A 72089-nucleotide genomic window follows, 5' to 3' on the forward strand; every position below is an offset into this window, starting at 1 on the left:
ATTATTAGTGGCATTATATTTGATCATATCACATATTTTGTGGTACCATTGATTTGGTTAGAGAATTTAATTAAGGGCTTCCCTCCCCTTGTTTTGACCAGTAGGTTGATGTCACCCAACTCTATCACTCCTTTCAATCTAAATCTAAGGAAGCTCTTCTAATTGTAAATCAGTGCCTGATGTCAATATTTTTTCAATCTTTTCAATTATTTTTAATTATTCAAATTGTATTGTTTGTAGCCAATGGCCATTACAATATGAACATAAGAAAACATATTTATAAAACACTGAACAACAAATCCAAAAACACAAATAGGGCCTTGGAAATACAAATAAAAGGTTTTTAGCATATGTATGTTTGAAAAACGAAACACCCCTTAGCTTTTGTCACTGATGTGATTCAGAAAGGCCACTCTTTAACTTTGTTTCAGCTAGCGCTAACAGAGCTACTTTGTAACTGACAAATTTGTCTATGTCTGCCAGCAGCCATCTGATCTTATGATCATCAGATAGGTCTTCTAGAGAGGTCTGAAAAGGGAGAATGAACTTAACCCTAGGTGAATTATATAGAAGACAGTATAAAATATAATGCAGTTCATCTTCAATTTGGCCTAATCCACCTACACAGAAGCAATATTTTCCTGGCTTCTAAGAAAATCTGCCGGCCAGGTATTCAGTGGGCATCAGCTGAAATCTAAGGTGAGTAAAAGCTTGCCTTACAGGGAAGAAGGTTAATTCCCACAGATAGGTGGCCCTTTTACAGTGTAGCTTGATTCTGGCATACCAAATAGCAGATTTACAATTCTTTATATATTCAGAATCTCTCCTAGCATCTTCAGCAAATATTATATCCCAGATCTTACAAACAGATGCATCTCGCATCATCATTACTGGGGAGATGAAACAGCTCAAACATCAGCATGATTCTACCCAACCTTCCCTATTCTGTAGATCAAAAAAGCACAGTTTTGCTAAATAATAATCCGGCATCAGCTTTTTCCAATACAATATGACAGATTTGTGTATGCACACTTTTACAGAGGGAAGACCTACTTCACTCCTTAATATTGCATCAGGTGTGCTATGAGCTACTGCCAAAAGCAGACACAAGAACTTATTTTGGATTACATTGGGTTCATCTCTGCAATGACTGCCCCAAATTGCTCTCCACATAGAAGGTGGGTTACCATCTTGGTGATGCAAACTTTTGGTGTTGGTTCTACTAAGCGCTGGCCCTCAGTATGATCAAGTTTCTTTATGGGCCCCAATGAGCAGGCGGCTGAAGATGTAATGGCCTCAAGGTGGGTATGCCATAGGCTATTTTCAGAAAAATGAAGCCCAAATATTTAAATGAGTGACACTGTTCTATCCTGTGTCCATCTAGAGCCCATTTATGCTGCTCATACCTCTTGGCAAAACACAACCACTTTAGTCTTAATATAATTAAATAATAGGCCTTCTTGCTTAGAGTAAGTTCCAAATTTCATAAGCAATCTTCTCATGCCTGTTTGAGTCAAAGAAATGAGGGCCATATCATCTGTGTAAAGCAGAACTGGGATGTTTTGTTTCCTCCTCCAAGTCATTAATAAAAATGTTGCAGAGCGCTGGGCCCAGGATTGAGACCTGTGGCACCCTGTTCATTACCTCTCCCCAGTTTGAGAAGATCCCATTGATAAGCACTCTTTGCATCCGATTCTGTAGCCAACTGTGGATCCTCCTGACAATTATTTCATCTAGCCCACTTTAAGCTAGTTTTCTCATCAGGATATATGGGGCACTTTGTTGAAAGCTTTGCTGAAATTGAGGCATATTATGTCTGCAGCATTCCCACAGACTACAAGGGAGGTTACCTGATCAAAAAATGAGTTCAAATTCATCTGGCAGCATTTATTCTTGACAAATCCATGTTGGCTTCGAGTAATCACTGCATTGTTTTCAAGGTGCTTACAGATGGATTGCTTTATAATCTGCTCCAGAATTTTCTCAGAGATTGATGTCAGACTGACTGGACTGAAGTTCCCAGCTTCCTCCTTTTTAGCCTTTTTGAAGATAGGAACAACATTAGCCCCCCTCCAGTCATCTGGAACTTCGCCCATCCTCCATGATTTCTCAAAGATAATAGAGAGTAGTTCTGAGAGCTCTTCTGCCAGTTCCTTTATTACTCTAGGATGCAGTTCATCTAGTCCTGGAGATTTGAACTCATTCAAAGTAATTAGGTGTTCCTTGGCCATATGCCTATCAGTCTCAAGCTGCAAGGCTGCCCCTTCACCATACCTTTCCTCTGACTTTTACTACGCATGTATCTGAAGAAAGCCTTATTGTTGCTTTAGCATCCCTCACTAACCTCAGCTCATTCTCAGCTTTAGCCTTCCTGACTTCATCCCTGCAATTCTGCCTGTGCTACCTGCCTGTACTCTTCCTTTGCTTGGCCTTCCTCCACTTCCTATATGTGTGCTTTTTTTGTTTTCAGGTCATCTCTAAGCTTTTTGTGAAACCACATTGGCTTTTTCTGTTGTCTTCCATCTTTTCTTCTTGTTGGAATTGTTCGTAATTGTGCCTTTAGAATTTCTTTTAAAAAAACTAACTCTCATCCATCTTGGACTCTTTTTCTCATGAGAGTCGCTTGCCATGGGACTTTTGATAAGTTGCCATGGGACAAAGTATCATTGTTCTGAGTTTATTAAAATCAGCTTTCCTAAAATCCAGGTACACGGTTGGCTATACTCAGCTATTCTTTCCTTTAGAACCAAGAACTCAAGTGTAACATGGTCACTTTCCCCCAGAGTTCCTGTAACAGCTACTCTATCCACTATGTCATCTCTGTTGGTTAGGATCAAGTCAAGGATAGCAGATCTTCTAGTTCCTTCCTCTACTTTTTGTAGGAGGAAGTAAACTGCAACGCAAGTCAAGAATTTCTTGGAGGGGCCATGTTTTGCAGCATTTGTCTCCCAATAAATATCGGGGAAATTGAAGTCCCACATTACTACTACATCATGCTTCCTTGAAACATTGGCTATTTGCTTTTCAAACATTTCATCCTTGTCTTCTCTTTGATTGCATGGCTGGTAGTAGACTCTGACCACCATGTTCCTTTTATTCTTTGCTCCATTTATTTTAACCCAGATGGTCTTGATGGGACTACCAAGCCCATCCTTCTGTATTTCTGTGCAGAGAGATGCCCTCACCTGGCGCCAGCTTGTCTGGCTAAAAGGGGGGGGTTTGCGGGCGGGTGGGGTGACATGACACAGGGGCCTTTGATTGGTGCACCCCAGTGGCACCACCATGCAAGGAGGGGCAGGCTGAGTTGCCTTAAACTCAGCCCCCTCTCAAACTCAGCTCTCTGGCTCAACGCAGCTAGAGAGAACTGCAGCTCCGCCAGAAACGACGAAGGACACCGGCCTGCTGGAGACCGGTGTCGTCGCGCACGCTGAGGGCCCCGGCTCTTGAGGCTGCAGTGCGCCCGCCCCCTCCTTTCTCCTCGGTCACGACGAGGGACTTTGGCCTGCTGGAGAACGGCTTTGTCCTCGTTCCAGCCGCCTGGACCCAGCGTGGTTCTGCGCGCCAAAATCTTCGCTTGGTGATATTGTCCGCCTCCCTCCCTCCTTCGCCAGCGCCTTTCCTCTCGCCCGCCCGTCCGCTCGGTCTCCTTGTGTACTCACTCTCCTGCCCGCTCGCCCGCTCGCCCACGCGCTCGCTCAATCCGCCCGCCCGCTCGATCGCCTGCCCGCCCGCTCGCTCGCCCTGCCCACACGCACGCCCGTGCGTGCGCTCACTCAACCCACCAGCCCGCCCGCTAGCTCACTTGCTCACCCTGCCGCACGCCCGCCCACTTGCCTGATGGGCCTGCCGGCCGCCGGGCCGGCTCACGGCCTGCCTGCTGGCCTGTCTACCCGGCTGCCGGCCTTGCCGGCCTCTTCCTCATCGCCTTCCCGGCCTCCCTGAGGTGTTGCTCCCGGCGGGGGGTGTCGGTGGGCGGGTGAGCACGGCGCCGGTGTTTGCCAGGGGCAGCGCTCCAAGAGATGGTCTGACTGCCCCCCCCCACTGGTCAGCCGAGCCTGCCTGTTGGAGGGGCGCCTGGCTGCTGAGCCGAGTCAGGGCGTGTATATCACAGCCCGATTGGTCGCCTCCCATGGGCTTGGGACGTCTCCCCCTCCCACCCAATAAATAAATAAATAAATAAAATAAAAAATAATAATAAAATTAAAAAAAATAGGAAGAGCTGCGACTCAGTGGTAGAGCACATGCTTGGCATGCGGAAGGCCCCAGGTTTAATCCCCAGCATCTCCAGGTAGGGCTACGAAAGAATCCTGCCTGAAACTTTGGAGATCTGCTGCTGCCAGTCAGTGTCAACAATTCTGTGCTAGATGGACCCAGGGTCTGACTCAGTATAAGGCAGCTTCCTATGTTTGTATGAAAAGAAAGCTTTAATTAAATAAATAATAATATTAATATTAATAATAAAAATAAAAATTCATTAAATTACGATTATTAAATATTTAATTAATAAAATTGCGTAACCGTGGCGACTGCCTGTTTGGCGCCTCCCGTGACAGGGTGCCCTTGGCTGTGGGCGCCCACGCTCAAACGCAGCTCCATCACCTTTGGCCCTTGGCTGCGCCTCTTGAAAATCTGATTTTCTATCTAAACGGTAGTGCAGCGCTCCCATCTTCATCCCCAGGCCTCTCTGTCTCGGTCTGGAAGTCATACCCACAGATCTTAAGACTGTGGGGTGGCTGCCTATTGTCTGGGGTGCCCAACGGCTTTATTAACTCTTTGATGGTGTCAAGAGCTCCTTAGAGGGCTCTCTCAGTCTAATCCAGTAGCCAAGTCTTAGGGTGGACGACAGTCACTTACCTGTGGTCGAAGGACGTTCGCGATGGGAGGGAGGCGCTTCGCTGGTCCCCCCGCGAAGTTCAGGCCGGGGGGGGAGGCTTCCTGCCTCACCCCGGCCGAAATTCAGGCCGGGGGGGAGGCTTCCCACCTCGCCCCGGCTGAAATTCAGGCCAGGGAGGAGGCTTCCCGCCTCGCACGGCCGCGAACGCGAAAGTTAAAAAAAAAAAAAAACTCCCCCTGATAGGCTACGTGACGATTCACGTAGCCTATCACGGCAAGATCTGCAAAGTCAGCCGTGATAGGCTATGTGAATCGTCACGTAGCCTATCACGGGTGACTTAAAAAAAAAAAAAAAAGCGCGTACACTAATGGCGGCCCCCATAGGGAGCCGCCATTCGCGTTCCTTATTTAGTCGCTGTAGTCTACGTACATGTTTATGTAGACTACAGCGACCAAATAAGGAAGGGGAATGGCGGCTCCCTATGGGGGCCGCCATTATCCGTACACACTTTTTTTTTTTTTTTTAAGTCACCCGTGATAGGCTACGTGACGATTCACGTAGCCTATCACGGCTGACTTTGCAAATCTAGCTATGATAGGCTACGTGAATTGTCACGTAGCCTATCAGGGGGCATTTTTTTTTTCTTTCATTGCAATGGCGGTGGCGGCAGCTGGTCGAAAGACCGGCTGCCGCTCCCGCCTCGCTCGAACACCCGCCGAACTGCCGGCCGGACCAGCCACCGGGAGGGACATTCGGTGAAGGTAAGTCCTGTCCCGGGGGGGATGCGGGGTGTGTGGGGGGGTTCAGAGGATTTCTCCCCGGAACTTGTTCGGGGGGCCGAACACGTTGGCGCTCGGCCCCCCAAAGTTTCAGGGAGAAATTCTCCGCCAACCCTAGCCAAGTCCAGACATAGACAAAGGTATTCTTTTCAAAGATTTATTCTTCCTTTGCAATTTAACAACTCTACAGGTATCAACTAGATCTGAGCAGCAGCATCCCTATGCCCTAAGTTGAACAGTTGGTCCCCGTTTGAAAAGCAATTACTGGCAGGCCCCTGAATATAAGGACTAGGGAGAATCCCTCCCCTTTTCCCTTGGATCCTCGGGGCACAGCCGTTGCGTGCGCGCCTTCACTAAGTCTGCTATCTGTGCTCGGTCACTCCCTTGACTGCTAACTAAAACTAGGAATGTGGAGGGGAGGAAACTCCATCAGCTGTTGGTCCTGGGAAAGAGGAGCGTGCTCCTCTCCCAGGAGCGACTGCTCTTCCTCAGCATTAGAACTACTCTGGGATTCTATGGGTTCAGTGTCCACCCTGACAGATAGCTTGCTTAATTCACCTCCTGCATCATGCCTCCTAAGAAGGGCCAGGGTGGTAAGAAAGGGAATGGGAGGGCCCCTCCCCCCCCTCCCCAAACTCCGCTGCCAAGGCCCGATTCTGACTCTGATGTGGACGCAGACCTGGTACTGGCATCAATTTTTTCTCGTTTGGAAGCTGCTGAGCATTCCTCGGGGATCCCTCCTCCTCCCCTGGCCAGGCACAAAAAATCCTCAGTGGTCCAGCACAAGCGAACATGACAGCAGACCCAATACTCGTTGCTCCTTTCTATTTCAGATCACCTGGATGCTATTGAGGCATCCACCTCCTCTTCATCGGCTCTTCCAGAAGGCTCACCGCCTTCAGCGGAACACCTCCCTTCTGCTGCCTCATCTTCCCTGGGCGCACAAGCAACAACCTCGGTTTTTTCTAGCTGGGGATCAGAGTGTGCCCACGATTGGTACAGCTCGTCTCTGGGTTCAGGGCACCCGGACGCCATTGAGGCCTCCATCTCGCCTTCGCAGGTTCACCATGGCAGCACCCCACCACTGTAGGCAGTCCACCTTCCTGCAGCATCTCCGTCAGCAGTGATCCAAGCAACATCATCCTCCTTCGGGTTTTGCCCAGGTGACACAGCACACCTGAAGGCGGTCCGCCCTCATGAGGCATCTCCATCAGGAGCAATGCAAGTGGTATCGCCTCCCTTGCTCCCGGGGACCCAGACACGGCTGCCCTGGATATGGGTGAGATGACTGCACCTCACCCCAGTTATTCAGACGGGTGACCCTTAGGGCTGTGGGGTTGCTGCCTTAGCTTACCTACCTGGGGGTGGCTGTCCCTCCCAATGTCATCTCCCTATATGACGCTCGGGCCGCCTGCAGCTCCATCAGTCACACCCCAGTAACCCCAGCCGCTTAATGCATCATCTTATGGGGTTTTTTCCTGGATTAAGTAGGATCCCTCACCTGCCCCCGCCCGTTTTGGACATCCATGTAAGGGGCATATCAGATCCTTACGCTAATCTGGCAAGTTGTATTGTCACCAGGGCTACTCCTTCTTGTAATGTCTTTCGCCCGAGGAGATGTGTGAATGGCTTGTTGAGGCCTCTCGCAGGAGGGCCGCCATTGCCCTTCTCTGCATAAGGACCTGTTTGACCAGGACCTTTCACTCCAATTTTGACTCCTTCCCAGCTGGGGTCGGCAACAGATCTGGCAGTGGCCACATTCACCAGGTGGTCTCCCGCACTGGCCCTCAGCCTATGGCAGGTCCGCTGCTTCAGCACTGCTATCTGTGCTGGGAGTAAAGCCCCAATGGGCACATGCTCCCAGGACACCTGCAGTTTTCATCGTGAATGCTCCCTTGTCGCAGTCAGCACTCTTGCACCTCTTGTCCAATGCTCGGGGAGGGGAGGGCCCCTTGGAAAAGCCGAGGCAGTAGGAAGCTCTGGATGGCCAATGCCTAGTAAGGTTGGCGCTGATACTCCAGCTTTAAGACACTACCCAACTGGGGGAACACGTCTTAACTTGGAACACGGTTTATGCTAGGTTCTGGGGCCCCCTAGCATTTTTTCTTTAGGTCAACATAGACCATCCCTACCTCGTAAGCAACATTTCTCCTCGCTAGGCTTCGACAGGTTCAGGAGAGGTTAACAATGCAGTACTGGCAGAGGGGTTTTAGCCCCCCCTCTTTTTTCCACACCCTGTTAGCTATTCTAGGGATCTCCCTTCTCGAAATGGTGCCCAGGAAATCCTCTAGGGAGTTTATCCTGATTCGTAACCTCTCTTTCCTGAGGGCCAGTCAATTATCACGAGATCCCTGATCATCTCTGCTCAGTGTGTTACACCTCTTCGATGAGGCAGCTGTCTTTGTCTGGGATCCCGGCCACGGGTCCCTGATGGGCATGTGCTACATGGAGTCCAAAGATGGTGGTCATTGTTCTGACCTAATGCAAGTATTGCTTCCCCTTTTCTGTTACTTCGGTGCCCCTTAGCTCACAAAGGCTGAGGGCATGTCTCCCACAGCAACATTCGGTGAAGCCAATCCGGTACCCTTAGGTGTTATTCTCACCTCCCTCAGGACAATTTTCAGGTCCATTAGGCACAGCTCCAATTAGTTATACATCAGACATGGCTTCAACTTAGTAGGGCTTTAATGGCACCTCCTTTCAGAAGTGTGAGCCTCTCCTCAAAGCCGGACTGCAGACTCACATGGTTCTGCCCCTACACCAAGGGGTTTCAGATTCTTAGGACAGGTCCAATCGTGCAGTGGGTAAAGGCCTGTAGAATGGAGGCTGCCGCCCCCGCCAAGCACATTGGGGGATAACCTTATAGCCAAGTCAGTAACCCCCCCCCCTTCGCTATGACAACATGACCACGTTATTCATTCTCCGTCCTCCCGAAATTGGAGGGTCATGTCATGTGTCAGTGTGTTCGCGCTCCAGAGTCAGTATTACAACATCTGGTTCTGGGTCCACCATGTGCTGGGTTAGGCAAACCCAATTGTCGATGCCTTGTCATGAAATTAGGTCAACATCTTCCGGGACTTAGCTCTGTGGGTGCTCCATTCCCAGATCCCATCCTTGCAGTACTATGGGAGATCGGGATACTGAAGCCAGGCATGCCAGCCTGCATTCCATGGCTCTCCGTACAGGAGCCGTCTGCGACAGAGCAGGGTGTGTCTGCCGCGCATTAGGCAAAACCTCAGCGATAGGATTCATGGCCCTTATCTATAGATCATTGGCCACAATCTCATGCCTCCATAAGGAACAACAGACTATTTGGGACCATAAGTCGCAAGCTGGCCATTTAGCCTTCCAGCCCACAAAGGTGGGTTTCACTGACTCCATGTCAGAATTTAGGTTTCAGCATGCAAGATAGTGTTGGGCACAGATGTTTGCCTGCATTAGTAAATTAACCACCCTCTCTCTCCGGATACCCCTTTTGGGCTCCGGGGGTAATGGCCCTCCATTTGAGCTTTCCAATAAGACGTTTCCCTGTTCCAAGTAGCAGCCCTAACAGAATGCAGGGTTGATCTGGGCTCACAAGGCCGACTTGTCCCAGAGGGCCTTGATTTGCTGCAAGGTACAGGTCTGGCCCAAAGTAATCCATTTACATATTTGGTGATCAAATTGATCGGCATGGCAAGGGCACGGCATTGGCCCACAGCCAAACGCAAGTCAATGGATTATGCTCTGGTGGCACCTTATGGGTTTTATGGCATGCCACGGGTCTGAGGAGGGGCCTCCGTTTTTATCACTTCAATGGTTTGCTGTTGACTTAAGGGCAATTGCATAGTTTCCCTTAATGTGCTTCTTCCTTAGACCAGCAGACTCATTGTACGCTGGTACGGGTGCTCTTACATGGGCACGTTTCGATGTCTGGAGCTGCATGAAGAGCTTGTATGTCTTCTTCAGAATTCAGCTTCTGTCACCCTGTCACATTAAGATCCAGTGGCTCCATAGACGTGGCATACGGTGGGAGTCCTCTCCTCACTCTGCCCCACCAAGTTTGTCAGTCGTCCTCCGCAGGTCCAGGTGCTGCACATTGGAGGGAATGACTTTGGCTGTAAGCCAGGCGAGGACCTGATGGAACAGGCCTTGGTTGAGATACAGGTGGTCCGGCATACCTGACCGGAAGTAGCCTATTGCAGCCCTCACTGCTCCCATGGATCAATGGGAAGGAATGGAATGATGTTGCCAGTGGCAGGGCACGTTGGAAAGTGCACAGAGAAATGGCTTATTGCCAGGTGAATGAGGTGATGGATGCACCACCCGCCAGGGAATTCTGTGGACATGGAGGGAGTGTTACAGGTAGGATGGTGTCCACCTGTCTCATTTAGTGAATAACATATGTCTGTCTGATCTGCAAAGGGGCCTGCGGGAAGTTCTTCTGTGCAGGTGGGGGGAGTTTCACAAGCTCTAGGCTTGTGACTCCTGTGGCGGCTAGGACGGGCAAAACAGGAAAGTAGGGATGGTGTGCATGCAGAGGCACCTTATGGTGACAGGTGATGCCTGAGGGCCCTCCGAATGGGTTGTGCTGCTCAGCGGGGGGATAAGGGTTGCCTGGGAGACCAACCCTACTCACTCACCCAGGTGTTTCGCGGCACCGGGTTGGGGGTGAGACCGGAAGCTCTACCTCCCCCAGAAGGGGCAGTCTGGAGGGATGGCGAGATCACCGCCACCCCTCAGACTGGGTATGTTTTCGCCCAAGAAGTGCCAGCTAGCCGCTGACACAGTTAGATGCCCGTCCTAGTTACCCCTTTGCAGCTATTTCAATAAATGTGGCCCAGTTTTCAACCCAAGCTTGTTGTCTGCGTCTTCTTTAACCCATCTCCGCTCACAAATGTATTTTTCACTTATAGTGCAACTCCACCTCCCTTTCTGTTCCTCCTGTTCTTTTTGAACAAATTATATCCTTCAATTGCTGTATTCCAGTCATGAGAGTCATCCCACCAAGTCTCAGTTACACCTATCAAGTCATAATGTCCCTCCTGTATTAAGAGTTAACGTTTGTTCTGTTTGTTTCCCATACTCCGGGTATTAGTATATAAACATCAAAGACCATGCGCTTCATAGTCTGGCTTTCTTCCTACATGTTTGTGAAGACTATGATTGGGCACTATTAGATACATTATTATATAGCTCTCCATTGCAGTGTGTGAGCCTTCGTCCATTGTTACCCCCAACTTTATGTCTCTCTTCCCCATAGGATTCAGTTTAGAACCCTACTGATAAAGTTCGTCATGCTTTCTTCATGATCACCTTTCTTATAAATGAGAACTACGATACTATACATCCAGCAAGCTGGCAATATTCCAGTTGTATTAACAGATGTAATAGTTTTGCCAGAATTGGCACTCACCACTCTGGATCCATACAAAAGATTTCAGGTGGCAGCATATCCCATCCTGGGGCTTTACCTAAAGTAAGTTTTCCAATGAGACTTTTTACTTCTGCTTCACTAACAGGGGGGCACACAGTTAGCACCTCTAGAGCTGACTTATCTATTGTTTCATACCTTCTTACTTGACCTTCTTGGGGGTTACCTTTATATATATTTCCAAAATACAAAATCCTTTTTGCCATTGGGATTTGGCTCTCCACCACTGGTTTAATTTGTTTAAGACCACGTGCTACAAGATACCAGAAATGTTTTTCTTTCTCACTAATCATGGCTTGCCCAAGATCTTTCCAAAATTCATTAGCATGACTTTCTTTTTTCCCTTTGAAGAGATCTTTATATGCATGCCACTGTATTAAAAACCTCCTAATTTGATCATAAGACTTATTTGTCCTTAAAGATCTAGCTGCTTTTACCAGGGACTGTTTGCTACTTCTACACTCTGCATCAAACCAGGATTGTGCGAGGGGTTCCATCTTCTGATGTCCAGATTTTACCACAGAGGGCCTTAGTTTTTTGTGTTTTTTTTTGTGGAAAATACTTTTTATTTCTTTTGTCTTTATAAATGAAATAAACAATACCAACAACCTGATCGATAACTACAGTTTCCCAACAATGCAATATTCTTATGAGGACACAACAACAACAAAAAGAAAAAGAAAGTAAAAAGAAAGAAAAGGAAAAGAAAGAAAAAGAAAAAAAGCAATCTTCCTCTTCCCTCTCCCCTCTTCCCTCTCCTCTTTCAAAGGGTTAAATTTAAACTCCAATACCCACGGGCTTCAGATGCCATTCTATTTTAAAAACTATACCTATATATCACTAGCAATATTACAATTTAATAATCAACCTTACATTTCAATATCATATCATCAGTCTTATATCAAGAAAGCAGGCCTACAATTCATTCCCAGTAACCATATATTGCTTTTAAGTGAAAATATAATAGTAATAATAAAGCTTAACAATTCAACCAACCAAAAATCTTACTGAGTTATCTTATAGTAATGATAATAATAATAATAATAATAGTAATAGTGATTAAAAGAACAGAAAAGATGAAATTATAATATTATATAATAATCTGAAAGCAACCTTACAACAATCAGTGATATATTTTATACTGGATACTATATATAAATGAGTGTGTTCAATACACCCTCAAACAATATATTTAAATACAACATATCGTATCTATTTTGGAAAAAGAGAATTTAAAGAAAAATAAAAAAGAGAAAAAAAATAAAGAAAGTAAATGAATATACGTATAATCAGATATCTTCTGGCCTAGCCTGAATCATGTAGACTGAACATAAACATCTAAACACAAACAGTTAACAAAGCTTATTTAAAAATTGCAGTTCATGGGGCTGGAACAGAAATCTCACGCATTTTTATGTTCAGCCATGCCTCCACCATTTCATGGTTTAAGAACTTCTTCAGGTGACCTTCAGAAACAATGCAAAATGTAGCAGTATATTTTAAATAATATTGTATGTTCATTTGTTTTGCCATATCCTTCGCCTTGATGAATTGCTTTCTTTTATTTGCCACCTCTTTGATGTAATCTGGAAATAATGTAACTTTATCTTGTTTCCAAAAAAGACTTCCACCCTCTCTTGCCAAACATAGGATATAATTCTTTGTGGAGACTCTTGCAAATTGAACTATAATCATATGGTCAGTCCCTTTAGCACTGGGCACACAAAATGCCTGCTCAATATCAAGTAAATAATCAGATGGCACAGGGAGTATCTCATGCAAAAGCTCATCCACAAAGGTAGGCAAATTTACATCAATAGGCAGGTTTTTAATCCCAATAATATGTACATTGGATCTACGCATGAAAGCTTCCAGTTGAGAAATTCTGGCAGAGATATTTTTGAAAAGAGCTTGTATCATAATTTCATTCGTTGTGAGCCTATCTTGTAGCTCATTAACTTTCATGTCCATTTTTTGCCAGGAACCGTTAATTAGATCCACAGCTCCTTGCAGGGCGGTGATGGAATTTTGGATTAAATCCAGCCCCTTGGCTTGCTCCACAAATTGCAAAGATAAAGTTTTGATCAAAGTAAATAATTGTCCTATATTTTCTGTTCTCTTCTCGGAACTTTTGACAAAGGTGGTATGGAAGGAGTGGGAGGCGATGCAACCCCTTTTCTTCTCCTGGGTGTAGCCATGTTTCTCTTCAAACAAATCTGGCAGGTCCTCAAATATTCTCAAATATTGTTGATATTCTTAAACCATCCTTCAGGTGTTGTTTATATTTTTTAAACCATATATTACAATGGAACATGTCAGCTCTGTTTTCTCCTATTAAATAGGAGTTTCAGCACAGCTTTTTGTGGTGGTTAAGCTCTGGGAAGATAATCCATTTTTTTTTTAAAAAAGGGAATGCAAATAGTGAAGTGGGTGCTATTTGTGTTCCTTTTTTTCGCTGTAATAGCTTAGGTAAATATTTGCATAGGCTAAAACGGCGGGGAAAAAGGGAACGCAAATGGTGCCCACTACGCTATTTGCGTTCCTTTTTTTTTTCACCATAATAGCCTATGTAAATATTTACGTAGGATAAAACATCAAAAAATAGGGAATGCAAATGGCAGCTGCCATAGCCGCCGCCATTTGCGTACGCTTTTTTGTGTGTTTTTTTGCTTGCCGTGATAGGCTACATAAATACTTACGTAACCTATCACGGCAAACTGTAGATGCAAATGGTGGCCACAGCAGCCAGTCAAAAGACAAGCCGCCACTGCTGGAGCAGCCGCCAGAGCCTCCGCCGCCGGACCATCCGCCCCAGGTAAGCTTCGTCCTGGGTCGGAATCCGTGGGGTGGCAGGGGGTGGGAGGCTGTTCCATCATGGGTTTCGGGGGGCTGAATGCCAGTGTATTCGGCATCACTGAAATCCGTGTCGGAATTCTCTGCCGTCCCTACTAGGGATGGACGAAAGTCCCTTACCTGGTCCCACAGCTTGCTTCGTGGTGGGGGGGAGGCGCTCCATTCCTCCCCCCGAAATTCTTGGTGGGGGGGAGGCGCCCCATCTGTTCCCACCAAAATTCTGGCCGGGGGGGAGGTGCCCCGTCCCTCCGGCCGCGAAACCTCGTCGTCTGCTGGGACGCAAATGGTGGCGGCTGTAGCCACCGCCGTTTGCGTCCCTGCAGTCAGCCGTGATAGGCTACGTAAATCCTTACGTAGCCTATCACGGCTGACTTTGGGGGGGGGAAAGCGTGTACGCAAATGGCGGCGCCCATGGGCGCCGCCATTTGCATTCCTTATTTGGGCATGTGTAGTCTACGTAGACATTTACGTAGACTACGGCAAAAAATAAGCGCAACGCTATTTGCGTTGCCCTTATTTTCACTGTAGTCTATGTAATTGTCTATGTAGACTACACGTGCCCAAATAAGGAACGCAAATGTACACACTTTTTTTTTTTTCCCCAAAGTCAGCCGTGAGAGGCTACATAAGGATTTACGTAGCCTATCATGGTGTTTTTTGAAAATCTAGCCATGATAGGCTACGTAAATCTTTACGTAGCCTATCACGTTTGTTGTTGTTTTTTTACAAAGCTTGGAAATGGCGGCAGCCGGTTGGAAGACCGGCCGCCGCCGCCGCCGAACCGCCGCTGGGAGCTGCCATCACCATGGACATTCGACAAAGGTAAGTCCCATTCGGGGGGGCAGGGGGGGCGGACTGTTTCTCCACCAATTTCGGGGGGCCAAATGCGTTGGCATTCGGTCTCCCGGAGATTCACGGAGAAATTCTCCGACATCCCTAATGCTGCCCCCATTCTGGGTTAATTAAGTGTAGTGGCCATTTGCCCTATCCAAGGCTCTCCATATAAACATTTTAGCTGGTGTTTTCATGGAATAGAATAGAATATTTGCCCATTTTTATTGATGGACTTGTCCTGTGAGTGTCTATCTGGGATATTAACATTATCTAAGGCAGTAACTTTACTCATTTGTTTCTGGGAAATTCTTCCTCAATGCATTGTAGCACTTGTTCCAGATCTCACCAGACATATTTGGCATGCTGATTTATAGGTTTAGGAGGCATATACAGATTCAAATGGATGACAGGGCTGACTCTTGAAGCATTCACTAGTAGTACTGCCTGAATATATCCATTATTTGTTAGTTTTAAGTCTTTTATATCCAATTGTGTATATATAGAAAGGAGCCAAACCTCCATTTCAATGCCCATGCTTACTTGTTTTTAGAGGTGGAAGGGCAGCTATTTTAAAACCTTGCAGGTGAATATCATTAACATCTATGAGCCCAGTTTCTAGTAAACATAGAAGGTCAAATGACTGCATATAGGGGGTAAATTCAGGGTCAATAAACTTATTTGTCCAGCCTGCCATATTCCAAGACAGAATATGCAATAAAAATGCAGGCTGTTTTGCTATTAGTCTATCTTATTTAAGAGACCTGCAGTGTCTAAAAACCTCCACTACCAATAGGCACCTGGGCTGGTCCCATATGCCTATCCCTGTCTACATCAGATATTTGTTGCAAGTTCGGACCACCAGTTCATGTGTTTCTAAATATGTATAAAACATCCACCCCTCGCTGGTAGGTATTGACCTGAGATAAATTATAATTTCTCTCAGAGGGGTCTACATTCTCTTTCTCCCCAATTGTCTCAAATACACCCTTCCTTTCTGTTGTTTGCATAGGGATGCTTGCTTTGGGCAGCTCTACTTCCATGGGTTTATCTATTTCAGTTCTTCCTTTTCTTTTAACTCTAAATTTTAGGTGAAATCACTTTAGAATGAGAAAGTTGATTTACAACTGATGCCCCTGTATTTTGTTGATTAAACATCTGTATTTGACTTAGCTTTATCTGTAATTCTTCTAACTTGTTCATGATTTTACATTGTTCCTTATCAGGAAGTTTATGGAAGGTGGTTATCAGATCTTCCTCTGCTGGCTCGGTCCAATCCAGATGATCTGAAGCTGAGCTCTTGGGATCTGGTTTACTCCAATCTGATATTGTTTGAATAGGGCACTTAAAATTTTCCTCCAATACTATTATGTCTCCAGTGGGCACTGTGATTGATTCATCCCACTGAATTAGATCATCACAGCCACCTGAGTTGAAAGTGGGTCTGGTTGAAGGAGAGAAAGATTTGCTCCACATGTCCTCCTTTTTAGATACCAGCAGGGATCTTACTGTTGTGTCTTCAAAGTGCCAATGAGGGAACACCCCTTTCTGGGCTAGCTGATCTTTTGTTGCCATTATCAGTGCTGGAATTCTTTGGGAGATAAAAATTAAAAGAATTTTTGTAGCATGTCCGTTATTGAGAAGTCTCTTAACCGATGTCCATGATGTCAGTAATAGACTGAATGATGATGATTAAATTGAAGCTTAATCCAAACAAGGCAAAGGTTCTCCTGGTCAGCTGAAATGTGGATCAGGGAATAGGGACTCAACCTGTACAGTATGGTCTCTCCCCCAACCCAAACAAAGACTCTCAAACACAGTTTGGGTATACTCATGGATTCAAAATGAACTTAGATGTCCAGATTTTGGTGGGTCAAGGAGCATATTTGCACAGCTGAGGTTAATGCACCAATAGTGCCCATTCCTAGAGATGTTTGACCTGGCCATTATCACATCTTCTAGTTACATCCTGTTAGAACTACTGTAACATGCACTATGTGGGGCCATTTTTGAAAACTATTTGCAAATTTCAGCCAGTCCAGAGTGCTGTGACTAGAGTTTGGACTGGGGGCAGTCACAGGGAAGACATGAATCCAGTGTTACAACTTCACCAGTGACCGATCTGTTTCCAGGCACAGTTCAAAGTGCTGCTAATGACCTAAGAGATTTTACATGGCTTGTGATCAGGCTACCTGAAAGACCACATTCTCCCATACAAATCTGCCCAGGTCTTAACATCTTCAAGTGATTGCCCTTTCTTGGTCCTGCTTCCAACAAAGATTGGTTTGGTGGGGATATAACAGTGGGCCTTCTCAGTGTCCATTCCCAGGCTCTAGAACTGTCTGCTGAGGGAGGCTAGGTTGGACTCCTTTCTGTTGTCAGGCAAAGATGTTTTTACTTAGGCCAGCCTTTGACATGTAAGCTAGTGCATTGCTGAAAGGTGTCTTAATTTCTCCAATGCCATTTCATAGAATCATAGAATAGTAGGGTTGGAAGGGGCCTAAAAGGCCATCAAGTCCAACCCCCTGCTCAATGTAAGAATCCAAGTCAGAGCATCCCTGACAGATGGCTGTCCAGCCTCATCTTCAATGCCTCCAGTGTGGGAGAGCCCACTACCCCCCTAGGTAATTGGTTCCATTGTCATATTGCTCTAACAGTCAGGACGTTTTTCCTGATGTTCAGCTGGAATTTGGCTTCCTCTAACTTGAGCCCATTATTCCGTGTCTGGGATGAATGTCTCTTATTAGGTTTTTTAATTTATTTTTGTTTGTAGGTATGCTTTCATTAATGTATGCTTTCATTAAGATTCTGTTTCTAATCTGTATTGCTGTTAGCTGTTTTGAGCACCATTTTAGGCAAAAAAGGCAGGATATCAGTTAAATTAATAAATTCATGAATTAATGAATAAATAAACACTTCGCTATGTATCTAAACCAATCATGTCTGCATAAATAACATTTTCCTGCTCTCCTTTCCCTTCACTTACTTGAACTTTCCTTTCCTCATCATTGGATACATTTCCTCATTTGGCTCATTACACTGTGGGTCATTTCTTTTGCCATTCTATTAATAGGTTGGAAAAGGCTAGTAGGGATGAGAAATATATTTTTCACAATGTCACAGAGAAATCAGACTTTGAACACTGAGATTTTCTTTCCCCCTGTAATTATCAAAATCACTGTGATCATTTCTGCTTGTTAAAGCCCATCTAAAGACCCAGTTCCCACTAGCAAAGCTAAGGACTGGTTAATAGTACAAATATGCCTTGTACGGTTCAAAACTGAAGCCACAGATTGGGGCCAGTTAAGTCTCTATCAGAGTAGTTTCTGATACTTTAGGGTTTTTATGCCAGGCTTTAGTGCAGGATGTGATGAAAATGAGGATTTAATAGCCATTCAACTCAGGCTATTCTTTCTTGGGAGACTTCTAAGAATCATACAGAAACCAGGCAAATGATTATTACTGAGAATTCAGATCAATAATGATTGTATCAGTGCTTTTATTGCTGATGCTGCCTCTCATGGCATGCAAGACTCAGATTAAAAAATGCACTGTTGGTGATCCCCTCCCTATTCTTCACAGATACTTTCAACCAGGAAATGTCATCATTGGAGGCATAACTTCTCTTGCCTTGATGCCTAGAGAACCAGATGGCTTCCATGAAGACCCCTGCCATTCACCACTTGAACCCCTGTAAGAATGTATTGTTATTATTATTATTATTGTTATTATTATTATTTCCATAATGTATGTTGATCCAGAACATATTTTTAGGTAGGCCAGTTCTACATATCAGAATTAGCTACAGCGATTCCCAGTTGGAGGGTAAATCAGATCATGCTTACCTCATCCATCTACATTTCCTTGTGCTTCTAAAGGGAACCAGATGGATCTGCTCATCTATATTTCATTATATTGAGGAAGGAATTCAAACTGCCATGCAATTTGTGTAAATACAGGGGTGTTTTCAAGCACAGAAATAATATACATGGATTGAGATCAGGGCATTAATTCCTAAGATCTCCTACCTCCTAAGAAAATAAATAACTAAATTTAGACATAGGTATTGCAATATTCAGTTAAAGAACAAACAACTTTTCTCACAATGAAACAGAACAAAGAATCCCATACATTCACTTATGTTGCTGGAATACTTCTATGGATTTATTGAAAACTATCTGCATAGCATTTAGTGTAATCTTCTTATGAAAATCCTCAATTTGCCTTTGTTCTACCCTTTTCAGTTTTCTGCTCAAATAATTTTCCTGCCATAATATGTTGCTGCTAAGAATTGCAACTGATTGAAGAGCATATTATTAAAAGCAGCACGCAGCTGCTATTTGTAAGATAGGAAGGGAATGTGAACATCGTACACTTAAGTCAGCAAAAGCTTTGAATTATTGTTTGAAGGAATAGGCATCTTAAACATATTGGCTTAAAAAAAAAAATCCGTTGGCATAACATAGCTAAAACATTATAGCTTAGATAAAAGCTACTTCTATTCTTCTACATGTGTCAGTCCTTATGGAGGAACAGACTCTGTGTACTCTTTTTCTGCAACAGACTAGCATGGCCACCGCTCTGGGAATAGCCAAGATGAAATAACTTAAACAATGAAAGATGTATGACCTTTATTTTATTTTATGGCCCCTCCATATGAACAGAGACCTTGATCAACTAAGCCAATCAAAGTCTGCAGATCTGGTTTTTAGCGATTAAATTGCATTCAGTACCTGGCTAGCTATTACTTTTTATACATCTTTACAAAAAGAAAGAAATGAATGCAATTCTTCCACTGAAAACAAATCCTGGCACTTCCCTCAACATTTTAACCAAACATCAATCAATTGAGTAAAACCCTGTCCATGTATTGCCTCAAGGCACAACCTTTAAATATTTTCAAATATCTTCGTAGAATAATGTCTCTATGGCTAATTGAAAAGACTACGCTATCCTACATGTGTCAGTCCTTACGATGCAATGGACTCTTTGCAACACAACTAAGAGAAGCCAGCAGTTATTGCACAGAAAATGTATCCTGGTTATATCCGTAATATTTAAGCCAATCTTAATCAACTAATAATATGAGGAAATCCCTGTCAATGTATAGACCCAAGTTACAACCCTAATGCATATTGAAATGACATGATGCACTGAGTGATGGAGGACAAGTTAGTGGCAATGATTTTGCCTTCTCATTGCAGTATCCTGCCTAAGAACTACCAGCATATCTTAGCCTTGATATTTGCTGTGGAGGAGATCAGTGAAAACCATCAGATCTTACCCAACGTTACTGTGGGTTTCAATATCTATGACAGCTATGGTGGAAGATGGAACTACCACGCCACAATGGAACTTTTCGCTACTCAGAACACATTTATCCCCAACTACACCTGTGGCTTTCAGAATAACCTGATGTCAGTCATTGGAGGGCTTTATTATGAAACCTCCCTTGACATGGTGGATATCCTGGGCATCTACAAAATTCCACAGGTAGGATGTGTTTGTGTGGTCTGGGCTTTAACAAGGGGCAATATTTACCATTAAATACAAGCCAGAAAGCACCCCCCTACCTCTAGTTAGCCCATACTGAGATTGGTTATCCTGTCCCCTTTGTCAAAATTAAGTAATGGAGCATGGACAGGTTTGGCTGCCTATAGATAGGGGCTGGGAGAACTGTCTATTGAGATGGCCTCAAATTCAGACAGGTAGGGTCCTAATTGAAAATAGAACAAGGCTTCTCAAATGGGAGAATTTCCCATTTAGGTCTCCTCAAACAGCAAATTTATCATCACCATTAATGCAACATTACAAAAGACAAATACTAAGTTCTTAAATATAGGCTTTAATGTTGAACTCTTCAATGTATTTTCATAAAATGTACACACACACACACACACCCATTGCAATTTACAAGAAGCATCAGCACTCATAAGTTTCATTAAAAAAACCTCTTTCTTTCTTTCTTTCTTTCATTCCCATCCCCAACATCCCACCCAATTTCATTTCTAAAAGTTAACATATGGCTCTCCTCCAGAAATGAATGATCAAAATGAAACCCTTCCCTACTACCAGATGGTCCCAAATGAAGCCTACAAATACAGGGGAATTATTCAGCTTCTTTTGCACTTCAGATGGACATGGGTTGGTATCCTTCTGAAGGAAAATGATGGAGGAAGATTTGTGAGGATGATCTTTTCAACATTTCCTTTCCATGGCATCTGTGTTGCCTTCTTAGAAAGAATCAAGCCATTCTATCTCAATAGCATTTTTGATGACCTGAATTGGCTGATGGAAACATATCATGTCTCCATGAAGAGCAATGCCAACACAGTGGTAGTCTATGAAAACAATATGCTGTTTTTGAGGTTGCTGCTATATCTGCCCAAAATGGAAATGGTGTCTATGGAGCCTAGAGGTAAAGTGTGGATCATTATAGCCCAGATGGAACCAGCATCATTCTTTTATCAAAGGAGTTGGGATATACAAGTCATCCATGGTGCTCTGTCCTTTGCAGTTCACTCAAACAAAGTACCAGGATTCAGAAGATTTCTTCAAACTAGAAACCATTTTTTAACAAAAGAAGATGGTTTCATCAAGGACTTCTGGGAACAGGCATTTAGCTGTGTATTTCCAAATCCATTTGTTAGCAAGGAAGCTGATGGCAGCTGCACTGGGGAGGAGAAGCTGGAGAGTCTTCCTGGGGCTTTTTTTGAAATGAGCATGACTGGCCACAGCTACAATATATATAATGCTGTCCATGCAGTAGCACATGCTTTACATGCCATTCGATTACACCAACTGAAACACAGAGCAATGGTGAACAGAATGACAGTGAAACTTCAGGATCAACAGCCATGGCAGGTAATGTCTTAAGCAGGCAAATATAGGACAGGAGTCATAACTATTAAAGATGGGGAACCTCTCAGAAAAAGTGGTGGTGGGAGGACACTATCTCATCACCAGTATTGGAAGAGAATTCAGCCAGAAGTGCCGTCTGCTTCTCTATGTGATATGAGGGAATGGGCACCATCTTGTCCTTCGACTCAGGCAGCAAAATGGTTTGTGCCGTCCCTGAAAGGTTGCATTACAGCAGCCATTACAGGTCACATCACCCAGTATGAATAACCCCTTAAAGGCTGTGGCCCACCCGTACTTCTTTTGAGAGTGCACTCCATACTTTTAGGGCAATACAGCAGAAAGGCCTTTCATAGATACCTGACAAACAGACCTCTGCAAGTAATGGTGCATTCAAAAGGGCCTCTCTTGAAGATTGCTGTACCTGGACAGTTTCAAAACATGACACCAGCATGTGACCCTTAGACAGCCAGCTCCTAAGTCCTAAGCCATTTAGGACTTTAAAGGCTAAAATCAATACCTTGAATTGCACCCAAAAGCTGCCCTAAAGAAGGGCCTCTCCTTCAGATATTAATATAGGTCCAGGTAAATCAGGGGTGGGCAGAATCCAGCCTTGTGGGATCTACTTTGTATTTTTACTAAAACCCCAACAACCTCTAAAACAGAGCCAGGTGCAAAATAGCAGGGGGGCAGTGGAATCAATTACCTTCTGAACCCCATGAGACATACACTGTATACACAAATCTACATTTGAGTTATTATAGATCAGGGTCTCTGTCACAATACTCTCAAAGTGTCCAGTAGACCTGCACAAAGTCCTGGTCAAATGCAACTAATTAATACTTCAATTTTATAGCTGAGAAATACTGAGATTAAAAAAAAAAAAATTAACATAAGGCCAACCATGGCAGAGGGCTTTTAAAAACACACATTCTGTTTCACTTGTTAGTTTTAAATTATTGGGAATCAGAACCTTTGCTTATCTACCACAAATCACCAGAGATATATCAGTAGATCCCAATTTACTTTCTTCCCATTTTTGGTTTGAGTGAATGAATGAATCAATTTTTCTATGAATGATGGAATATAAATAACAACTGCAATTAAAGGTAGCAGGGCCAGGAAAGACCACTACCTGTGGTCTCCTGCCATGTGTGAAAGAGGTACGGATCTAAAAGGTCTCGCTCAATGTAAGCTAGTTTCCTATATTATCCTTGATATCATCTTGCAAACCCATGTGTTTTCCTTTGATATCCAGCTCCACTACTTTCTGAAAAGAGTCTTATTTAATAACAGTGCTGGGGAGTTGGTTTCTTTTGACCAAAATGGGGAATTGGTAGCTGGAATTGATATTATAAACTGGGTCACATTCCCAAACCAAACCTTCCATCGAGTGAAAGTTGGAACTCTGGATCCCCGGGCTCTTGCAGAAAAGGTGTTCACCATTCATGATGATGCCATCATCTGGCACACACATTTTAACCAGGTAGGTTCTGACTGTAGGTAATATGTTCCAATTTGGAATGTATTCCTTGTATGATGTCCAAAGTGAATTTCCATCGATGGAGCTAAGCCCTTTAACATACTCAATTTTGTATTTTTGGGATTTATGTATAAAACTGTAAGGCACTTCAAGCAAGCAACTGGGAACACAAGATAACAATTCAAAATTTCACAAAAGCAGAGCTATCTGAGCCATTTTGCAACATGACCTTCAGTATTCATTAGCACTTTTAGGTGAATCAGAAAATCCCATGGAAATAAGGGGACAGATGTTATTGTTAGTAACAGTGTGATCATATGCCTGTCTACTCAAAAGTAAGCCCCACAGTGTTCACTGGAACTTTTCATCAGTTAAGTATATGTAGGATTGCAGTTTAAAGCTGCAGTATTGTACATATTTATCTGCAAGTATATTCCATTGAACTTAATAGGGTTTACTTCTTAGCAGTCATGTATACGATACAAGTGTTTAGTTACAAGTGTACTACAAGTCTTTGCTGGAAAGCTGTGATCATACCACATGACTATTCTGGATATGCCTGATCTCCTCTGTTCTCAGAAGCTAAGCAGGGTCAGCCCTGGTTAGTCCTTGGATGGAAGACCACCTGGGAATCAAGCTTCCTGCACTTAGAAGGGGTTGGACTCGATGGTCTTGTAGGCCCCTTCCAACCCTATGATTCTACGATTTACCATGGCACCATGTGAATAAAGATGAGAAGCTGAAAGGAAACATGGAAAGAGCAACAGACATGATGGTAATTCTCAGAAATTTATATAGATATAGATAGAGAACAATCTTATGCATGTTTAGGTAGAAAAAAGTCCTACAACTCCCAGCATTATGCAGCCAGCCATGAACTTTTCTTTCTCTAAACATACATAAGATTGCACTCAAAATTATTTTCTGTACTTTGTGAACTCCTGATAACTGAAATTATCTAGACACTGTACAAAACATTAGACACATTAAAACAAAACATAAAATAAAAACAGTGCAGATTGAAACCAAGGGAAAACCACCATCAAAGATTAAAACAATTACAACATCATAAAATAAAATTGAAGCCAGCATCAAAATAAAGGACTAAAAGCACTAAAACCAGGGCCTGTTTCCATGACCATGCAAGGGGAAGGGAATAGTGGCTTACCTGGGTTTTTCTTGGAATTGGCTTTGGTCTGGGCAGGGCTCCACAAATGGGTGCACTGGAGCAGTATAAATCACTTCACAGAACATACTTCCTGCTGGGGTGGGGGGTTTGAGTGAACATCATCTGACTGGCAGGGGCTGCTCAACAAAGAAAAGAGGCTTCATAAGAACATAAGAAGAGCCCTGCTGGATCTAGGGATGTCAGAGAATTCCGCCATGGATCTCGGTGAGGCTGAATGCCAGTGCATTCGGCCTCCTGAACTCTGTGGTGGAACGGCCTGCCCCCCCGCCCTCCCACGGATCCCCCCCGGGGATCCCCCCTGGGACATGACTTACCTGGGGCAGATCTTCCGGGTGGCGGCGGCTCCGGTGGTGGCAGCGGCGGTGGCTGCGGCGGCTGGACTTCCGACCAGCTGCCGCCACCGCCATTTCCAGTCTTGTTAAAAAAAAGAAAAAAAAAGATGTGATAGGCTATGTAAAGATTTACGTAGCCTATCATGGATGGGTTTAAAAAAACACACACACGATCTGATAGGCTATGTAAATCTTTACATAGCCTATCATGGCTGGGTGGGTTTAAAAAAAAAAAAAACGCATACGCAAATGGTGGCGGCTTAGGGATGGTGGAGAATTTCTCCACGAATCTCCGGGAGGCCATGATTGGTGAAATTCTCTGCCCCCCGCCCCCCCACCGGGATGGGACTTACCTCCTTCGAATGTCCCTCTCGGCGGCGGGTCCTGGCGGCGTTTCGGCGGCGTTTTGGCGGGGGCGGGGGTGGTGGCCAGTCTTCCGACCGGGTGCCGCCACCACCATTACAAAGTAAATTAAAAAAAAAAAACACGTGATAGGCTACGTAATGATTTACGTAGCCTATCACGGCTAGATTTCCAAAGTCAGCCGTGATAGGCTACGTAAATCGTTACGTAGCCTATCACGGGTGACTTTGAAGAAAAGAAAAAAAACGCATACGCAAATGCATACGCAAATACCCATGGGCGCCGCCATTTGCGATCCTTATTTGGGCCAGGGTAGTCTACGTAAAGATTGACGTAGACTACGGCAAAAATAAGGGCAACGCAATTTGCGTTGCCCTTATTTTCGCCGTAGTCTATGTAAATCTTTACGTAGACTACCCCTGCGCAAACAAGGAATGCAAATGGTGGCGCCCATGGGCGCCACCATTTGCGTACGTGCTTTTTTTTTTTCAAAGTCACCCGTGATAGGCTACATAACGATTTACGTAGCTTATCACGGTTAACTTTGGAAATCTGGCCGTGATAGGCTACATAAATCGTTACGTAGCCTATCACGTGTGTGTGTGTGTGTTTTTTAATTTACTTTTTTTATTTCGCGGCCGGGGAGATGGGGCGCTCCTTCCCGGCCTGAATTTTGGCGGCAAGGGATGGGGCACCTCTCCCCCGGCTGAATTTTGGCCGGGCAGGGCGGGGCACCTCCCCCCTTGGCCTGAACTTCGGCAGGAGAACCAAAGCACCTCTCCTCCACCGCGAAGCAAGCTGCGGGACCAGGTAAGGGACTTTCGTCCATCCTTACGGCGGCTACGGCTGCCCCCATTTGCGTTCCTTAGTTTTGGCAGTCTTAGTGTACGTAAATATTTATGTAGACTATTATGGCGAAAATAAAGGGGAACGCAAATAGCGTAGTGGGCGCTATTCGCGTCCATTTTTGATTCACCGTTTTAGCCTATGTAAAGATTTACGTAGGCTAAAATGGTGAATCAAAAAGGGACGCAAATAGTGCCCACTACGCTATTTGCGTTCCCCTTTATTTTCGCCATAATAGTCTACATAAATATTTATGTAGATTCAGACGGCCAAAAATAAGGAACGCAAATGGCGGCAGCCATAGCCGCCGCCATTTGCGTACGCGGTTCCCCCCCCCCCAGAGCCCTCCGCAGCTGGAAATCTGGCTGCAGATGGCTCTGGGCCGGGCTGGGCCTGGCCGGCTGCTCCGCGGAACACAGCCAGCCATCGAGGATTCCGGGGGGGGGGAGGAACAGATCGCCTCCCCCGCCATCCAGGATTCCGGGGTAAGGGACGGAACGCCTCCCCCCCCCCCAACATCAACATAATCCGCGAAAGGTAAGTCACTTTCGTACAACCCTAGCTGGATCGGACCAAGGGTCCATCTAGTCCAGCTTTAAGTTCACAGAGTGGGCAAACAGCTGTCAACCAGGAACCCCCAAGCAGAGCAGGAGCAAAAGAGCACCCTCTCACCCATGTTCCCAGCAACTGGTATTGGAGGTAGCACATGCCTCTGGTATTGGTGGTAGCACAGAGCCATCAAAACTAGAAGCCATTGATAGCATTTTCCTCCAGGAATTTGTCCAACCCCCTTTTAAAGCCATTCAAAGTGGTCCTGTGGTAGTGAATTCCATAGTTTAACTACGTATGTGCTGTGTGAAGAAGTACTTCCATTTATCTGTCCTGAATCTCCCACTAATCAGCTTCATAGGATGACCCTGGGTTCTAGTATTTTGAGAGAGGGAGAAAAATGTCTCTCTATCCACATTCTCCACACCATGCATAATTTTGTAGACCTCTATCATTTCTCCCCTTACCCTCCTTTTTTTCCAAGCTAAACTATACTAGCTGATGTAACCTTCTCTCCTGGGGAGACGCTCCAGCCCATTGATCATTTTAGTTGCCCTTTTCTGCACTTTTTCCAGCTCTACAGTATCTTTATTTAGGTGTAGTGACCAGAAATGTACACAGTATTCCCAGAATTGTCACACCATAGATTTGTAAGATTTAAAATTTAAAATTTAAATCTTACATAGATTTAAAAGAAAAAAAATGCTCGTACGGAAATAGCGGTGCCCATGGGCGCCAATATTTGCGTTCCTTATTTTGACATGTCTTAGTCTATGTAAACATTTACGTAGACTAAGACAGCGAAAATAAGGGGAAAGCAAATAGCGTAGACGCTACGCTATTTGCGTTCCCCTTATTTTCGCCATCTTAGACTACGTAAATGTTTACGTAGACTAAGACATGTTAAAATAAGGAACGCAAATATTGGCGCACATGGGCGCCGCCATTTCCATACGCGCGTTTTTTTTCTTTTAAATCAGCCCTGATAGGCTATGTAAACATTTACGTAGCCTATCACGGCTGACTGCAGGGACGCAAACGGCGGCGGCTACAGCTGCCGCCATTTGCAGACCTGGCCGGCCAGGATTTGGGGGGGGAGGGACGGAGTGCCTCCCCCCCAGCCAGAATTTTGGGGGGAGGGATGGAGCGCCTTCCCCCCACCGTGAATCACCCCCTTCGAAAAGGTAAGTGGCTTTCGTACATCCCTACCCAAGATCTCTTTCCTGGTCGGTCACTGCTAGCTCATCAGGCTATACTTTAAGTTGGGATTTTTGCCCCAACGTGCATCACTTTAAACTTGCTTACATTGAACCACATTTGTGATTTAAATGCCCATTCTCCCAGTTTGGAGAGATCCCTTGGGAGCTCCTCATAAGCCCTTTTTGTTTTAACCACCCTAAATAATTTGCTGTCATCTGCAAACTTGGCCACTCCACTGCTCACTGGTAATTCAAGATAATTTATGAACAGGTTGAAAAGCACTGGTCCTAATACAGATCCCTGCGGGACCCCACTATTTACTTCCCTCCATTGGGAGAATTTACCACTTATTTCTCCCCTCTGCTTTCTGTTCTTTAACCAGTTACTGAGCCAGAAGACGACCTGTCCTCTTATTCCATGACTGCTAAGTTTGCTCAGGAGTCTTTGGTGAGGGACTTTGTCAAAAGCCTTTTGGAAGTCCAAGTAAACAGTGTCTACTGAATCACCCCAGTCTACATGTTTATTGACACTCTCAAATAACTTTAAAATGTTAGTGAGACAGGAATTACCTTTGTGGAAGCCATGCTGATTCTTTTTCAGCAGGGCTTTTCCTTCTATATGCTTATTAATTTTCTCTTTAATAATGCCTCCAACCAATTTACCCAGAACAGACATAAAGCTAACTGGCCTGTAATTTCCCAGATCCCCCCTGAATCCCTTTTTGAAAATTGGTGTTACATTGGCCATCTTCTAATCATCTGGTATAGAGGCTGATCTTAGGAACATGCTGCATATTTTGGTTAGAAGATCAGCAATTTCATATCTGAGTTCTTTGAGAACTCTAGGATGGATACCATCTGGGCCTGGTGATTTATTTGCTTTCAATTTATCAATAAGGTAAAGAACTTCATCTTTCATAGGGGTGGAGAAAAGTCACTTACCTGTCCTCGAAGCTTGTTTGTGGTGGGGGGGAGGCGCTTCGCTGCTCCCCCCGCGAAGTTCAGGCCGGGGGGGGAGGCTTCCCGCCTCACCCGGACGAAATTCAGGCCGGGGGGAGGCTTCCCGCCTCGCCCGGCCGAAATTCAGGCCGGGGAGGAGGCTTCCCGCCTCGCCCGGCCGCGAACTCCAAAGTTTTATTAAAAAAAAAACGCCCCCGTGATAGGCTACGTGACGATTAACGTAGCCTATCACGGCTAGATTTGCAAAGTCAGCCATGATAGGCTACATTAATCGTCACGTAGCCTATCACGGGTGACTTAAAAAAAAAAAAACCGCGTACGCAAATGGCGGCCCCCATAGGGAGCCGCCATTCGTGTACCTTACTTGGTCGCTGTAGTCTACGTAAATCTTTACGTAGACTACGGCGAAAATAAGGGCAACGCAGCGTTGCCCTTATTTTCGCCGTAGTCTACGTAAAGATTTATGTAGACTACAGCAACCAAATAAGGAATGGGAATGGTGGCTCCCTATGGGGGCCGCCATTATCCGTACGCACTTTTTTTTTTTTAAGTCACCCGTGATAGGCTACGTGATGATTTACATAGCCTATCACGGCTGACTTTGCAGATCTAGCCATGATAGGCTACGTTAATCGTCATGTAGCCTATCACGGGGGCGTTTTTTTTTTCTTTTATTGCAATGGCGGCGGCGGCAGCCGGTTGAAAGACCGGCTGCCACTCCCGCCCCGCATGAACACCCGCCGAACTGCCGGCCGGACCCGCCGCCAGGAGGGACATTCGGCAAAGGTAAGTCCCGTCGCGGGGGGGGGCGGGGGGGCGGAGAATTTCTCCTCAAAACTTGTTTGGGGGGCCGAACACGTTGGCGCTCGGCCCCCCGAAGTTTCGGGGAGAAATTCTCCGCCATCCCTAATTCTTTCATCACCATTATTTCCCTCAGTTCCTCAGACTCCCTTCCTGAAAACATCAGTTCAGGCACAAGTATCTGTCCTATCTCTTCTGCAGTGAACAAGGTTGAAAAGAATTAATTAAGCTTTTCTGCAATCCCTTTGTCCTCCTTCAGTACTCCTTTAACTCCATTGTCATCCAGTGATCCAACTGCCTCCCTAGCTAGATTTCTCCTTCTGATATATTTAAAGAATTCTTTATTGTTGGCCTTGATATTGTTAGCGATATGCTCTTCAAAATGCTTTTTCACATATTTTATTGTCTGCTTGCATTGCCTGTGTGCAAGCTTGTTCTCCCTTTTGTTTTCCTCACTTGGGCAAGACTTCCATTTTCTGAAGGACACTCTCTTTTCTTTAAGAGCTACCTTAACACTGGTCGTTAACCATGCTGGCAACTTCATGGACTTTGTGCTACTTTTCCTAACCTGTGGTATTTTTGGTGGGCTTCTGTTATTGTGGTTTTGAGTAATCTCCAAGCATTTTGAAGGGATTTGATCCTCTTGACTCCCCCTTTTAACTTCCTTTTCATCAGTTCCCTCATTTTAGAGAAGTTTCCTCTTTTGAAGTCAAATGTGACTGTGTTGGACTTCCTGGGCAATTTTCCACTGAAATATATATTAAATCTGATCGCACTCTAATCACCATTTCCAATGTCTCGTACTAGGTCCTGGGCAACACCACTTAGGATTAAACCCAAGGTCACATCCCCTCTGGGTGGTTCCATGACCAATGGTTCTATGGCACAATTGTTTAGGGCATCGAGAAATTTAACCTCTTTGTTGTGGCTGAAAAATGTGTTTAGCCAATCAATGTGGGGGCATTTGAAGTTGCCCATTATTATAACACTTCCTTGTTTGGAGGGCTCCCTGATTTCTTTTTCCATCTCAAGATCAATCTGAGCATTCTGATCTGGGGGACTATAGCATGTTTCTAGCACTAAATTAGCTCTCCTTGATGTACAGGGCAACACCTCCTCCAGTACATCCTTTCCTGTCCTTCCGATAGAGGTTATATCCAGAGATGACTGTATCCCACTGGTTCTCTCCTCTCTGTCAGGTTTCTGTGATGCCCACTATATCCAGGTTTTCCTCTAAAATCAAGCACTCCAACTCTCCCATTTTGGCTTGGAGTCTTCTATCATTTGCATAAAAAACACCTATACACAGTGTCCCTTCCCAGATGCCTCTGGCGTATGCATCTGTTGCTTTGGGTTGCTGGTCCCTTTGACTGGCTATTATGTTCTCCTGGCCTATTTCTTCCCATTCTACATTTGGGCAATCAAAAACGTTTTCATCTTCATCCCTTTGGGATGCTTTAACTTGACAAGGATGCTTCCCAGCTCCGGTTGGCTTTCTCCCAGCCCGGGACTTAGTTTAAAAGCTGCTCTGCCACCTTTTTTTTGTTTAGTGCCATCAGTCTGGTTCCATTTTGGTTCAAGTGGAGTCCATTCCTCTTGTACAGGCCCAGTTGTCCCAAAATGTTCCCCAGTGCCTAACAAATCTGAACCCCTCCTCCCTGCACCACTGTCTCATCCATGCATTGAGACTCCTCAGTTTCTCCTGTCTAGCTGGCCCTGCATGTGGAACAGGTAGCATTTCAGAGAAAGCCACCTTTGTGGTCCTGGATTTCAGCCTCTTACCTAGCAACCTAATTTGGCTTCCAGGACCTCACGACTACACTTCCCCACATTGTTGGTACCAACACGTACCATGACGACTGACTCCACCCCAGCACTAACTGCTAGACTATCTAGATGGTGTGTGATATCCACAACCTTCACACCATGCAGGCAGTTCACCATGTGGTCTACACACCCATCACAAACCCAGTTGTCTATGTGTCTAATGATCGAATTTCCCACTACCACAAGTCCCCCTCCCACTGGAGGCACGTCCTCAGTGTGAGAGGATTCCCTCCCCCATCTTCTGAGGAATGGGTCCCTCCTAAAGGATCATTTCCCTCTTCCTCAGAATGATGCCCTCCTACCCTGACACCTGCATTCTCCATGACAGCAGAGGAGCTGTCACCCTGGGAGTGGGACATAGCTAATAGGTCCCTGGAGGTCTCATCCAACAACCTCTCTGCCTCTCTTAGCTCCTCCAGGTCAGCAACCTTGGCCTCAATGGAATGAACTTGTTCTCTGACAGCCAGGAGTTCATTACCCTGAGCACACACCCACAACTTCCATCCAGCGGGTAGATAGTCATACATGTGGCACTCAGTGCAATACAATGGATAGCCCCCACCCCTCTGCTGGCTTTCTACCTTCGTAACTGTTTTTTTATTATTATTTGGGTGTGTTTTCCCTGGAAAACTTAGTTGTTTACTATGAGAAGGTGGAGAAATTATTTATAGCTATTTATTTACAGTTACTTACTGTGAGTACGGAATAGGGAGGAAAGAGTCAACTGCCCTGGCTTCCTCGCTCTGTTGCTAAACTCACACAGTTGCTTAACTCACTTGTTTGCTGACTCTTCATCACTGGGCCTGAGATGTTTCATCACTGGGGCTCCTCACACTCAGACAGCTGGCTCCCTTGAGAGCTTGCCTCTTTATATAGATAGGCCCAACTGTTGCTGCAGTGAATCTGAGCCTCGTTTGAAAAGCAAGGGAGGCTGTGTGTGAACTCACTGGCTTTCAGTGGCTGGGGATGTAGGTCAGTTGGTCTCCCAGGGAATGATGATTCCTATTTAGGATGGAGGGCTATTAACAATAGTGAATGGGTTACCTATTGAGGGGAGATCCTCTATTCAATGGGTCATTGGAGGGGACAGCAGACAGAGAGTAGGTGATTTGAGAAGGCTGTGGCTTGCAAGGTCTGGATCCATTTTCTCTGTGTTCTTAAAAATTTAAATGATATGCTGACCCCTTAACCTTTGGTTTTAATTTTTGTGAACCGCCCAGAGAGCTTCGGCTATTGGGTGGTATAGAAATGAAATAAATAAATAAATAAAATAACCTTGCTTTATTTAGTGAACTGCTCTTTAAGGCCTAAAGCCTGAGCCTAACCCGAGCCCAAACTGAAGCTATCCTGCACTTTCCCCTGCTTTCAGCAGACTCTTCCACTGTGTAAAGTGTCTCCTGAGTCCTTAAGAATTGTCAGTAAGCAGTGTTTTGAATGAGAAAAAAAGTAATTTTTTTCCCTTATGTACAAAATAGTCCTTTAATAAATTAGCTTGTTTAATAATTCATGATGTCTCTAGTATTGGTCCCCATTTCACACCCAGCCCTAAGCCTATTATATCAGGCTACCAGGAGGTTTTAAAGTATTCTAACAGAATTGGAGGTGGTGGAAAAGGGTCAGCTTGTGGAACTGTGGGTTATATTCACTGAGAGTTTACAAGGCCCTGAAATATAAGCATCTGTTGAAAATAAGAAACCCCATAGGTGGAACTACCCAGTGAAGGAAAATTTCCCCATAGGTGGTGGCAGTGCTGGAGAGAAAATCTCCCATGGGGTGTAAGTCTAAAGTTACTGAATGCTATTTTTTCCACTCTATCACAAAGCAAAAAAATGCCAGTAAAATTGATGAAGAACACCTGCAGCCCACTGGATTTCGAATAAACCTTTTGAACCTTGAGGATACTTTTATTCATGACCTTCTGCCTATTTCCTTAACTGTTGATCCAGCAATCATATGAATTTCCAAACATGTTCTGAGTGGTAATATTCTAATTTTCCCCCATTTTTAACTAGGCATTGCCCCTGTCTGTGTGTACTGAAAGATGCCCCCCTGGTTATTTCCGACAAAAGCAGGAAGACAAGCAGATTTGTTGTTATGATTGCCTCTCATGCCCCAAAGGGAAAATGGCAAACAAGAATGGTAAGAACTGTAATGTGCAAGGTTGTTGTGTGTAGGATGGAGATCCAGCCACCACCATCACCACCACCACAGAATGCCCCCAACTGCAGCACTTTATTTTTTTCGATGGTGGTGAATGACATTCTACCAAGTATTTTTATTGTCAAAACTCAAGGTTACACTAGTAGAGATGGAATAAAAGTGTAATTTATTCATATCAAGAACTAGGGAGATGGGTTAGGGTCAAAATTTACTTCAGGCAGGAGAGGGAGAAATGTTATTAAAGAACTTGTATATAATTATTGAAGAACTGATAAAAAAAACAGATATTGGTAACATCCTGGCAGTATATCCAGAGACTCTAAAGAGCTGAGAAGCCTATAATTTCATTTCTGTCTTTTCTTCCTCACCCTGCTTTAAATTAACATTCTTTCCTTATATTCTGTCCCCAACTGTATTGCATGGAGGGAGAACCTCTGGCACTGCAGGTATTGTTGGACTTGCAATATTATGGTGATAGTGGCTGGGGCTGATGGGAGTAACAGTCCAAGAACATCTGGAGAGCCACATGTCGCCTACCCCCACAGCCCTGCTATAATTGATTCTAACACATGTACGTTGCAAACAACTCATCACCGACTTTCTAAAAGAGCTAGGACATTACAGTTGCAATGGGAGCAACAGCCTTCTATGGGAGAAAATAAATGTTTGTTTCAATCAGGACTTTGGGTGACAGACTCAAAAACTTACAGTAGTCTAGGACACACTTATTTACTTCATTTGTACTGTAACAATTTCCAGAGGGGTACCTATGTTAGTCTGTTGGTGAAAAACAACAACAGAGTCTTGTGGAAGCTTAAAGAGTGACACATTTATGAGTGTGTAAGATTTCATAGAGTACTATCTACTTCATCAGATGCATTGTGTGCGTGTGTGTGTGACAATCACATTATTAACACCAGTTAATGCAAATTTGACATCTAAAATGTGTGTAGGTGTGTGTGCATCCACACACACACTAAGAACATGGCCTCAGGTCACTGTGGATTGGATCCAGAGGTATACTTGACCAATTTGCTGATGTAAGTGGACTTCCCTGCCTCCTACTTTCCATGGCAGCCCTTCCACCACCCTGAAAATCCTATGCATGGGGTCAGGAGACCTGGCTGAATGAAGTGAGCTGTTGTGTAGTGAAAACCCCCCAAAATCTGACAGACAATTCTTGAATGAGTACCACCCTTCCTCCAATGCAGCAGTGCAGAACCTCAGACTTGGGGGCCAAATCCATCCTCTTCAACAGGCCCTACCCTTTTCCCTTGACCACTCATTGTTTGGTGGTTTCCTAGCTATTGTGTAGCTTTCCCCCCATTCTAAGAGGTTGAAATGCCTCTCCTAAAACTAACTTATGGGCAATAAGAGCTTTAAAGTGAAATATGCAGGTATTTGTGGTAATTTTGACTTCACCACTTCTGCTTTTATCCAGCTCCCTTGGCCTTTGGCTGTGCCCACCACAGGAATGTGGGCCCTGAGAGCTTATCCAAAATAAAATACAGCCCTGATCTAATGGAAGGCATGTCCTGGATCAAAGTTCATGTACGATTCTCCTTAAAGTGGTCATTTGTCTGCGAAGAAACTTAAAACTGATATTAGAACAAGAAAGTGCTAAGTTACAATTAATCAGGCATTCAGTTTTTTCTCCTTCAGCTTGAATTGGGAAATTCTCTCTCTCTCTCTCTCTCTCTCTCTCTCTCTCAATTAAATCATGCTATACATGTTAATTGGCTTACCCAATCCCACAATATTTCCATTACCAACAACATTTTGCGAATGGCCACTGCTATTAATGAGATTATATCTTCTGCAATCCATTTCCTCCATCCTCACTGGTAATACAACCCCAAATGTATATATGGATGTATCCTGAGTTGTCATGTAACTCAGGGTAACACATCATGCATCTGATGAAGGGACTGTGGTACACAAAAATCTCATTCCCTCATAAATGACTTAGGGATCAATCCTATGGCCACTAGACACTAGGGATGGCAAAGAATTCCGCCATGGATTCCGTGGCAGAATGGCCTCCTTCCCCCCCCCCCCGCAGAATCCCCCAGGATGGAACTTACCTGGGACGGATACGGTGGATTCGGCGGCGGTGGCTGATCTCCTGGCTGGCGCGGCCAGGCTGCTGCGACCGCCATTGCCATCCTTGCAGCTGTGATAGGCTACGTAAGAATTTATGTAGCCTATCACGGCTGACCCCCCCCCAAAAAAATGCACCAGCATATGCAAATGGCGGCGGCTACGGCGGCCACCATTTGCATTCCCTATTTTTCGCCGTTCTAGCCTATGCAAATATTTACTTAGGCAATTACGGCGAAAAAAAGGGAACCGCAAATAGCGCCCACTACGCTATTTCCGGTTCCCTTTTTTTCACTGTAATTGCCTATGTAAATATTTACATAGGCTAGAATGCCGAAAAATAGGGAACGCAAATGGCAGCTGCCGTAGCCACCACCATTTGCGTACGCCATTTTTTGGGGGGGCATGCCGTGATAGGCTACGTAGATTCTTACATAGCCTATCAGGGCAGGCTGGAAGGATGCAAATGGTGGCCACTACGGCGGCCGCCATTTGCTTCTGCAGCAGCCTATCCGTGGCCGGAAGTCCGGCTGCGGATGGCCCTGGCTGACTGCTCTGCGGAGCCGCCGCTGAGCAGAGCTGGCCGGGCAGGATTCCGGGGGGGGAGGACAGGATTGCCTCCCCCCCATCGAGGATTCTGGGGGGAGGGATGGAGCACCTCCCCCCCCAGCGGATGCCCCGACTGGAACAAGTAAGGGATTCATACATCCCTACTAGACACTCTCTAGAAGGCCATGAGATTTTTCAGTTTCTGGGAACTGAGGTTGGAGCCAGGGCTCCGAATGTGGTTCCCAGAAAACATGCTCCCCTCCCCTGCCCCCTCATAGCTGGCGTAGTTCTCTCTGCACCAGCTACATCTTGGTGCTTGGAAACTGAGTGCAGAGACAGGGAAAACAGGGCAGTCCCAGGGTATGGAGGAGACCACTGAAGGCACTTTATGCAGCTTCCTATGAGGTGCATGGCCTCCTTCCCTCCACCTTCCTGAAGCCGTGGCTAAACAGCTGAAATTTACCATCTAGCAAAAAAATGCATGGCAGCTGGAACACAGAGGCAAGGATCACCTCTGTGATCCAGCTGCCCTGCACTGGATACTTGGCAGCCTCCTATTTCAGAGGCTGCCAACTATCTGGATAGGATTGTGCAATTAATCTTTAAGGTGCCAGAAGGCTATCCATTGATTTTATTTCCAGGATTTCTATCTTTCCTGTCTATAAAATAATCAAAGTGGCTAACAATAATTAAAAGACAGGTATAATATAATTTCAATCAAATAATCTAAAACAGTTCCACAAAGAGCTTGTCTATAGGAGGCTGTTAACTTTTTAAAAAGTATGCAGTTAACACCCACTTGACTAAAACCATCTTCCAACCTCCTGTTGGAAAGTAAGAAGGGGCAGGGGCAGATGATTATTGTGAAGCATCCAGTCGCAGGACAGAAGAACTTGAGCTTCCAACATTTTCCAAGCAAGTACTCAATGCTACACACTCCCAGTTCCCATAGACATCGACACAACTCTTTTAACATTCCTGCTCCTGAGCGACAGAATTAGCAAAGAGATGTGATATATTACTTCAACATCCCATCCTCAATGCACTGGGATAATAGAGTCCTGATAAAATGATTCAATGTGATTAGAAACTAGAGCTGCCAGTCACAAAAATACATCTCCTCTCTCTCCCCGCTCCTCCTGTTCTGCTCTTTTCCATAGAGAGAGAGCTTAGGGAGAAATGTATCAGTTTTGGGAGACTCACTACCTCTGTTTCTGTTTTTGTTCCCTTCTGAATCTCAAATCTTCACAAGTGTTCAGTTTTGGATTCAGTCCACTTCACAGGAGACTCACTGCAACACAGACACTCCCAAATCTGTCTGAATCATCCTGATGAGGTTCGAGATTTGTCCAAAACCAAAACACACCCCTAACATATACTACGCACAAGCTGCTTACAGTTAGATTTGTTTGCTACCTATAAGCGATAAAAACAACCCCCCCAAACCACAATAAAATAATAAAATGATTCAATACTATCATAACACACACATGAAAATAAAAAGTAATCATTGTCATAATCCTTTCATATCCCTGAGTAATGAACAATGTGTGTTAAAAGAATAATAACAAAATATTTGAGAAAAACTGAAAAACATATTTTCATTTTCAGACATGGATGACTGTTCTGAATGTCCAGAAGACCAATATGCAAACAAAGAGCAGGATGCATGCATTTCCAAGACAGCAACCTTCTTGTCCTATGAAGAACCTTTGGGGATCAGTTTAGCTTTTTTGTCACTTTCCTTTTCTTTCTTCACACTTTTGGTGCTTGGGACATTTTTGAAACACCACAACACTCCCATTGTCAAAGCCAACAACCGGGACCTCACCTACACTCTCCTCATCTCCCTCCTCCTATGCTTCCTTTGTACATTTCTCTTCATCATTTCACCTGGGAAGATAATATGTCTCCTCCGACAAATTAGCTTTGGCATCATCTTCTCAGTGGCTGTGTCTTGCGTGCTGGCAAAAACCATCACAGTGGTTCTGGCTTTCATGGCCACAAAGCCGGGATCCAAGATCAGGAAATGGGTGGGGAAAGGGCTGGCCAACTCCATTGTTCTTTGCTGCTCCCTTATTCAAGCATGTCTTTGCATTGTATGGCTGGCAATTTCTCCCCCATTCCCAGATGCTGACATGCACGCGGTGGTTGAAGAAATTATACTGGGCTGTAATGAGGGGTCTGCCAACATGTTTTACTGGGTCCTGGTCTACATGGGCTTTCTGGCCCTTATCAGTTTCACTGTGGCTTTCTTTGCCAGGAAGTTGCCTGACAGTTTCAATGAGGCCAGGTTCATCACATTCAGCATGTTGGTCTTTTGCAGTGTTTGGTTATCCTTTGTTCCCACCTACCTGAGCACCAAGGGGAAATACATGATAGCTGTGGAGGTCTTCTCCATCTTAGCTTCTAGTGTTGGATTGTTGGGTTGCATATTTTTCCCAAAATGTTACCTCATTGTACTAAGACCTGAATTAAATACCAGGGAAGAGCTTATGAGGGGGAAAAAACATTGAATAAACAAAAAAATCAGGATATCCTTAATGGAATTGTCATTAACATAAAAAACCCCCTTTGCACTGATTCTCCATTTCAGGATCACTTTCACATTTTCAGTATTTAAAGAACTGGATGCCATTGGAGTTGCATTTTAGGTACCTTTGATGGCAGCTGTGGAGACCAAAATTTTCAGAACAATTCTGTATGTATGATAAATGAAGATAAGTTGCCCATCAGTCAGGCCATTGGTCCATCTAAAATCGTAGTGAGACCTAATGGGCTGGTTTGCATGATAGCCACTGCCCAACATAGCTTATTTAAGCCATGGTGGGTTACAGTGCATGCCTGCAGCCATTTTGAATTCAATCCCTGGTGAAGTGTTGCTATGGTTCACTATGTCATCTGAACCAGGGTGGCATGGTTTCTTGGAAGGGTAAACAACCATTCAATAACTGCACAACAGAGCATGAGTTATTGGAGGATTGATTTCCTCTGGAACAAGCCATGCTTCTAGTGTTCAGAATGACGTGATAAGCCATGGCCAGGGCTTGAAGAGGCAAATTGGCAGCCATGGACACTGAAGCTCATTCTGACTTCAATAAACCATGGTGAGCTGTGATGATCATGAGACCTAAGTCAGAATGAATCTGGACCCTACAGTGGTTGTTAAGTGGCTTAACCCTAACCCTTTCCCTATACCTGCCACATACATCACAATTGGATGTACATATAGGGTATGCATATGCCAGAGGATGCACAAAGTCTATGGCACATGTTGGGACAGTGTGGAGATACCAGAGTCAAGACCATCCCTACCATTAGGTAGAACAAGACAACTGTTTCTGGCAAGAGAAGCTGGGAGGGGGCAAGGAGTTAGTGTGTCACACAGCTGCCCTGACACTGCCAACATTAGCTACTATCCTCAAACTTGTGGAGGACATTTTCCCACTGGCAGTCTTGATCTTAAATTGCAACTGTGAGTGTGGTCTGTTTCGGCAAACGGAGTTGTTGGCCTTTGCCTTAGGCAGGAAATATGTGTTGGGCTGCCTCCACAGACAAGAATGGATCCCCCGGCTTCTGCTGTACCTCATTACAGTGCCTGTATACATGCCAGTGCACTTTGTTGTAATGTAATGTACAAGATTATTTGCAAATATTTAAACCAGAATGGAGATTGAGCGCTTCTCCACAACAGGTTTTTTTTTAACCCCATAACTTTACTGGGGCTTCTGCAGGGTTAAGATAGGTGCCTTCACACACACTTCTTCTTCTCTCCCCCCCCCCAGGGATTGCCTTTATCTGCAAGTTCTATAGGTTTCATTATACAGTCACTAGAGAGTGCCGCTGTTATAGTGCAACTCCATCATTACACACTTAGATTCAAATAGATTCAAATTGTCTTTAAAAAAGAAAAGAAAAAATAGCTTATTATCCCTGTTGCAAAATAAAGCTGTGGAAAGGGTAACAAAGCACAGGAGAGGTGCTGGAGGGTGAAGGTGTCATGTAAAGGACCTGCAAATACCTGTGAGCAACCCATCTTGATTGCAGGATAAAGGCCTCATGTAGAGAAGCCCTGACTTGCCCTCTGGATTTTAATTTGATTGTGGGTAGGGAATATAAGTTTCATAAGCAAGGTCTATACGATGATTTAACAAAATCTCCCTCCCTCCCCCAAATACCCAATACACTGTCCTATTTGCAATATTTCAGGTGATGGGGGGAAATGCTATGATACATTTGTGTGGCTTGACATTCATAGGGCTGCAAGTGGATAGGGGCCATTACCGTGTGTGTGTGTGTGTGTGTGTGTGCACGCACATGCGTGTGTGTGTGGCAGCTGCCATTTCCCCCACAGAATAACTTGGAACTACACTATATCTGGGGAATTCTGGACAGAAAAACTAATGACCGCTGAGAAGAGCTTCTCCCTGCCTGGAGCTTTAAAGAAAACATTTCTTTTTAAACTCACTCTCACTCAGAACCAATAGACCAGTACAAATGGAAAGCCCCAACCAGAATGAACCTTTCCTGTGAAAAAGCACCCAGCCAAATTTTGACCTGAAATTTTCCTTGAGAACTTTTAAATCAACACTAACCTATATACATGTACAAATAATAGGTGGCATCCAATGTTAGTCCTATGTAGAGCAGAACCATTGAAATGAATTTCAGCTCATTCATTTCAATGGTTCTACTCTACATAGGACTAACATTAGATAATGCCCAATATTTGCATTAATAACAGATTGCCCTGTTCTTCTCTTCCCCCTTCATCTCCTAAACCTTCTCTTTCTAATCATTGGGTACGTTTCTCTAACTCTGCCTCAGTCCAAACTGACACGTCTCTTGCTGTTCCATGAAAAAGTTAGAAAAGACAAGTAGAGGAGAGAAATTTATTTTTCACAATGCCACAGAGAAAACAAAATATGAACATAGAGATTTCCTTTCCTCCTGTAATTATCAAAATGACTGTCATTAATTCTGCTTCTTCTTAAAACCCATCTGGAGACCGAATTCTCTCCAGAAAAGCTAAGGCCTGAGAGCTGATGGATAGTATGGTATGCCCTTTTCTCTTCAAATCCATAGCTAGAAATTGGGATTAGGAAAGGTTCTATCAGAGTGATTTCTCTTCAAGTTTTCAATTCCAGGCTTCAGTTCATAATGTGAGTAGAGTGAGGACTGAACAGCCATTTGGCTCAGGCTAGCCTATTCTTGGAGACTGTTAAGAATCACATGGAACCCAGGCAAATGATTGTAACTGTGAATTTACATTTTAAATGGAGGTATTAGTGCTTGTACTGCTGATGCTGCCTCTCATGGCATGCAAGACTCAAATTAAAAAATGCACTGTCAGTGATCCCCTCCCTATTCTTCACAGATATGTTAAAGCAGGTGACTTCATTGTCGATGGCATAACTTCTCTTGTCTTCATGCCTAGAGACCCAGATAGCTTCCATGAAGAGCCATATCATTCACAGATTGGTGAACCCCTGTAAGAATTTGTTTTCTTTTTGTTTCCGTAAGGTATGGTGATCCAGAAGATACACTTAAGTATGCCAGGTCAACACATCAGAATTAGCTACAGCTATTTCCAGCTACACTGTAAAAGAGTTGATGTTTACCTAATCCCATTCCATTTCCTTGTGCTTCTCAAACAAACCAGAGGGGATTGATGGTCTATATGTCCCTTATACTGAGGAAGGAATTAAAATAACCATTCATTAGTGTAAGAGGGGATTCTGCAAACCCAGAAGTCCTATACTTGACTTGAGATCAGAGCATTAATTCATAAGTTCATCTGTCTCCAAAAAATGACTAATTTTACTCATTCATAAAAATGGCAATATCTTATCAAATATCAGGCACTTTTCTCCACAACAAGACAGAAAATGGTATTATATCTATAATCTTTTCTTGAAGAATACTTCTGTGATGTATTAAAAATTATTTCCATAGTTTTCAATGTGACCTTATTAAAATCCTTATTTTGCCTTTGTCATACCGTTCAGTTTTCTCCTCAATTTTCCTGCCATAATACATTGCTATTAGGAGTCCAAACTAATTAAACAGCATATTATTAAAATCAAAACACAACTACTTTTTTAAGATAGAAAGGAAGTGTGGACATCTTACAATTTAGTCATCAAAACCTTTGAAAATATTTGAAGGAAAGAACAACTTCAACAGGGTGGATTTTTTTAAAAAAATCTCTTGTTAAAAAAACATAGCAAAACTATTATGGCATAGCTAAAAGCTTACATGTGTCAGTTTTTATTGTGCAACAGACATTTCATAGTTTTTGCTGCAGCAAACTAACATGGTTACTCCCCTGGGTTATGAAAGCACTTAAACAATTAAAGGTATATGCCCCTTATTTTCAGCCCCATTGATTAAGACACAACTAACCCCATCCTACACATTCACTAGTTGACCAACTAAACCAGCTGAGGTCTGCAGCCCTTGCTTTTACTCCTTAAATCACATCCTGTACCTGGATGACTATTTACTTGTATGAATTTATTTTTTTAAAAAAGAAATCATAACAAGCCTAAGAAAAGTGAGCAATTCTACCACTGAAAATGACTTCTGTGGCTGTATACGCTATTTAAACCCAACATTAATCAATAAATTGAATAAATCTCAAAGTGACAATGCTAAAATATATTTAAATGACATTATGCTTTCCTAGCTGCTGGAAACAATGTCTCACCAACTTCTTCTGTGTTTGTGTTTGAGCTTTTGTGCTCCAGACCTTGGACTCCTGCTTGGCTTTGCCACTGGATTGTGTATGCATCTGACTGCCTATCTGTGCTTGACTGCTGCCTTTTCAACCACTCCTTCCTTGCCTAAACACACCCTTGCCTGAAATCTGTCTGCTGGAACATTGGCCTGATTTATTACTTTGCCTTATGATCAGCCCTATCACTGAGATTGCTACAGCCAATGCAGGACACAAACCAGCCGGTAAACTTGCTGAGGTTGGAAAGCAAAAGCGACAGAGCCTTCTCAACTGTGGTCGCATAGATACAGAAGTCCTTTCTGCCTGCTTTCTGCTTGCCCCCTTCAGTATGTATGTATGCATGCACTATATTTACACAGGTTTACAGAACACTTTCCAATGAAGCTTTTTATTTCCAGCAGTTAGCAAGCCCTGACTAAAGGTTTTTAACCACAAAGGTTGCTGAGCCCCACCCAGGCTCAGCTGCTGTCCATTAGAGCTCTCTGGACAGAACCCTACTCAAGAGGAGTCACTTTCTCCAGAGGAGACCATCTTTGTATGTGAGCACTCTTTCTTACAGGTGGGCTACTAGCTTGTTGCTTGAGGTGAAGATGCTCCTGGAGGTGAGGGGGTTGCTCAGCATCTGCTCCAGATACAGAGTCCCCTCTGACAGAGGAGTACCTGCAGTAGTCTGCTGGACCCCGAAAACCCAGGCTCCTCCTGATCTAGCGGCAGCAACTGATCTAGTGTGCCCTTGGTTTTTGGAGGCTCTAGTTCTTCCTTTGAGAAGAATTCCTCTAGTGAAGGTATGACAGTACACAAGCAAGAACTACAAACCTATTCTTAGATTCCATTAACAAAATTCATTTTTTAACATGTTGTCTAGAGGGCTCTAAGAGCCTCGTGTGGTGCAGAGTGGTAGGTGGCAGTACTGCAACTGAACCTCTCCCCATGACCTGAGTTCGATCCCAGCGGAAGCTGGGTCCCAGTTAGCCAGCTCAGGTCGACTCAGCCTTCCACCCTTCTGAGGTCGGTAAAATGAGTACCCAGCTTGCTGGGGGAAAGGTAGTCATGACTGGGGAAGGCAATGGCAAAGCACCCCTCTCTAGTCTGCCATGAAAATGCCAGCGAAAGCGGCGTCCCTCTAGGAGTCTTCTGAGATAACTAACGGGAGGTCTGATAATGAACTGGATGTGGAAATACAAAGCTGAGCAGAGAGGAGAACCAACTCTGTGCATGTCTACTCAGAAGTAAGTCTTATTGAGTTCAATGCAACTTACTCCTACACATGTCAGCTCCCCACTTGCCCCCAGCTCAGCTTTGTATTTCCACATCCAGCTCATTAGCAAACCTCCTGTTAGTTATCTCAGAAGACCCTTGGGTGAAGGGGGGGGGGTTTCCAGGGAACAGCTGGATGGAGGGAGATTACACACACACACACACACACACACACACACACACACACAATAGAAGAATATAGTTCTTCATATTCCCTGGTATATTTATTCCTCATTTTGCCCATTCCCTGAGCATGTGCAGAGTGTGCTTTTTATTCAAACAAAGAGAAGGTTTGCCTGAAAGTAATTACTGCATGTCTCAGGGCAGGGGGAAAAATACGTAAATATCTACGAAAAATAGCCTTTCTTATGGAAGTTATGCAGAATTATGGCTGTCGGTATGGATTTATCTTCGTAATTTTCTGAGCGTAAAAAGAAGAGGAGAATTCCGGGGACTTGCGAACGATGGTACGGAGCACTGGCCGCAAACTACGGAAGTCAAGCGGCACGGAAGGTACACAATTCATACATCCCTACACTCAGGCACCTGCGCCATGCCTAGCCATGGCTAGGGGCAGTCACCCTTTGTTTGTGTGTGGGGCATGTTATTCAAGGGGGGAGAGGTTGGTCCCCCCTTGAATAACATGCAACTGTACTATATCTAGGGCATTCTGGGATGAGAAAATGGAGGTTCCAATCTCTTGATTGCTGAGAAGAATGTTACCTTGCCTGGAGCTTTAAAAGAAAACTTTTAATTTTTTTTAAATCATGCACACACAACAGACTGGTATGAATGGAAAGCCCACACCAGCATGAACCTTCCACGTGAAACAGCAGCCAGCCCATTTTGAGTTGAAATTTTCCCCTGAGCACTTTTAGATCAACACTTGTCTATATATATACATATAATATTTGCACTAATACCAACATTTATCTGTTCTTTTCCTTTCCCTTCATCTCCTAAACCTTCCCTTTTCTCATCATTGAGTGCATTACTCTCACTTTGCCTCAGTCCAAATTGATGTTGTTCCATAAAAAGGTTAGAAAAGACAAGTAGAGGAGAGAAATGTATTTTTCACAATGCCACAGAGAAATCAAAATTTGAATATAAAGATTTCCTTTCCCCATATAATTACCAAAATAACTGTGATTAATTCTGCTGCTTCTTAAAGCCCATCTGGAGACCCAATTCCCTCTAGAAAAGCTAAGGACTGAGAACTGTGGATAGTATGAATATGCCCTATTCTCTTCAAATCCACCATAGCTAGAAATTGGGTTAGGGAAGGTTCTATCAGAGTGATTTCTGATGCTTCAGGTTTCAATTCCAGGCTTCAGATCATAGTGTGAGTACAGTGAGGACTGAATGGCCATTCAACTCAGGCTAGCCTATCCTTGGAGACTCTTAAGAATCACATGGAACCCAGACAAATGGTTGTAACTGCGAATTTACATTTAAAATGGTGATTGTAGTGCTTGTGCTGCTGATGCAGCCTCTCTTGGCATGCATGACTCAAATTAAGAAATGTACTGTTGGTGATCCTCTTCCTATTCTTCACAGATACTTTCAAGCAGGTGACTTCCTCATCGGTGGCATAACATCCCTTGTCTTCATGACTAGAGAACCAGATAGCTTCCAAGAAGACCCATATCATTCACTCATTGGTGAACCCCTGTAAGAAATTATATTTTTTTCCAATCATAATGTATGTTGACCTAGAACATATTCTTAAGTAGGCTAGTTCTACACATCAAAATTAGCAACAGTGATTCCCAGCTACAGTGGAAATGAGGTTATGTTTACTTAATCCCATTCCATTTCCTTCTGCTTTTCACGAGACCCGGAGGGAACTGCTGGTCTATATATTCCTTATATTGAGGAAGGAACTAAGATAACCATTCATTAATGTAACAGTAGGAGATTCTGCCAGGCCAAAGGTCCTACACTTGACTTGGGATCAGTGCATTAATTTATTAGGTTGGCTATCTCCAGACAATGACTGATTCAACTAGGCATAGGAGTGGCAATGTTCAATTAAATATCAAACATTTTCTCACAATAAGACAGAAAAGTATTCAATGTGACCTTTAATTTATTGGTATTTTAAATATCTTGTTAGAATATCATAGCTAAACCATATGTCAGTCTTTGTGGTGTAGCAGACACTGTAGTTTTTGGTACAACAGATGAACGTGGCAACTCCTCTGGGAATAGCTAAAAACGCGCATCCCTAAATAAATAAACTTCTATGCTCCTTATTTCCTGGCCCATAAATTAGGACAGAACAAATCTCTCCCTTCAGAAACAGTCATTGTTGGCCAGCTAAACCAATTGAGGTCTGCAGAACTAGGTTTTACTAATTAAATTGCATCCTGTACCTTGCTCACTATTTCCTCATATGGATCTATTTTTTAAAATGCTTTTTTTATAGCAAACATAAACAAACCTAAGAAAGTGAGCAATTCTTTCACTGAAAATGAGTTACGTGTCTGTACACAATAGTTAAATCCACCATTAATGAAACTTTGTCAGTACATTGAATCAAATGACAACCCTAAAATAAATTTAACTGACATGATGCAGTGAGTTGTGTTACAATCCAGATGCTTTTGATGGAGCCCAATTTAGTTGCAATGATTTTGCTATATGGAGAATTTCCTTTGATATAGCATATAATTCTTATTGCAGTGTCCTAACAAAGAACTACCAACACATCTTGGCCTTGATATTTGCTGTGAAGGAGATCAATGAAGGCAACCAGATATTATCAAATATCACCTTGGGCTCCATCATCTATGACAGCTATGGTGGAAGATGGACCTATCATGCCACAATGGAACTTTTCACCACTCTGAAGGGTTTTATCCCCAACTACAAGTGTGGCATTCAGAACAACTTGATGTCAGTCATTGGGGCACTTTACTCCCAAACATCCCTTGACATTGCAGATATCTTGGGCATCTACAAAGTTCCACAGGTAGGATGTGTGGGTGAGGCATGGGACTTAAAGAAAATATTCACACTTTCATTGTCTTTTGAAATATTTCTGATATAAGGATACAGATGTGCATGTCTGTGATAGATATTACATTTAATTTACATTTGTCCATGAAGTATATAAAACACAGTCAATTTATTAAAGCCTTTGCAGTGCTTTCCTGTAAGACATATATACATGGAAACCTGGAAGCAGTGTCAGTGATGTTTTAGAATGTAAATTAGTGATAGGAAGGCAATTGCAAAGAGTTAATGGTATTTAGAGCTTGCACTAAAGGTGACCAAAAGGGACAATTCTTTTGTAGTGTGGAAGTTTGTATTTGTGTAAAAACTCTTTGCCATCAACTCCTTGTTGTTTCTAGGCAAGGGCTTATCTCAAACCTCTGGAATTTTGTTACCAGAATGAAGGCCAAGTTATTAATGTTGGGGCTTTAACATGTATATACAAGGAAAGCATGTATATGTCTGTTTTATCATTTTTAGACTTGACATCAGAAAGGAAAGGATTCACCACCACAGAAAGATGTTCAGGCACACAAATAGTGCAAGGCTAAATTTTTCAATAAATTGAAAAGTTGTGTTTTAAATTTGAACGTAGAACTATTTCCAGTATATTGAATCAGGATGGAAACAAAATTACAAACTCCAAACTCCAGTAAATGAGGAATCAATAAATCTGTGCATGCACAATGGCATCATATTTGATTACAGGGGTTGGGAGAACTGTCTTTGGGATGGCTTTGAATTTGGAGAGGTATGGTCCCAATTTAACATGGGATAAGGTTTCTAAAGTTAGAGAATTTTGTCAACATTAATGCAACATAAAAATGCAACCTATTAAAATATACTAGGGATGTCAGAGAATTTCACCACGAATCTCAGGAAGGCCGAATGCCAGCACATTTGGCCCCCTGAAATCGGTGGCGAAACTGTCTGCCACCCCCCCGCCACCCCCAGGGATGGGACTTACCTTTGGCAAATCTCTCTGGCGGCGGCGGCTCCGGCAGCAGTTTGGCGGTGGTTTGGTGGCGGCGGCTGCGGCGGCCGGTCTTCTGACTGGCTGCTGCCGCTGCCATTTCCAGTAAAAAAAAACACAAAAAATGTGATAGACTATGTAAAGATTTACGTAGCCTATCATGGCTAGATTTTCAAAAAATACCATGATAGGCTACGTAAATGTTTACGTAGCCTATCAAGGCTGAGTGAAAAAACAAAACAAAACCCCGCGTACGCATTTGCGTTCCTTATTTTGGCACGTGCAGTCTACGTAAACATTTACGTAGACTACGGTGAAAATAAGGGGAACGCAAATAGCGTAGCGTCTATTTGCATTCCCCTTATTTTCACTGTAGTCTACGTAAATGTTTACGTAGACTGCATGTGCCAAAATAAGGAATGGAAATGGCGGCGCTCATGGGCGCTGCCATTTGCGTACGCACGTTTTTTTTTCAGGATTCGATTTTGTTTTCGGGATTCATGGCGGGAGGGACGGGGCGCCTCCCCTCAGCCAGAATTTCAGGGGAGAGGGATGGGACATCTCCCCCCTGGCCAGAATTTTGGGGGGAGGGACGGAGCGCCTCCCCCCCCCACCACGAAGCAAATTTCGTCAAAGCTAAGTGACTTTCGTACATCCCTACAATATACTAAACTAAATTGTTAATTCAACTGAAAGATAATATATCATTTAAATTTGAACTATTCACCATATTCTAATATTGTGGTCCATGTGTGTGTGTGTGTGTGTGTGTGTGTGTATATATATATATGAACAACCAAAAAAAATTACAAAGCCTATCAGCACACACGCATTTCATATTGCAAATGATTGTTTGTCCATCCGTCCATCCATCCATGCATCCATTCATCCATCCATCCATCCATCCATCCATCTTTCTACTTCAACCTCCATCCCATTTCCATTTATGCAGTTGACATATGGCTCTCCTCCAGAAATGATTGATCAAACTGAAATCCTTCCCTTCTACCAGATGGTCCCAAATGAAGCCTACCAATACAGGGGGATCATTCAGCTACTTTTGCACTTCAGGTGGGCATGGGTTGGTATCCTTGTTAAAGAAAATGTTGGAGAAAGATTTGGGCGGATGATGTTTTCAATGTTTCCCCTCTATGGCATCTGTGTCGCCTTCTTAGAAAAAATCAAGACGTTTTATCTCAGTAGCCTTTTTGATGACATTAATGAGCTGATAAGAACGTATCATGTTGTCATGAAGAGCAACGCCAATGCAGTGGTAGTCTATGAAAGCAATATTTTGCATTTGCGATGGTTGTTATATCTGCCCAAAATGGAAATGGTATCTATGGAACCTAAGGGTAAAGTGTGGATCATGACAGCTGAAATGGAACCAGCATCATTCCTTTATCAAAGGAGCTGGGATATACAAGTCATCCATGGTGCTCTGTCCTTCACAGTTTACTCAAATGAAGTGCCAGGATTCAAAAAATTTCTTCAAAGTAGAAACTATTTTTTAACAAAAGAAGATGGTTTCATCAAGGACTTCTGGGAACAGGCACTAGGCTGTGCATTTCCAAATCCATTTGTTAGCGAGAGAGCTGATGAGTCCTGCACTGGGAAGGAGAAGCTGGAGAGTGTTCCTGGTGCTTTTTTTGAAATGAGCATGACTGGCCACAGCTACAATATATATAATGCAGTCTATGCAGTAGCACATGCTTTACATGACATTTGGTCAGGCCAACTCAAACACAGAACAATAGTGAACAGAGGGAGATTTAATCTTCAGGATCAACAGCCATGGCAGGTAATGTCCTGAACAGGCAATTATGAGATAGCACCCCTATAGCTATTAAAGATGAGGAGGCTGTCAGAAAAAAAGAGGTGGGAAGTCTAACTAAACACTAATGTTGTTGAACACCTCAGTATTCAATCTGAGTGTTTTCAGAGCAAGGTCTCAAACTTCTGGGCCTAGATGGACAAATCTGTCAGGTTCAGTTTCTCCCACATTTGATTGTGTTTTAATCTCAAGTTCTTTTCGTGAATTTTCATACATTCTTATCCAGAACAAAACAAAGTTGTCACCCATCCTTAGTCTTTACAGGTAACAGCTAATAGGTTTGGGGGAGTGAAACATGAGTGGTTGCCATTAGGGCTGTGCACAGACCTCCCACTCTGGATACCTCATCAGACCTTCTGAAGCAGCCCCACTTCGCTTTGGACTGGTTCTGACCCCATCCACTTTGCTCTGGATTCGGATCCAAAGAGGCATTTGGCTATCTGAATCATTCTGATATGATGCTTTCCCATTGACTTGCAATGGGAAATAGAAATGGCCATAACATTTTCAATTTTCATGATAAATACAAGAAATTTGAGGACATGGCAGCCCCCATAGAGTTGATTCTAACTGCTAAATGTCAGGCAGTTTGGCACAGCAGTTATTGTGCTGGGTGGAATTATTTTTTTTTTATTTTTTTCAACTAAAGCTCTTAAAGCAAAGAACTATAACTTTCACTGTTTCCACAGAAGTGCATAGAATTTGGAGATCTCTCAGCCCCCATGGAGGGGATTCCATGTGCCAAATTTCAGACAGTTTGGTCCAATAGTTTTTGTGCTAGGTGCAGATAAAATGTGTTCTCAAAAATTCAAACCAAAGGTCATAAAGGGATAATCAGAGAAGTTAGGTATTTAAGGGGCGATTAGGACGTGATCACTATCCCTAATCTCTGCTGTAGGTTTCTCTGAAGTGCAAATAACCCTTCTCCCCTACTAGGGATGTACGAAAGTCCCTTACCTTTTACGAAAGTTGATTCACGGTGGGGGGGGGAGGTGCTCCATCCCTCCCCGCCGAAATTCTGGCCAGGGGGGAGGTGCCCCGTCCCCCCAAAAAAAATTCTGGATGGGGGGGAGGCGCCCCGTCCCTCCCGCCGCGAATCTTGTCCTGCCAGGACTGCAAATGGCGGCGGCCATAGCTGCTGCCGTTTACGTCCCTGCAGTCAGCTGTGATAGGCTACGTAAATGTTTACGTAGCCTATCATGGCTGAGTGAAACAAAAAACAAAAAAACCCACGCGTATGCAAATGGCGGCGCCCATGGGCGCTGCCATTTGCATTCCTTATTTTGGCACGTCTAGTCTACGTAAACATTTACATAGACTATGGCGAAAATAAGGGGAACGCAAATAGCATAGCATCTACGCTATTTGCGTTCCCCTTATTTTTGCCATAGTCTACGTAAATGTTTACGTAGACTAGACGTGCCAAAATAAGGAACGCAAATGGCAGTGCCCATGGGTGCCGCCATTTGTGTACGCACGTTTGTTTGTTTTTTTAACTCAGCCGTGATAGGCTACGTAAAGATTTACGTAGCCTATCACGGTATTTTTTTAAAATCTAGCCGTGATAGGCTACGTAAATCTTTACGTAGCCTATCACGTGTTTTTTTTTTTAACTTGGAAATGGTGGCGGCGGCAGCCGGTCAGAAGACCGGCCGCCGCAGCTGCCACTGCCAGGGAGATTCGCCCAAGGTAAGTCCCATCCTGGGGGGTGGGGGTGGGGGGGCAGACCATTTCGCCACCGACTTCGGGGGGCCGAATGCGCTGGCATTCGGCCTCCCTGAGATTTGTGGCAAAATTCTCTGACATCCCTAGTACTACTACATTTGGTAATCCGGGGCCGGATAAAGCTGACATCCAAGCTGTGAACTGCCAATTTGCCATCTTGGACTTAAGAGATGGTTGATTCATGCAGCTGCCCTGTGATACAAATTTGCTGGATTTCTAAAGTCTGGTCAACTCAATGTGCCTAGCTCCATCTTTTCTAAATCCATATAACTTCCTTCTCACTCTCTCTCTCAAGTACTCTGTTTGAGTGTAACAGTAGGGATGTTGGAGAAATTTGCAATGGATTCAAGACCCTGAAGATGCCTCATATTGGGCTTGCTTGCTTTGCCACACATTGGATATTATTTTTAATAATAGATGTAGTGCTTTGCCCACTGTATTTTGAAATGTAGAGGTGCGTTGACTACAACACAAATATACACACAGGGAGACACAGAAGAGCAAAAGAAAAGCAAATGCAGAACTACCTACAAGCAAAGAAAGGGGTTTATATTTTATTTTATTTTACGGGGAAGATATAGAGTTCAACAATGGGAAGAGAAGTAATACAGGAATTGGGAGGGGGGATCCAAGAACAAGGAAAGGAAAGTACTTTTAAAATATATATTTTTGGTGTGTTTTTTAAAAGGTTCTAGCTGGAAAGCTACAAAGAAAGAGTGGGAAAGAGTCCAACACACACACACACACACACACACACACATCTAGCAAAATATATTCAGAGCTCTCTCCAGGGCTCTCTCCAGTAACACCACCAGATCTCTCTCTCATACAATGAACAAACGCAGGCTTTTTTCTCCAATATATCCAGTATACCCCCTCCACCACCACCGTCACTGATTGGAGACTGCTGGGTTATGTCCAGCCAATAGTAATAATAATAATAATAATAATAATAATAATAGCAATAATAATAACAATAACATCTAATAACAATAATAATTTGGCAACTAGAGTTGCCATTTGCCAAAGCTCCCTCCCTCCTCTTCTTCTTCCTCCTCCTCCTCCTCCTCCCCTGCTCCCTGAACTTTCTCAAGTTGATACATTTTGGAGACAAGCTGTGTACACTTCAGAAGGCATCAATAGCTCCAGATCTCTGAGGTGGACCGAAGTGCTTTGTCAGTAACCCTCTTTGCTTCGGAGAGCCGCGATGTTTGTCCGATTTGCTTCAGATTGCACCGAGGCTCCCCTGAAGCACCCTGATTTGCTTCAGGATACGGATTTGGCACCGAAGCGATGCCACAGCCCTAGTTGTCATGATAAGTTAGTGTGTTTTCACCTGATCATTCAAGATGCTTTCTGGGGCTAAGCTTTCCAAGGGATCTCTCAAGACATCTCAAGAAACAATGGGGTATAAGTGTGAGATTAAATGTAGAATTGAAAGCATGTGCTCAAGCTCAACCACTGAGCTACAGTCATTCCTATTGCCGTGCCAAAAATTTCTCTCACATTTTTTTTTTAACCATTCTCATTTGATTTGATAGAAAAGAAATTGCTTTCAAAAAGAAATTCAAAGGAAGAAAAATTCCAGAGAAATTCTCATGGGTTGGGTTTGGGGTTCTTGTGCTTACCTTACTCACGAGGTGGCTGAGGACTGTGCATGAGTGTCCTGTCTGTCATTGTACAATAATCTCTGTGGAGGCCTGTAGCCTCCTTGGCTTCCCACACTTTTATTGTTGAATTTAAAATTTCATTTGCCTCCCTGCGTTAGCTGCCATTTGCCTCCCTGCATTAGCCATGATAGGCTATGTAAGTATTGACGTAACCTATCTCGGCAAAGAGCAGGGATGCAAATGGTGCCCATTACAGAAGACATCATGAGGCAATTCTTCCATGGGGCTTTTTCAGTTCAGAAAGTGCAGGTGGCCTGAGAAGCTGCAGAGCAATGGAAAGATGTGTAATAGTGAGATAGAGGAAACACACACAGCACCCTTGGCCACCTCACAGTGATTAAGTAAGCTCAAAAACACCACCAAAAGAAATTCAAAATTCTGCCTCAAAAAAGTGGAAGCCTCAACACAGTTGATGCTGTTGCCACTTGCAGGAGGAGTGCAATAACCCATCCCCCCCCAAAAAAAAACAACCCTTAGGGAAAACAAAAGAAGATGTGCTACAACCCCTGCCAATAGTGAGCCCTATCTGTGAGAAACTGTTGGAGATGTTCTCCTTCCCTAGGAGAAATTCAGTGAAATTGTCACCCCAATTTCTCTGCCCACAAATAGGCTGGAGAATTTTGAGAGGCCATTTGCGCACAGCTTTAGTCATCCTTCAGTTCTTATGTTTGTATATCTTGATAGCTAAAACCATGGGGTGGTCTATAGGCCAGTGGCAGACAATGTGCCTACCTTGCAGAAACTCTCAGATTCAAATGCTTACATAAGGGTGGGTGGTTCTTCTGACCGAATGGAAGGTGCTCAACCTGTTTTGGATGGGGTTGCACTCCCCCTGAAGGAGCAGGTTTGTAGCTTGGGGATTCTCCTTGAGCCATCTTTGTCTCAGGTGGCCTCAGTGGCACGGAGTGCCTTCTACCAGCTTCAGATGGTGGCCCAGCTACATCCCTATCTGGACAGGGATAACCTGGCTTCAATTGTCTATGCTCTGGTAATCTCCAAGTTAGATTATTGCAATGCACTCTATGTGGGGCTACCTTTAAAGATGGTTAAGAAACTGCAGCTCGTGCAAAATGTGGTGGCCAGATTAATAAAAGGGATCAGAAGGTCCGAACATATAAGACTGACTCTGGCCCTCTTGCACTGGCTGCCTGTATGTTTCTGAGCCCAATTCAAGGTGCTGGTTTTAACCTATAAAGCCCTACATGGCTTGGGACCACAATACCTGATGGAGCACCTCTCCCAACATGAACCTAACCTTACACTACACTCAACATCTAAGGCCCTCCTCTGGCTGCCTACTCTGAGGGAAGCTTGGAAGGTGGCAACAAGGAAGAGGGCCTTTTCAGTGGTGGCCCCCAAATTATGGAATGATCTCCCTGACAAGGGCCACCAGGTGCCAACATTGTTATCTTTTCAGCGCCAGGTTAAAACCTTTCTCTTCTCCCAGGTAATGGGCAGTATATGATAAGTGTTTGATTGATCCTGGAATGTCTTATGGTTATGGTTGTTTGTTTTTGAGATTGTTTGTTTGAAGTTGTTTTAGATATATGTTTCTTTTGTGTATCTTGTCTGTTCATGTGTTTTTTATGTAAATGGTTTTAAATCTCTGTATATTGTATTTTTATTTTTTTTTAATCTTTGTAAACCGCCCAGGGAGCTCCTGTTATTGGGCGGTATAGAAATGTAAATAATAATAGTAATAGTAATAATAATAATAATGTATCTTGCCAGTTTAATAGATCTGCTCTGTCTGCCTATTTGTTTCTTAATCTGATACAAAGGGTTGGCACTTACCTTCATAGTCTCACACAGCATGGGACCATGATATCTGAAGGAGTGTCATCTTCCATATAAACCTGACTGTGCTGTAAGATCATCTGCTGATGTCCTTCTCTGAGTGTCTCCTTGTCCTTCAGAGATGAGGTGGATGTCAACTGGGGAGAGGGCTTTTTTAGATGTGACTCCCCAGTTATGAAGTGCTTCTCCTAGGAAGGTTTGCTTGATACAAGAAGCAGGGATCTGGGAGAAATTCATTCAGTTCACTTTTTCATGCAAACTTCCCTAATTTCACGCTTTTGAACCAATACACAAACTGAAACAGTTATCCTACAAAAATCACACTTATCTCAATTCTCAGATTTTTTTTTCAGGTAAGTCCTCCAATCAAAAATACACACAAAAATGTGTGCTCTTACGAGAATAGCATTCAAAATGCATATTCATATTAGGCAAAATTGCATACAAAAATGCATTTTGTATGTAAAATGCACACAAAACTGCAGTGCACATTTTCATGCAAACTTCAAATAAAAATTCTCAAAGCTTGAGATAAACCAAACATAAGACTGGGAAAATCTTTTGATTTTGAGACAAACCAAACTAAAAACTGGAAAAAATGAGAAACTGAGAGAAGCTGAAGTTGACAGACTTGCTCATACCTAGCCAGCAGTATTATCTTTGAGGTGCAAAACAAAACATTTTTATTCAGACAGGCATTTTAAGTATATTGTATCTGTAAGTTTATATCTGTGGGTTTTGTTTTGTTTTTAAATCTCTATGCTTTATGGTTTTATTGCAGCTTGATTTTTTTTATTTGTTGTATCATTGTATCATTATGAACCACTGTGGAATCAATTTATGATAAAGGATGGCATATAAAATAAATGAATTAGATTAAATTAGATTAGATTAAATTAAATTAAAGGTTAGCAGGGCTGGGAAAGACCATCACATGAGAGTTTCTGACACAGGTGTAAAAAGTAATGAGCTAAATAGTCCCACTTATTGTTGTAAGTGGTTTCACACATTATCCATTACATCTCCTTGCAAACCCTTGTGCTTTCATTTGACATTCAGCTCCACCACTTTCTGAAAAGAGTATTATTTAACAACAGTGCTGGGGATGAGATTTATTTTGACCACAATGGAATATTGGTAACTGGATTTGATATTATAAACTGGGTCACATTTCTAAACCAATCCTTTCATCGAGTGAAAGTTGGAAAGCTGGATCCCCATGTTAATGCAGACAAGCTGTTCACCATTCATGATGACGCCATCACGTGGCACAGCAGTTTTAACCAGGTACCTTCTGACTGCAGGTAATATGTTCCCATTTTGAATAAACTTCTGGTATGATGTCAAAACTGCATCTCCATTGAAATGTTAAGCTTTGTAACATACTGAATTTTGTATTCTTTGTGTGGTGTGTGTATTTGTATATGTATGCAAATATATCTGTCTGTGTGCATGCGTCTATGTATAAGAAAGATAGGCTAACAACAGAGTAATTTAAATATATTAATATTAAGATACCGGGAGTGGCTGTTTGGAATGCCCAGGAGATGAAAATTCTGAAAGAGAGAGAGAAAAAAATAGAAGTATGACTGATATAATGCTTATGCATTGTCTTCCAAATTAAGGCCATTTGGCTGAAGGATTCTGAGTCTGTAGTTCCAGAAGCAAAGGCTAAGGCTATGGAAGAAAATTGAATTCTATTTGTTGTGGACTACCATCTTGCTCTTCCTAATTACCCCCAGATGATGAAAGATAGTTACCCTATTATATCCTATTGTGCTTGTTCAATGGAAACAATTAATTCTCCACCATGCATTGCATTCAGAAAACCACTCAGTTTGCATAAATTGTTAGTTAAAGTTGCACTTAAATCAGCACATTGCATTATCTGCACTTACCTCCAAGAAACTGCTTGTTTTAGGAACACATTTACTAATAAGACTTATTGTATTAGACAGTCAGTAGCATGCACTTCAACTAATGTGGTCTATGAAAAGAAAAAGAAAAAAAGGATGTTGTATGCAATATACAGGGAAGACTACAGTGGACCAAAGAACAAGATTCCATAACCACAAATCTATAGTTCTTACCAAAAAAACAGAGCAGCCTGTTGCAAGACATTTTAACTCACCTGAACATAGTCTCTCTTATTTACAATTGCTTCCCATTGAACAAACACAGGACACTGACATGCTTGACAAAAGGGAAAACTTCTGGATTTACACAGACTCATAACTCTTGGTCCAAATAGCCTTAATCTGGAGGACAGTTCATAAGCATTATACCTGTCATAACTTTTTTTTTCTCTGTCTCTCTCTCTCAGGAATATTTATCTCCTGGGCATTCCAAACTGCCACTCCTGGTATCTTAACATCACAGCTACTGATGAGGGTGGAAGAGGAAACATTTGGCTCTAAATATATATTTTAAATTAATCTGTTGTTAGTCTATCTTTCTTATATATTTTAACTTAAGACTGACTGCATCCATAGTGGATCCAGATTCTCTTTCTTTGTAGCTTTGCTGTCGTGCCAATTTACACCTACCTCTATGTATTTGTGTACATTGTGTGTGTGTGTGTTTATATATATTTAATTGGGAAAACAGGATCAAAATTCAAAATTTCACAACACCAGAGATATCTGAGCCATTATACAAAATATCCTTTGATATCCAACAGCATATTGATATGAATCAGCAAATCCCATGGAAATAAAAGAGACAGGTTTCACAGACCTGTCATTATTAGTAACTGTGCAGTCCTGTACATGTCTACTCAAAAGTAAGCTCCACACTGTTCACTGAGATGTACTCCCTGATAAGTGCATAACAGACTGCAGCACATAATATTGGTTTCATACTGGAAGTGCAAACATCTTTTGTGGGAGAACTCTGTTAGTTCATAATTTGGCATGGCACCACATAAATAGCTGTAGAAGCTAAACTGCATTCCAGGAAGAGAAACAATTGTAATAGTAATTTAGGGAAATAAGAAGTTGCACAAATACATAAATATTGAATGATCACCATTTGGATAATTTGGTAAGAAATGTACAAATTAACTGGAGTGGAGTGGGAACAATGGTAGTGCCTTTAGCAACCTGCCCCTCTTTAGAAAATGTGTAAATAGGGTGTAAGGCTCAAATTACTGAATGCTATTTTTTCACTCCTTTACACAGCAAAAAATACATAGCCAGTGTCACTTGCTGGAGAGCACCAGCAGCCCATTGGATGTCACACACCCTTTAGCAACTTGATAACATTATTCTGTTTCAGCTGTCCATTTGCTTAAATGTTGATGCACTAATCATATGATTCCCAAAAATCTGTTCTGCATGGTAATATTCTATTCTCCACCCCCCATTTTTGGAACAGGCATTGCCCCTGTCTTTGTGTACTGAAAGCTGCCCCCCTGGTTATTTCCGGCAAAAGCAGGAAGGGAAGCAGATCTGCTGTTATGATTGCCTCCCATGTCCCAAAGGGAAAATGTCCAGCCAGAATGGTAAGAGTGGTAAAGTGCAGGGTTATCTTATGATCCTGAGCAACATACATGACAGATCCATGTACACATAGAGTGTAGCTAGACAACTATACAGATTTGTGTGAAAGACACAGAAATTGCACCCCCTTCAAAAAAAGTGGTTCCCTAACTGAAGCACTTTACTTTTTTTCCATGGTGATGAATGGCATCCATACACCTACTTATACGGAGAATGCCATTGATCAGTTTGAAGACCCAGATTCGTCGAGCTCAGATATTATTGCAGAGATATTTGAGAAGGAGAAACATTATCAAATAACATGTAAATAATTACTGAATAATTGATCAAATAACAAATGTTAGTAATGCCCTGACAGTTACACTGAACAGCTGAGAAGAGGTGTTTTCTATTCTCCTTCACCTTGCTTTAATTTTACAATCTTTCTTCATATATACTAAATGAATCCAATGCACAAGTGGGGACCCTGTGCCAATCCAGGTATTGTTGGACTAAAACTCCATTAATTGGCCATGGTGTCAGGGCCTGCTGGGAGTAGGAGTCAAGCATCAGTTTAAAAATCTTTACACTGGCTGCCAATTTGTTTCTGAGCAAAATATGAAGTACTGGTTCTTACCTTTAAAGCCTTACATGGTCTAGGTCCAAGGAACCTTAGGGAGCGCCTTCTCCCCTATGTCCCAGTCTACCACTTAAGGTCCTCTGAGGGCTATCTGCTGTGGCTGCCTAATGTGAGATTGGCAGCTACACACAAGAGGACCTTTTCCTTTGCCACCAGTCAGTTGTGGAATGACCTGCTGGTTGAAATGCGCCTGCTGACCTCGTTGAAGGTTTTTAAGCAGGCATTAGGGGCTTTATTATTCTGGCAGGCCTTCCCTTTTTAGAACTCCTGTTCCTTTTGCTGACTTTTGTATACTGTTTTTAAGCGGTGTTGTTTTAAGCGGTGTTGTTTTAAGCGGTGTTTTATGGTTGAATTTTAAAAAAAATGTTTTTCATTCAAAGTTGTTTTTAGTTATATGTTGTTTGTACATACTGTCCGTATGCTTTTATATAAATGGTATTTAAATTTTGTATATTGTATTTTAATGTTTTAATGTTTGTAAAGCACCCAGAGAGCTTCAGCTATGGGGCAGTATAGAAATGTAAATTCTCCCCCTCCGCCTCCTCCTCCTCTGGAGTGTCACATGTTTCCCACTGATAGGGGGACAAAAAACAGACAATAATTTAAATCTTTATCTAGATGTCGGGATGTATGAGAAATTTGTTTTTGTTCACAAAACATGCAAGCATGCCCCATTCGAGGCACCAGACATGAAAATGAGTGTGAGCACATGTCCACAGAAAACACTCACGAATTGTTAGGGATGTTAGAGAATTCCGCCATGGACTCCAATGCCACCCTGCGAAATTTTCCTGGGATGGACCCTACCTGGAGTCAGTCTGTCCAGTCCGTCCACTGCCCCGGTCTGCGGCCGCCATTTGCCTCCCTGCATTAGCCATGATAGGCTACGTAAGTATTTACATAGCCTATCATGGCAAAGAGCAGGGACACAAATGGCGCCCACTACGCTGGATGCCATTTGTGGCCGCAGCCCGGCAGTGGACGGAAGTCCAGCTGTGGGCGGGCCCTGCTGGTGGCTCTGCGGACTTGCCGCAGAGCGGAGCTGACTGGGGAGGATTCCGTGGGGAGGGACGGATCACCTTCCCCCCCAGCAGACGCCCCCACCCGGAACAGGGGAAGTAATCTGCCCATCCCTACAAATTGTCGAACATGTGCTCACTTTTGTCTCTTTCCAAATTCCCAGTTCAATTTGAGCAAATTTCTTCAGTAGATTGAATCAGCCCTACCTTAGCCTATGGAGGAAAGTTGTGCAAATTAGGAAACTTTGGGGAAAATTGCACAAATTTTGTAAAATTTTTGCAAATCTCCCCTTCAACTGCTGTTCGATTTGCATAATTTTGTCATTCGTGCAGAGTGAGCAGAGATCGGGAATGCAAATCGGAATCTAGCATGAGACAAGTGATGAGACAATGTTTGGAAAATCCTGGTGATCTAAAACATTGCTCATTCACCCATCTCTTTCTAGAAGCTACTCTAGGGTAGGTGCAGGAGGGCTGATCCAGTTTGAGACCCTAGGATGAGAGTGGAGATTTTAACCAATGAGGTCAGAGGGAAATAAAATGCGGAAAGTAAGAGTAGGGATAGGTGAGTATTTTGTTTCAGTTCACTTTTGATAATAATTTACTAAAATTTTGAAATCTTCTCAGTTTTGGGGACAAAACAAACAAGATTTAAAAAAAAAGTGGGAGAAACAGAAACTGACAGATTTTCCCATCCAGATTTGAGTGCTTAGTAGAAATGTGCATTGGAAAGCTGAAGAAGAATTGTCCCCTTCAGTCCAGTTTTATTGGGTCCCAAGGCAAATTCAGATACAATACATTCCTGCAGATTTTATGTCTCCAAAATAGCATCTTTTGGAATTGTTTCCCTAACTGTTTCAGTGGGATTGGGAGGGACTGTAGTTGAGTGACTGACAAGTCCATCTAGGGCACATTTGGCCATGGGCTCCAATCTCTGTGCTTTGGGGGAGGCCAAGGATGGGACCATGTGGCATTCTTCCAATGCCACCACACTTCACAATGATGCCTCCACTATCCTTCTGAAAATTTTCAGGTTTCTTTCCTGAGGACAACTCTATAATGTGTGTAGGGATGTCAGAGGATTCCACCATGGATCTCGGTGTGGCTGAATGCCAGTGCATTCAGCCCCCCAAAATCTGGGGCGGAACGAAGCCCCTGCCCCCCCAACGAAATGTGCGCGAAACGGGGCACTTACTTGCTGCCGTTCGCACTGCTTTGCGAATTTGCTTCCTCATTATAGCTGTGATAGGCTACAAAAATAATTATGTAGCCTATCATGGCAAAAAAACAAACGAACAGTGAACGCAAATGGCGGAGGCTATGGCAGCCGCCATTTGTGTTCCCTTTTTTTTTTGCCATTTTAGCCTACGTAAATATTTATGTAGGCTATTACAGCAAAAAGAGAGAGAAAGAAACGCAAATGGCGGCCACTATGCCATTTGCGTTCCCCCCCTTTTTTTTGCCGTAATAGTCTATGTAAATATTTACGTAGGCTAAAACATAAAAAAAAGGAAATGGAAATGGCATAGTGGCCGCCACTTGTGTTCCTTTATTTTTTTTCCACAATAGCCTACGTAAATATTAACGTAGGCTAAAACGGCCAAAAAAAGGGAACGCAAATGGCAGCCGCCGTAGCTGCCGCCATTTGCGTTCGCTGTTTGTTTGTTTGTTTTTTGCTGTGATAGGCTACGTAAATATTTACGTAGCCTATCACAGCAAAATACAGAGACGCAAATGGTGGCTACGGCAGCTGCCATTTGTGTCCCTGCAGGCTGCCCAGTGGCCAGATGTCTGGCTGCAGTTGGCCCCGGCCAGCAGCTCCGAGGAATCTCTGTGGAGCGGAGCATGCCGGAGAGAATTTCGGGGGGAAGGATGGAGCGCCTCTGCCACACCACGAATGTCACCCTTTGAAAAGGTAAGTGACTTTCGTACATCCCTAGATGTGTGCCATTCTCAAACAAAGTGACCCTCAAAAAACCATGGGAGGAGTCAGGAAAAGAGAAGTAAAGCATCTCCCCTCCCAAATAAAAGTGAACTTCCCTTCCATATGAACATCTTTAACTATACCTCTGAAAATTTAATGTTTCTTACTTGGGGCCACCCCTAGGCTTCCTGTAATTTTCAGAACAATGGTCATCAAGCAACGAAGGGAGATTAGGGTGCCCTCTTTAAAAGTCCATCAAAGGTCAGGTCTGCTTTTGAACACAGACACACACACAAATCTCTTGGCTATGATACTAACATTTGGCAGGCTTGATCTCCTCAGAAGAAACAATGATCCCTCAAATTTTGCATCCAGTTCTGTGATGAAATGATAATACAAAAAGTAATTGGCATTTCCTTTTCAATAAATAAGAATGCACAGCACTATTTAACTGACACTCTCCCAAAGGACTTCCATCCCTGCAACTATCATCAAATTCTGACTGAGATAAATAAGTTATAAACAATTCTGATTTCCATGATAGTAAATGGAAAAAAACAAAACATTCTATTTCCAAACCCCAATTCAGGTTTTAGACTGATTCAAACCAACTGATTCCAAGTTGGTCTGAACTGAATTGGGCTGCTTTAAGAGGGGCCAAATGAGGACCTGTGTCAAAGCTGTGGGTTAGTGCACACCTCTAGTTAACAGGTTCTGACGTATTCTGTGGGGCTTGAGATGTTGTAGCATTGGGTCCTTTCTTGGAAAATGCTGGATGTTCAAGTCCATATGCTTCTACCATTGTATGTTCCACATCCATCATCCACCCCAGTCCTATTCACTTTCTGTTACCATGGTTCCATTTCAGCAGAAAGCAACAAGACTTAAACTATTTCCATTCATCATAACTCCACGGAACCTGTACTTATCCTTCTGAAATTTGGCATGTTTCTTGGCTAGGAACATCTGTATGACATATGCCAGTTTCAAAGAAATTGCCATTATCAGTGTCTCTCTTTCCCTCCAAATTCTGAATATCCACAAGTGTTCAGACTTGGATTCAGCCCACTTTGGAGTACCGTCATTTGATTTGGATACATGTCGAATCAATCTGAATCACCCCAATTAGATTTGGGATTCAGAGTACTGTAAACCCATAAAAAAGAGAAAACAATAAAATAAAAATGATTCAATAGCATCATAATAGACAAAAATAAAAATGAATAGACATCATCATCGTAATTCCCTCATATCACTCAGTATCAGACAATTTATGTGAAAAAGCATTAACAGAATGTTGGATTAAAAGAAAAAAAACTTTTTATTTTCAGATATGGATGACTGTTTTGAATGTCCAGAAGATCAGTATCCAAACAAAGACAAGGATTTATGTGTTTCCAAGATAGTAACCTGCTTGTCCTATGAAGAACCTTTGGGGATGTGTTTAGCTAGTCTGGCACTTTCCTTTTCTTTCTTCACAGTTTTGGTGCTCGGGACATTTTTGAAACACCACAACACTCCCATAGTCAAAGCCAACAACCGGGACCTCACCTACACTCTCCTCATCTCCCTCCTGCTATGCTTCCTTTGCACATTGCTCTTCATTGTTCCACCTGGGAAGATAATATGTCTACTCCAACAAATTAGCTTTGGCATCATCTTCTCAGTGGCTGTGTCTTGCGTGCTGGCAAAAACCATCACTGTGGTTCTGGCTTTCATGGCCACAAAGCCAGGATCCAAGATCAGGAAATGGGTGGGGAAAGGGCTGGCCAACTCCATTGTTCTTTGCTGCTCCCTTATTCAAGCATGTCTTTGCATTATATGGCTGGGAATCTCTCCCCCATTCCCAGATGCTGACATGCACTCGGTGGTTGAAGAAATTGTACTGGGATGTAACAAGGGGTCTGAAAATATGTTTTATGGAATACTGGGCTATATGGGCTTTCTGGCCCTTATCAGTTTTACTGTGGCTTTCTTTGCCAGGAAGTTGCCTGACAGTTTCAATGAGGCCAGGTTCATCACATTCAGTATGTTGGTCTTTTGCAGTGTTTGGTTATCCTTTGTTCCCACCTACCTGAGCTCCAAGGGGAAATATATGACAGCTGTGGAGATCTTTTCCATCTTAGCTTCTAGTGCTGGATTGCTGGGTTGCATATTTTCCCCCAAATGTTACCTCATTCTCCTAAAACCTGAGTTAAACACCAAGGAAGAGTTAATGAGGAAAAAAAAATGAATATAAAACCTTTGGTGTAGTTTTGAGGATTGCCATAATGGAATTTAAAAAAAAAAAACATTTTTAAAAATTTCTTTTTCATGAAACACACACTTCCATAGCAGTGGGACTCTGTTTTTAACCCCCAGTGAATAGAGAACAAAGCACAGGCTATTCCAGTACAATCAGAAATCAAGAAACAAAAAGGGAATTGAGCCTATGGAAGGAAAAGACTCTCCAGTGGTGGTGACTAGCAAGGTCTATGCAATGTTTGCTTTCCTGCCTGAGATCAACATGGCCTATACATGCAACAAGTGCAAGTTGATCACACCGTTGGAAGAAAAAAAAATAAGAGGACTGGAGCGGTGAGTGTTGACCCTCCAGGGAAAAAGTGATCACAAAGAGTTTTTGGACAGAACTAGGGATGGGGGAGAATTTCTCCCCGAAACTTCAGGGGGCCGAGTGCCAATGCATTCGGCCCCCCAAAATAGGCAGTGAAATTCTCCGCCGCCCCCCCCCCCGGGATGGGACTTACCTTTCACGAAAGTCCCCCCCGGCGGCGGTTCATCGGGTCTTCGTCGGGGGGGCGGCAGCTGGTCTTTCAACCGGCTGCTGCCGCCGCCATTACAAGTGCAGTAAAAAACAAAACAAAACCCCGTGATAGGCTACGTAACGATTAACGTAGCCTATCACGGCTAGATCTCCAAAGTCAGCCGTGATAGGCTACGTTAATCATCACGTAGCCTATCACGGGTGACTTTGAAAAAAAAAAAAGCACGTACGCAAATGGCGGCCCCCATAGGGAGCCGCCATTTGCGTTCCTTATTTGGTCCCTGTAGTCTACGTAAAGATTTACGTAGACTACGGCGAAAATAAGGGAACGCTATTTGCGTTGCCCTCATTTTCGCCGTAGTCTACGTAAATCTTTACGTAGACTACAGGGACCAAATAAGGAACGCAAATGGTGGCTCCCTATGGGGGCCGCCATTTGCGTACACGCTTTTTTTTTCCCCAAAGTCACCCGTGATAGGCTACGTGATGATTGACATAGCCTATCACGGCTGACTTTGGAAATCTAGCCGTGATAGGCTATGTGAATCGTTACGTAGCCTATCACGGGGGTGGTTTTTTGTTTTGTTTTTCGTGGCCAGGTAGACGGGGCGCTTCTACCCGGCCTGAATTTCACCGGCGAGGGATGGGGCGCCTCCCACCCGGCCTGAATTTCGGCCGGGCGAGGCGGGGCGCCTCCCCCCCCTAGCATGAAGTTAGGGGGGAGAAGTGAAGTGCATCCCCCCAACCGCAAAGCAAGCTTCGAGGACAGGTAAGGGACTTTTGTCAATCCCTAGACAGAATGGTGGAACTACAGCAGCAAAGTGAAGAACAGAAGCTGGAAAAGCAACAGCAAGCTGAGGCAGACGAAGAAACTGCTGAGGTCAGGAAAAATGAAGTAAAGGATACTCCTTGGAAAAGGGTGACAGTTAGGAGCAGAAGAACTAGAAGCCACTCTACACCAGTGGAACTATGGAACCATTTCCAGGTACTTGAGCATCAGACTGGAGGGCAGCCTGCAGAGGAAGAATTACAGGGGAACCTGCATGAGAGCGAGCAAGAAGCTTAAGGTCAGTCAAACAGAGGCAATGAAACCAAGGCTTACAACAACTAGGGATGTTGGGGAATTCCACCACGGATTCCAGGGAGGCCGAATTCCAGTGAATTCGCCCCCCCCCGGAATCCATGGCGGAATCCATGACGGAATGAAGCAACACCCCCTGCCACCCCACGAAATGGGCCCGGAACAGAGCCTACCTGGTGTCGGCCATCCAGTGCTCCACGAATGGCCATGATAGGCTACATAAGTATTTACGTAGCCTATCACGGCCTCCGCAGGGATGCAAATGGCATCCCTGCATTAGCCATGATAGGCTAATGATGGCTACGTATTAGCCATGATAGGCTAATACGTAGCCTATCACGGCAAAAGACAGGGATGCAAATGGCGTAGCAGCCGCTGTTTGCGTCCCTGCTTTTGCCATGATAGGCTATGTAATTATTTATGTAGCCTATCATGGCTCAGCAAAGGGACGCAAATGGCAGCCCCTATGCCAGCTGCCATTTGTGGCCACAGACCTGCCGCAGCCTGATCCCTGGCTGTGGATGCACCCTGCCGGCGGCTCCGCATAGTCGTCGCAGAGAGGATCCGACCGGGGAGGATTTCGAGGGGAGGGACAGAGCGCCTCCCCACCATGGATGCCACTTACAAAACAGGTAAGTGGTTTCGTACATCCCTAACAACAACAAGAAGAGAAGGGTAGTAGTAGTGGGAGACTACATGCTCTGTGAGATCAAAACCCAAGTATGTTGTGAAGACCCATGGACTCGCCAGTTATGTTGTCTCCCAGGAGGATGGATTAGAGACTGAAGGGTTGCCTACACTCATAACACCCACTGACAGGTATCCCTTTCTTCTCATCCATGTGGGAACAAATGATAACACCAAGTGGAGCTATGAAGAAATCACATCAGACTTTGAAGTTTTGAGAAGGAAACTCAAGATCTTTGGGTCCAGGCGCTGCCAAACCGCCGCCGGAGCTGCCGCCGCCGCCAGGAAGATTCACCGAAGATAAGTCCCATCCTGGGGGGGGGGGGGCGTGGAAGACCATTCCACCACCGATTTCAGTGAACCCACGAATCAACCCGAAAAACCATTTACAGTTTTTAAAAAAACAAAAACGTGATAAGCTACGTAAAGATTTACGTAGCCTATCACGGCTAGATTTTTAAAAAACACCGTGATAGGCTACATAAATGTTTACGTAGCCTATCACGGCTGATTTAAAAGAAGGAAATGTGCATACGCAAATGGCGGCGCCCATGGGCGCCGCCATTTGTGTTCCTTATTTTGACACGTCTTAGTCTACGTAAACATTTCGGGGGGGAGGGACAGAGCGCCTCCCCCCCCGGCCAGGATTCGGGGGGGAGGGACGGAGCACGTCCCCCCCGGCCAGAACTTCGGAGGGAGGGATGGAGCGCCTACCTCCCACCATGAATGTCACCCTTCGAAAAGGTAAGTGACTTTCGTACATCCCTAGTGGTACCTTCCTTTACTCTTCCTTTGTCACTTGGTCTTCCTTCACTTCCTATATGTGTGCTTTTTTTGTTTTCAGGTCATCTCTAAGCTTTTTGTGAAGCCACATTTGCTTCTTCTGTTGACTTCCACCTTTTCTTTTTGTTGGAATTTTTTGTAAGTGTGCCTTGAGAATTTCCTATTTTAAAAACTCCCACCCATCTTGGACTCTTTTTCTCATTAGAGTTGCTCACCATGGGACCTTACTTATAATTGTTCTGAGTTTATTAAAATCAGCTTTCTTAAAATCCAGGGTACGCATTTGGCTACACTTGGCTTTTGGTTCCCTTAGAACCAAGAACTCAAGTATAACATGGTCACTTTCCCCCAGAGTTCCCGTAACTGCTACTTTATCCACTAAGTCATCTCTGTTGTTTAGGATCAAGTCAAGGATAGCCGATCCTCTAGTTCCTTCCTCTATTTTCTGTAGGGGGAAGTTATCTGCCACACAAGTCAGGAATTTCTTGGAGGGGCCATGTTTTGCAGCATTTGTCTCCCAACAAATATCGGGGAAATTGAAGTCCCCCATTACTACTACATCATGCTTCCTTAAAACATTGGCAATTTGCTTTTCAAGAGTTTCATCCTTGTCTTCTCCTTGATTGGGTGGCTGGTAGGGATGTCAGAAAATTTCGCCATGAATCTCAGGGTTTTTCGGGTTGATCCAGGCTGCTGTGGCCACCATTTGCATGGCTGCCTTTTGCCGTGATAGCCTACATAAATACTTACATAGCCTATCACAGCAAAGAGCAGGCTGCAGCAGCCTGGCCATGGCCGGAGGAGGATTCCAGGGGGAGGGACAGAGCACCTCCCCCCCACCGCGGATGCCCCGGAATGGAGCCAGGTAAGGGATTCCTACATCCCTACTGAGAGTTCAACATTGGCCTATTGCCATTTCTGTTTTAAAGGAACTCTACAAGTGATGTTTTACTTTAAGAGTCTTAAAGTGTCTTAAACAAGTGTCTATGATAACTATTTAAGCTGCAAATTCTATCTGAGGAGAAACTGAAAGGGCCTCTGGGGGAGCCTCTGCAGTCAGGATTAGGGCTAAGTGCAAACTGTTTAGATCTTCGTATTGTACTGTACAAAATACTCTAATCAATAGTAATGTTTATACATTCAATTCTTGGTTTATATAGCACTGGTGTTTTTACAAGTCACGATTTTGGGAGGGGGTAAGGGAGTAAGGTAAAGGCAGACCACCTTATATGAAGGTGCCAAGTAAAAAAAGAACAAGGCTCCCTTCATCCCCCTCTTTAATTCCAAAAGCCAAACAGTCTAAAATTGGCTGACACATAGAAATCTGAATTTATTATCCTCCACCCCATTAGAAAATTGCTATAACTTACCCAGGAGAACCCTCCTGATAGTCCACATTGTCATGGAGCTGGTTATGGAGCAACCTAAGCTGTCCCCCCCTCTCAGCTCACACCCCAGCAAAAGGAAATATTTGATATTAAGCAAGTTGCAGAGCTTTGCATGTTGGTGTCCTGTACACTGGAGGCAGTCTTCAAGGCTCTCAAGCAACTTGAAGTAGAAACTGCATTAATTCCAGAAATGAAATCTAGGCTTGAGCTAATCTCAAATCATGTGGAACTATTTACAAGCTTAAAGGAACAGGAACAAACCCCAAGCAGAGGAAAACCTGCATCCCAGGACCTAGTAATGCCTGTTACTGTCAGGGGTGTTTCTGAGTGCAGAGAGTGGAATAGCCGTTCAGATTCTGAAGGAGAACCATCAGACATGGGGGAGGTGTTTTCGCAGGCTAGTCCAGATATGAGTAGGCTTGCTTCTCAGGTTACAAATGTCCAGATGGCTGAGCTTGAGGGTCCCTCCTCACCCCGCCCCCCCCCGTGAGAAGCAGCAATCAGGATGATAACCTAATAGATGCCAGGCACAGGCGCAGAGCAAAGAGAGAGAAAGCAGAGGTAGAACTTAGATGCTCTACCCAATTGGCCTTGCATGAAAAGCTGCTCTTAGAGTCTTCATGACAAGAGAGGGACCTCCTCCCCCACCCTAAGTTAGGCTAGCGAGACCTCCTCCCTCTTCAAACAGTGGGCAACTCTTGTAAATTCCATTTGAATCCCCTGAAGGTATTCCTTTGTAGATGGAGAGTCTCTGAAAATTTGCATCTGTATGACCCTATGAAGTAATGGATTAAAAGCTGTAGACTGAAGCCTCTTGTCTGTGTATGTTTGGGCATTGAAGTGAAGTGGGGGCTAAGGGAATCTAGGAGTGCATGAAAGCCACTTACCTGGTCTCGCAGCTTGTTCGCGGTGGGGGGGAGGTGCTTCACTGCTCCCCCCGAAGTTCAGGCCGGGGGGGAGGCTTCCCGCCTCGCCCGGCCGAAATTCAGGCCGGGGAGGAGGCGCCTCGCCTTGCCTGGCCGCAAAATAAAAAGTTAAAAAAAAAAACGCCCCCGTGATAGGCTACGTGACGATTAACGTAGCCTATCACGGCTAGATCTGCAAAGTCAGCCATGATAGGCTACGTTAATCATCACGTAGCCTATCACGGGTGACTTTAAAAAAAAAAAAAAAGCACGCACGCAAATGGCGGCCCCCATAGGGAGCCGCCATTTGCGTTCCTTATTTGGTCGCTGTAGTCTACATAAATCTTTACGTAGACTACATAAATTACGTAGATCCATTTCTTGCATTGTTGTTTACAACTATTGATGTGTCAGGAGTATTCCCAAAGGAGCGGGCTATGGCAATTGTCATTCCAATCCATAAGGGTGGTTCTAGATCAGACCCGAGAAATTATAGACCAAGTAGTCTCCTGGACGTGATTGGCAAGCTCTATAATAAATACCTTTTTACAGAAATTAGAGCCCTGGTTAGAAGAGTCTGGAATCCCGGCTGAGGAACAAGCAGGCTTTTGGAGGGAACGCTCTACTATACCTCACTTTTTTCTCCTTCACCATCTGATTGGGAAATATACTTCTCCACCGTACAAAGAGCTATTTGCAACATTTGTGGATCTGAAAGCTGCATTCGATTCAGTCTCAATAGTGCAACTATGGCAGAAACTCAGAGATCTTCAGATTGACCCCCTGTTGGGAGAGAGAATATGCAAATTCCATCATGCGAGTCAGACTGGAAACCAGCAGAATATTATCCAAAGTTATCCCTGTCAATAGGGGGGTAAGACAGGGATGCCTGCTGGCCCCATTGTTATTTAATATATATATGAATGACATGGTAAATGTCCTGTCTGGTCCATAGTTCTTTCCACCATCTCTGGGGCACCGTCCAGTTTCTGTATTATTATATGCAGATGATGCGATCATCCTGTCTTACACCTTGATAGGGATGAGACAGTTGCTGGTTGCTCTTTCCAAGTTTTGCCAGCAAGAAATGTTGACTGTGAACTATAAGAAAACAAAGGTTATGGAATTTGGTAGATCTAGAAAGATCCATCGCTGGTCGCTGGATGGCCATAACCTAGAGTCAGTAACTAAATATAAATATCTTGGAATCATTTTTTTCAAAAGCTGACAAATGGGATAAACATATAAAAGGCACAGCAGAAAAAGTTAAGATTACAAGTGGGGCAACCCTAAGGTTTTCAGCTGGGAGGGAGGGAACTTAATTTCACCACTTTGGGAGCTTTATCATTGTAAACTATTGCCACAAATGATTTATGGGGCTGTGCGATGGGCAAATTCAGATCTGACTGAGCTGGAATCAGTTCAACATGGATTTTTAATAGGGATGGAGAAAATTCCGCCACAGACTCCAGTGAGGCTGGATACTTTAGAATCCCCCTCCCCCCCCCCGGAGTCCATGGCGGAATGAAACAATCCCCCCTGCAACCCTGCGAAAACTCCCCGGGACGGAACCTACCTTTTGTCAGCCGTACGCGGGTGAGAATGGCAGCCCCGATCTGCGGCCACCATTTCCCTTGCTCCACTGGCAGTGATAGGCTACGTAAATACTTACGTAGCCTATCATGGCAAAGAGCAGCTTTTTTTGTGATAGGCTATGTAAATATATACGTAGCCTATCACGGCTAATGCAGCGATGCAAATGGCGGCCCCTACAGCAGCCGCCATTTGCGGCCGTGGCCCAGCAGTGGATGGAGGTCTGACTGTGGGCAGCTCCTGCCTGTGGCTCCATGAACTCACTGTGGAGAGGAGCCAGCCAGGCAGGATTCCGGGGGAGGGAGGGATCACCTCCCCCCAAACGTGGATCCTGGGAATGGAGCCAGGTAAGTGATCCGCCGACCCCTAGTTTTTAACAAGAGCTCTAAATGTAGCAAGAAGCACCCCAAGGACCATAATAAGAACTGGAACGGGGGTCTTACCCATCTCGGGCCTGGTAACGAATGCAGCGCGGCTCATCTCTGGCTCAGATTGATTATTCAGCTAACTTCACCATTGCTTCAGGCCACTTTTGATGAGATGATCCATGTGGCTGGCTCTTGGTCAGGTACAATGAGAGAGTATGTGACCCAGATTGGCTTCTCATATGAATTCCTTTTATCAAAGGGTTCTGATGTGGCCAAGTCGCTCATAAAGCAGAGGATGGCAGATATATCGTGGCAAATGGACACAGCCAAGGTGGCTATTTGCAGGTCAAATGAATTATATGCTGGGTTGCCAGCTACATTCAACCAGGTGGCACAATATCTGGCACACCCAAGTCCCTAGTCATTACGGGTTCTTATGACAAAATGCCGACTGAATAGTATTCCCTTGAAGGAGGTAGAGGGAAGATTTCATAATGTACCCAGGCCATGTCGGCTATGTCCATTCGGTAGGGATGGCCG

General features: G+C 43.9%; 2 protein-coding genes across 2 annotated transcripts; both read left to right on the forward strand.

Annotated features, from left to right (window-relative positions):
- Nucleotides 1-29167: 29167 nt before the first annotated feature.
- LOC146341804 (vomeronasal type-2 receptor 26-like) lies at nt 29168-38467 on the forward strand. The gene is made up of 3 exons (XM_084808417.1): nt 29168-29275; nt 33130-33256; nt 37538-38467. The coding sequence occupies exons 1-3, from the start codon at nt 29219-29221 to the stop codon at nt 38440-38442; spliced, it is 1089 nt and encodes a 362-aa protein (XP_084664543.1). The 5' UTR covers nt 29168-29218; the 3' UTR covers nt 38443-38467.
- Nucleotides 38468-58302: 19835 nt separating this feature from the next.
- On the forward strand, nt 58303-64213 carry LOC146341805 (vomeronasal type-2 receptor 26-like). The gene is made up of 2 exons (XM_084808418.1): nt 58303-58420; nt 63312-64213. The coding sequence occupies exons 1-2, from the start codon at nt 58405-58407 to the stop codon at nt 64211-64213; spliced, it is 918 nt and encodes a 305-aa protein (XP_084664544.1). The 5' UTR covers nt 58303-58404.
- Nucleotides 64214-72089: the final 7876 nt, after the last annotated feature.

Source organism: Heloderma suspectum, chromosome 6 (genome assembly GCF_057233095.1).
Source record: "Heloderma suspectum isolate Gila_16-S chromosome 6, 16-S_ref, whole genome shotgun sequence".
NCBI lineage: Eukaryota > Metazoa > Chordata > Lepidosauria > Squamata > Helodermatidae > Heloderma > Heloderma suspectum.

Coding starts and splice junctions, on each gene's coding strand:
- LOC146341804 (XM_084808417.1), top strand. CDS start 29,219: ATGAACACCCGCCGAACTGCCGGCCGGACCCGCCGCCAGGAGGGACAT. Junction 29,276..33,129: donor AGGAGGGACATTCGGCAAAG/GTAAGTCCCGTC, acceptor ATTTTTAACTAG/GCATTGCCCCTGTCTGTGTG. Junction 33,257..37,537: donor GAAAATGGCAAACAAGAATG/GTAAGAACTGTA, acceptor TTTCATTTTCAG/ACATGGATGACTGTTCTGAA.